At 34.4% G+C, this 56258-nt stretch overlaps 2 protein-coding genes and 4 pseudogenes across 2 annotated transcripts; 5 read left to right on the top strand and 1 right to left on the bottom strand.

Annotated features, from left to right (window-relative positions):
• Positions 1-11229: 11229 nt before the first annotated feature.
• LOC124252074 (olfactory receptor 2AP1-like) lies at positions 11230-12198 on the top strand. The gene has a single exon (XM_046685176.1). The coding sequence runs from the start codon at positions 11230-11232 to the stop codon at positions 12196-12198; it is 969 nt and encodes a 322-aa protein (XP_046541132.1).
• Positions 12199-14238: 2040 nt separating this feature from the next.
• On the bottom strand, positions 14239-20473 carry LOC124252058 (olfactory receptor 9K2-like; annotated as a pseudogene).
• A 2620-nt stretch (positions 20474-23093) lies between these two features.
• Positions 23094-24022, top strand: LOC124236370 (olfactory receptor 12-like; annotated as a pseudogene).
• Positions 24023-31073: 7051 nt separating this feature from the next.
• Positions 31074-31668, top strand: LOC124252012 (olfactory receptor 6C3-like; annotated as a pseudogene).
• Positions 31669-39212: 7544 nt separating this feature from the next.
• Positions 39213-40154, top strand: LOC124226346 (olfactory receptor 6C1). The gene has a single exon (XM_046639497.1). It carries the CDS (start codon positions 39213-39215, stop codon positions 40152-40154), a length of 942 nt encoding a protein of 313 aa, XP_046495453.1.
• Positions 40155-48516: 8362 nt separating this feature from the next.
• Positions 48517-49449, top strand: LOC124228693 (olfactory receptor 6C3-like; annotated as a pseudogene).
• The last annotated feature ends 6809 nt before the right edge of the window (positions 49450-56258 follow it).

The following is a 56258-nucleotide window of genomic DNA, read 5'->3' as shown; positions in this document are numbered from 1 at the left end:
TATTTATCCTCCGTACACCATCATTTCTGTACAGATTTGTGGCAAAGTCACGAGAGTTTTCACTGTACTATTACAATGTAATATATTCAGAAAGCAGGGACAGTGGTTATTTACGAACCGCTTAGCCCCTGCACTTATTTTGTGAGTCTTAGGAGAAGGCAGGAACCATTTTCCAAGGAACAGACATGAAGACCAGATACATAATGCACCAGATTGCTTTATGGCTAGTTTGTAGGCATGTAACCTAAGCTTAATGAGTTGGATTTTGAATTGCGATTTAGTGGTGCAAAGAATGGAGACAGTGGGGATTCGCATGAGCCACAATGAGACTGCAGTAGCAGTGGCGGTTGGCAGCGTCCAGTTCTGCTAGTGTGATCTCAGGCTGTGGCATCCAAGTTTTAGTTGTGGCCTCAGCAGTATGTTTGCACAGCTGATTCTGGAGTATAAATTTGGATTTTCACTGTGGTCCTGACTGCTGCTTATTCTTGCATTTCCCTTCCCAGTAATACGTGGGGTTCTTCTCGACACCTGTTAGAATGGCTATTATCAAGAAGACAAGAGGTAACAAACACTGGTGAGGTTATGGAGACAAGGGCACCCTGTAGCTCTGTTGGTGGGAATGTAAATTGACATAATCACTATGAAAAACAGTGTGGATGTTCCTCAAAAAATTAAAAATAAAACTACCATTCAAGACAGCAATTCTGCTTCTGGGTACATGTCACAGGAAATGAAATCACTATGTTGAAGAGATATCTGCCCCTCATGTTTATTGAAGCATTATTTACAATAGCCAAGACAAGGAAACAACCTCAGTGTCCATCTACAGAAGCCTGGATAGAGAAAATGTGACATCAATAAAGTGAAGTACGATTCAACCATAATAGAAGGAAATCTTGATATTTGTGACATGGATGGAAGTTGGGGGCATAATGCTAAGTGAAATAAGTCAGGCAGATAATGACAAACAATGTGTGATCTCACATATATGTGTGATTTAAGAAAAAAAAAACTCATAGAAAAAGAGATCAGATGTATGATTGCCAGAGGCAGAGGGTAAGGGTGGGGAATTGGATGAAGATGGTCAAAAGATACAAACTACTGGTTTTAAGATAAGTAAGTACTGAGGATGCTATGTACAACATGATAATTATAGTTAACATTGCTGTATGGTATACTCAAAATTGCTGAGAAAGTAAATCCTAAAAGTTCTCATCACAAGGAAAAAAATTATTTTGTAGCTATATAAGGTGATGCATGTTAACTAAAGTTACTGTGGTAATCATTTCACAATATATATATGTCAAGACCTTATGGTGTACATCTTAAATTTATTAAGTGCCAACTATACATTATGCAAGGAAATAAATAAAAGTAGTAAAATCTGAAAATAAAAAAAATGTTACTTCTGATTCTTTCATTATCTATCTTGGTGACCTTAGTCAAGATATAAACTATTTGAGACTCATTTTGATAATCTATAGAGGAGAAGTTTCTAAAATTATATGATACAAAAATTTGACAGCAATAAGTAATAAGGTATGTATTATAAGTGGCAAAGTAGTTCAGAGATGAGTTAGGAGTTTTCATGGGCTAATCTCAAAAGGAGTTTAAATTTAAGTTTAAAAAGAAGCATGCCTTGTTTTTGACAGGGGAATGCAGATAGTGGAGGGCAAAAAGCAAGGAAGAAAGTTTAGTTAGTTTTCATGTTAATTGACATTTCCTCTTTTTCTTATAACCTTGTTTAATAGATTGGGCTTTTATAAATTTTATGAATTTACAAGCTTTTGTTTCTAATTATAATCAGGGTATTTAAGTTCTCTTAAGTACTTTCTATAAAGTATATATGATTACTGTTGTAGACTGAAGTGTGCCCCTCCCCCAAGAGATGTAGAAGTCCTAATCTGGGGTACTTGTGAATGTGACCTTATTTGAAAATCGGGCATTTAGAAATGTAATTAGTTTAAGATGAGGTTATACTAGGTTAGGGTGGGCCCTAAATCCAATGACTAGGATCATTATATAAGGAGAGAGAGATGTAGAGACTCAGAGATACACAGACCCATGTGAAGATGGAGGCAGAAGCTGTAGCGATGCAGCTACTAGCCAGGAACACCAAGGATTGTTCGCAAGCATTAGGAGCCAGGAGAAAGACAGGGTATATGTCCTTTCTCTCTTGCACTCACCTGATTCTCATGAGAACAAGGCAAGGCTAGCCTGCTGGAAGCAGAAAGCTCATTCATCCCAGCTGAGGCTATTCTAGATTAGCTTCCAGCCAATTGATTCCCCAAAATGTGGAAGAACCCAGTCCAGATCAGCAGAAATGCTCAGCTGAACCGTAGACTCATGAGCAGTGACAAACGCTTGTTGTTTTAAGACACTAAGTTTAAGGGAGATTTGTTATGTAGAAATGGCAGTTATAAAAGATGCATAGCTAATTCTAGGTAATGAAACTAAGAATCTCGTCTATCAGACGCGTCCTTGACTCTAAGAGAAATTGTTCATACAATGAAGCACAGTACAGAGAAGGTGGAAATGTTAACTATGAATTATACCAGAATCAGTTTCTTGTACTCGCCTTTATTGCTACCCGCTTGATTTATTGAATTCTCCCTGCCTTCATCTGCTTGCATCTCCGAATATTAACTCGATCCTCGAGCTTCTAATTTTTTTTCTATCTTTTACTTAGACTATCTTACATTTGGATCTGAATACTACATTGATCACAGCATGAACTATTGGTTCAGTCAGGAAATAATTCTAACAACCCCGTTAGCCCTCAGATACCACTACGCTCAGTATAGTCCCTATGAATTACCCTTTAGAAAATAAAACACTCATCTGCTCACTGAGGTTTATAATAAAAAGTGATAAATAATAGCTATAAATAACATTTGCTATATACTGTATTTAAAAACTGCAGAAAAGAAAAAAATGGTAATGCCCTCATATCGAGTATCTGTGGAAAGTACACAAAGGAAACAATATATTCGAATATCTTTCTTTATCCCTGTAACGTTAATCGGACAAGTTAGAGTTGGCAATTAGTAAAAATAGGTCTTCATCCCTTTTCCTTCTGAGTGGCATTTAACTGCCCAGTTACAAAGCTGATAAGTCTTTCCCTAGTGAATTTATCTACTCTGTGAGAGTGGGCTCAGAGGAGAATAGTAGAACTTGACACATACATAGCACTGACTACGTGCCAATCTCTGAGCTAAAACTTATTCATCATGGTAAACCATGGGGTAGATGCTAATATGATCTCCCTTTACAGGTGAAGAAACTGCAGCACAGAGATCGTAGAGATGTTATTGTGATTTTCTTTCTCATTTCCTATTGCAGATTAATTTATCAGTCATTTCCTTGACCCATTTTCAACCCATATCCTTAGGACTTCATCTTCTGTCATAAGTGGTTTTCTGTCTTCTTATTAAATAAATTAAGTTTATTCACTAAAAGGAAACATAATGCTAGCTGGTGAAAAATAATCAGCTATTTTTTCCCTCATCCTACTGCAATTATGTGGCATGGAATGTATACTGAAAAATATCTTCTATTTGAGAATGCATGCATCATATTCAGAGGACTGCTAGTTTCGGATTCACTGTTTGAGGTGCTAAAATGTTCAAAGTTAACTATTGGCAAAATGGATTTGAAACATATATTTATGCCATAATATAGAAGAATCTGGATGCCAGCTAATGTATTAGAAATAGTAACGTGGGTAATGGGTTGGTTTTTAAGCAGGGTAGTTACAACTTTAAAATTGGACAAAGGGCATGATGGGTGGTACAAAACACAAGCTTGATTCAGAGAGACCAATTAAGATATTACTGTAGCACAGCTAGTGTGTGATGTTAACCTCCTATTATAGTACTAGGGGAGAGACTGAAAATAAAAGGAACAACGAAAAAGGAATCACAAAGGAGATACTTGATAATTCGTTGGCTTTATGAAACAAGATAGAAAGAATAACAAGATTACTTCAGACACAGGAAAGTAGTGGACTCAGTCACAGATTACAGATTTCAGTCCAAGGATTTAGAGGATGGATGAGTTGAAAAGATAGCATTTGATAAGGCTTATAATCATGCAATTATGTACATATAATTTTTTTATATAATGCTAACACGCTTCTTTTCATATACATGCTCATGTCTTTTTTCTTTAAACACACATTGATGTGAATCTAAGTAATGCAAAATCTGTGAGTGCAAAATTTTTCTTCCTATTCTGGTCACATATCTATTACTCTGTTCATGGGTTAGAAGACTCAATATTGTTATGTCAGTTCTCACAAAAAATTGTCTGGAGATTCAATGCAATTCTAATCAAAATGTCAACAGTCTTTTTTCAACCTTCTTTTTACAAATTGACAAGACGATTCTAAAATTTTAATGGAAATTCAAAGGACCTTGAATACCCAAACCAATCTTGAAAAAGAGGAGTAACTTAACGCTATCTGTTTTCAAGACTGATAAAGATTAAGTAATCAAGACATTATGGTATTGGTATAAATATAGACATATAGATCAATGAAGCAGATAGAGAGTCCAGAAATAGACCCACACAGATAGGTGAATTCATTTTCCAAAAAGTTCCAAGTAATTAAATAAGGAAAGGATTATTGGATTATTATTTCAATAAAAAGTGTTAGAACAATTTCTAGTCATATACAAAATAATGATAACCTTGATGCTTACCTCACATTTTTTGCAAAAATTAATTTGAAATAGACCATAGATCTAAAGGTAAGGTTTAAAACTATAAAACTTGTGGAAGAAAACAGGATAGTGATATTTGTCTGTCAAAGATTTCTTAAGATATAAAAAAGCATGAAAAAAATTAAAAAACCCAATAAATTGGACTTTATAAAAATGAAAAGTTTTCTTTTTAATTTCCTTGCCAAGAAGACTGGCCCTGAGCTAACATCTGTTGCCAGTCCTCCTCTTTTTGCTTGAGGAATATTGTCGGTGAGCTAACACCTGTGCTAATCTTCCTTGATTTTATGTGGGACGCTGCCACAACGTGGCTTGAGGAGTGGTGCTAGGTCTGCACATGGGCTCCAAGCCTGCAAGCCCCAGGCAGCTGAAGCAGAGTGCCCAACCTTAACCACCATGCCACCAGGCTGGCTTCTAAAAATGAAAAGCTTTATTCCTCAAAACACACTGTCATAAAAATAAAAACGTAAATTAAAGACTGAAGAAAATGGTTATAAAATAGATCAAGGATTTTTTTTCCAATATATACGAAGACCTTTTACAGCCCCAAAATAAGACAATCTACTATAAAATGACAGAAAATTTAAACAGATACCTCACTGAAGAACATATACCCATAATAAGCAAGCACATGAAAAGATTCTTAACATCTTTAACCATTAGGGAAACGTAAATTAAAATAACACTTAGATACCATTACAAACCCGATAGAATGACTAAAATTAAAATGACTGATCATAGCAAGTGTTACTGTGGATGTGGAGAAACAGAACTCTAGTATCCAGCTGTAGAGAATATAAAATGCTATGACCTCTTTGGAAACAATTTGACATTTTCTTAAAAGTTATATACACCTACCATACAACCCAGCCATTCCACTTTTAGGTATTTGCCCACGAAAAATATAAGCATTGCGTTCACAAAGATTTGTAAAAAATATTCATAGTAGTTTTATTTGTAATAGCCCAAATTGGAAATGTCCAAGTGTACTTCATCTAAGAAAAGTTTAAAACAATTTATGGTACATCCATAAAATGGAAAAATTGCTCAGAAATGAAAAGGAAATAAATAATTGGTTCACAGAACAACGTGATGAACCTCATAATAATTATGCTGTGTGAAATAAATTAGACAAAATATATGACTCTATGTGTGTAAACTTCTAGGACATGTACATAATTTATGGTTACAAAAACAAATCGATTTTGTGGGAATGGGGTAGGATGTGGAGAAAGAATTAAAAAGGGATGTGAGGAATTTTTAGGGTTCAATGGATATATCTATTACCTTGATTGTGGTTAAATTTTCACAGGTATATAACATATCTCAAAAATCATCAAATTGTATATTTTAAACATGTGAAATTTGTTATAAATATATTATACCTCAATAAAACATAGTATCTAATTTAGAAATCCAATCTTGTTTAAATAAATCCTCAACAAATGTTTACTGAGGAAAAAGATCATGCTCTATGCCCTTCTTGCAGGGAATATACGTATATAAAAACAGCTCGATGTATCATAAAGAAACTGGTAGTTGCCCAAAACTTCCGCAGGCACACAGAGAAGTTAGTAGATATTTCTTACATAACACATTACAAAGAATATCGGTGTTGAAGCAAACAGCAAAGCAATTCAATGAAAAAGATCACTGAGAAAGTTTGGCAGCATCCATGTGGCATTCAATGAAAGAAAGGTCCAAGAGAATATAGAGAGACTAGTTATCATTAGAGCAATTCACTTATCATTTCACAATATGAGATAAGTGCTAAATAAAACACATGAGGAGATAATATATCAAAGGAAGGAAGGATGGTACTTACGCGTATATGAATCAAGGGAGGTTTAGAATGAAACGGACCTATTTTCCTGAGACAATATCGGAATAATTAACATGAATATACGTGGTGTCAGACAAGCAAATAATGGCCATCTAGAAGAAGCTCAAATTGCATCTAATAGTTTTTCATATTTCTATTTTGTATATAGAAGTTTTTTATTGATTACAATCATTTTGAGGCATGAATATATTTAGCATTTATATATATGATTTATCTTTATATATATCATATATATTTTTATATATCTAAATAATGAATGTTTATATATTATATAGTTTATTTATTTTATATATTTATTTATACAGTGTTTATCTTATAGACCCGATGAGTTTTTTTAATATATTGGTTGAATATATTTCTCAGAAAATAAATTGAATTTATATGGAAGATTTATACATGTGAATTGGAGATTACAAGAATCATCTATATAATTCTTTAATTAAAATCCATCTATATAATTTTTAAAAATAGGCTTGAGTTAGAAAAACAATTATGAAGATGACATTTTATTTAACTATATAATCCTGACATTCCACTTCATTTTTTTTGCATTTACTTTGCTTCTAAAAACTATTAACCATTTTGTTTGTGATATTTGCATATTTATCCACATGATTAAATCAGAAATATTAATCAGAAAATTTTTCAGGAAAAGATTACAAACTTCCTTGAATGTGATTCCTGAATGGGAAATGTGATTGATAGTGAAATCTATTTCCTAACTGATCACTTAGGAAGGCCTTTAAGATTAGTATATTTGAAATACTTGATATAAATCAAATTTTTTTGGAGTTTGCTCAAACTGTTTTGGGCTTGTCAACCTTATCTTTTCCTGTTTTTAGGTATCTTTGGATTGCTTTGAAGAACAGGAATAGTTCATTCAAAGACTTTTGTTCCTTTATAAAAGATTAAAAAGGCAAGCTGATATACTGGAATAGTTCAAGTCTACAGAAAATTGATGTAAAATAAAAATCAACTAAAAAATAAGATTCAATTAATATGTATCTACAAGGTTCCAAATATGTGCTAGTCACTTTCATAAGTTCCAGAGATCCAGCATTAAATAAAGTCCCTCATTTAGTGGAGCTTACAATTTAGTGAGGATGATAGACAATAAACACACAAGCAAATAAGGAAATGATAGAATTTAGGAGTGATGTGAACAATGAAAAAATCTGCTATGTATAAAATATCAAGCAAGTGAAGGTGTTAGACAGTGATCGAGTAGTGGCTGTGTTGGATAGCACGAGCAGGGAAACTTCCACTGGAGCACGCCCAATTCTGAGATCTGAATGACAAGAGGGAGTTAGTCATGTGACGTCTGGAGAAAGAACATCACGGAAAGATGGAACAGCAGGTGTAGAGGCTTTGAGCTGGCAATGGGCTCGGGTGACTAAGGAATAGCTAGATATCCACTCACATAGAGCAAAACGAATAAGAAGAAAATTGATGGATGCTAAGAGCAATGGAACAGTAAGGGAGGCCTGGCAGGGCATTGCAAGCTGCTTCCAGGCTCTAAAACAGGGCTGTCTTTGTTTTCTTCTTACCTGCTGATTTGACACATCTTTGTTGGAACAGAAAGCTAGACATTCCAGAGCATTTGAAGCAGACAATTTTCATGGCCCAGGGACCATTTCCCAATGGATCCTAAACCTTTATATGCTCCAATTCAGCCACAAAAGGAGCTGATTTGGAACTAAGGCAGAACTGATTCACCTGCTTGAGGTAGGAGAGGGTTGGTGACGGCACTGTTTAACTAGAGACATATAGTCTCCTTATTGTTTTGTTTGTGTACCTTTCATGTTTGCTTGTTGACATAACTGAACGGACAATTTTTTAAATAAAATTTGGAAAGCTTTAAGCACAAACAGGTAAAAAACTCAAAACATAACATTTTAGTACATATATTTTTTTCAGGCAGAAAATATTAGTCCATACACAATTAAGCTTAAAGTGGTAAAATAAATAAATGACAAATTTTCTGTTTTTCCGCTATGCCTATTCCTCTTCCAACAGATTCAATTTTCTTAACTTTCTTCTTAACTGTAATCTATAACAGTGCTCCATAAGCTAAGAGATATTTCTTAAAGCTTTGGGGTCCACCACAGAAGGAGACAGGAGCTAAACAGGAGAGTTACATATAATTCATCATGATGATGGTTTTTCTTTGAGAGAGGAAATTCATAACTAAAGTTATCCAGAAAAGATTGGGGAAGTTCTTCCACGCCCTTTGAACTACACATAAGTCTTATTTTTCCCTTTATCAGTGACCTAGCAGCAAATCTTTTTAAGACAATGTATTTTTTGCTGAACAGATTTTCTTGGGATCAGGTATTTATTATATCACCAAATACATACATATATGATTTTATACAAATATGTATAAAATAAACATAGCACTAATATTTATTATAAAGGATTATCATATTTTAGTATGATGATGCAAATATGTTTGATATAAATTTTTCTTCTCATACAAAAATTATCGTTTTGCTCATCGTTTATTTGATAAGTGATGAGACTACTTACTAATATAAATTTTGATTTAAACACATTTATTCATTCATTAAATTGTTTCTACTGAGAATCAATTAGAAATTTTTTTGTAAAAAAAATTAAACAATAAAAATTTCAAAATATTAACATTATTTAGTGATTGCAATTCCTTGATTAATTACTTTCTAAGTTGGAATTTTAAGTTAATTAATATTAAGGGTCTCAAAATAGAAGATTACATTGATATCATCAAATTATCTGAATTCTCATACTTGTTTATCTGTACTTATTACAAAGTAGTCAAAATAACATTCAGGCATAGATAGCCAAAATTTCAATTGACACAAATTTACATTATTGGTACATTAATGCAGCTATTAATTAACATAGAATTTTTAATATAATAACACAACATAGCTGAACAGCATATTGTACCTTTAAACATACAATTTTCTACAAGAATGCAAATTGGCTGAAGTTATAATATTAGTAACTCTGAAATTTTCCAGATATCATTTTACTAGTGTCTTTTTTTTAAATTTTTTTGAGGAAGATTAGCACTGAGCTAACATCTGCTGCCAATCCTCCTCTTTTTTGCTGAGGAAGAGTGGGCCTGAGCTGACATCCGTGCCCATCTTCCTCTACTTTATATGTGGGATGCCTAAAATAGCATGGCTTGCCAAGCAGTGCCATGTCTGCACCCAGGATCCAAACCGGTGAACCCAGGCCACCGAAGCAGAACGGGTGCACTTAACCACTGCACCACAGGGCCAGCCTCAACAGTAAATCTTCTAAACTTGGTAAAAGTCCCTTTTTCCTGTATTAAACATTTCTGGAATTTTTACTTTGATAAGGATATAACATGTGTGACTATTGCTAAGTTAATATGTATTATTATAATTTGAAAATACACCAATGTATATAGTGAAACAATTGCTGAAAATAAAAGAATTTTATGATTTCTTGCTTAGGAAAATGCATTCACTTAAAAATATTTCTTCATGTCCGATTATGGAAAATATTAAAAGAAAATTCTGAAGATCTATATGCATAAACTTAATTGGAGCTTCTATTTGCATAAAAATTCTGTAGCATTCAATAAAATAGGGCTATGAGTCTAAAGATGTCAAAAATATATTTTACATTAAAATTTTTACGAAATCTGTACAATTTTCTGGTCTCTGCATAAAAAATATAAAGGAATAGGAGTCTATTCCTGTGGTCAGAGTGTACATGCTTGATATAACTAGAAAAAAACTTTGCTTTATGACTCAGTGTTATGGTAAATTTTTGTAAAGAAGAGGAGAAACAATTATCATTGATTGGGATTGTTAGATAAAATTGTATGGAAAACTGAGCTTTAATGGACTTTTTGACAAACTGTATTGTGCTGATAGTCAGATTCTGCATGCAGCAAGAAAGCACAATCAGTGAGATTATCTTGATTTACTATTTTACCAAGGACTAATCTATATATCTATATTAAATGATGATGGCATTTTTTGAACCTTTCACATGAACAAAGAACTGTAAGCAATATGTATTCCAAGCACTTTATTAAGAATTAAGAGAAAAATCTACCCAGGCTTTGAGCTTCAGTAGGTGCACAGAATTATTCTTTAAAATGAGAAAGTTGAAATAAACAAAAAATGCAAAACAGTGAGAAGAAAACAAGCAAACTCAGTGTTGTTCCTGTAGTTCATACCTTACATTATATTCACTTTGTTGACTGATAAACTGAGAGTTAAAAGGCTAATTTAAAAAAACTCAAATAAAACCTACTGTCTAAATTTGCTTTAGATTTATCTATGCACTTGTGACAGCATACAATAACAAAGAGAGGAAAATCAGGATGAAAAGAATAAGAACAAAAATATAAACAAGTTTTGAAAAATAAATATTGATACTATTTAGAAGAAATGACTGAAAATGTCCCTAAGGAGCAGGACCTTTGTTATTTCTGAAATGAATTAAGAACATGCGTTAATTTTTCATTAAAATATGTGTCATTTTAAAAATAAAGGGTAGAGGAAGATTCAGAGTTTTGAATTTTACTTTTAATTGTTTTTGACCTTGATTTTATGTTTCAATAAAAATCTGGAGCCTTTTGTTTTATTTCAACATTTATCATTATTACTATTCTCTACTGTAATTAGCCTGAAGTTAAAAATGGGAAACCAAACCTCAGTGAAAGAGTTCATCCTTCTTGGTTTGACAAATGACGCCGAGCTTCAAGCTGTGCTTTTCCTGTTTCTGCTGCTAACTTACATCTTAAGTGTCATGGGGAACTTGACCATCATCATTCTGACCCTGCTGGATTATCGCCTCCAGACTCCTATGTATTTCTTCCTCCGGAATTTTTCCATTCTGGAAATATCTTTTACCTCTGTCTTTGTTCCCAAAATGCTGGTCAACATAGGGACTGGAGACAAGACTATTTCCTTTGCTGGTTGTTTCACTCAGTATTTTTTTGCCATCCTTCTGGGAGCAACAGAATTTTACCTTTTAGCTGCCATGTCCTATGATCGCTATGTTGCCATTTGCAAACCCCTACATTACACAACTATAATGAGCAGGAGACTCTGCATTCAACTTGTCCTGTGTTCCTGGTTTTCCGGTTTTTTAGTTGTCATTGTGCCACATACAATGACTCTGCAGCTGCCTTTCTGCGCATCCAACATCATCAACCATTATTGCTGTGACTACATTATCTTACTGCACTTAGCTTGTTCAGACACACATTTCATAGAAGTGATTGAGTTTGCCACTGCTGCAGCTACCCTCATCTTCACGTTGGTGCTTGTGATCCTTTCCTACGTATACATTATCAGGACAATTCTGAGAATCCCCTCTGTTCAACAAAGAAAAAAAGCCTTTTCTACATGTTTCTCTCACATGATCGTGGTCTCACTTTCTTACGGAAGCTGTATCTTTATGTATATAAATCCCTCTGTTAAGGATGCAGCAACTTTTAATAAGGAAGTGGCTATTTTAAACACTTCAGTTGCCCCTCTGTTGAACCCTTTCATCTATACCCTAAGGAACAAGCAAGTGAAAATAGCCTTCAAAGATATGGTCAGGAAGATGATTTTTTTCAAAAAAGTGAAACTATCTGAGATTAATTATTACAATAAATAATAAATGTTTGGAAGTCTGTAGATGTACGTTATTGTATTCCAAAATATTTTCTTTATTACATCGTTAATATTCCTATTTGAACATGGTGACGGTAAAACTATTTATTTAAGTAAGCTGATTTTATCACCACTTTTTTGTTTGTAAAAATTTAGAGGCTAGTGTGTGTGTGTATGTATGTGTGTCTTCTAACAGTTTCATAATATTTTTCTTCATTTATATCTTACTTTTAAAGAAAAGGTTTGAGGGAAAGTCAGAATTGGAAATATGAATTCTAATTGTTTTTTACAATTGAAATTTTCTTATCCATTGCCATACGGTCTCCAATCTCTATACTTGTAACTGTATAATTCAATAGATATCCTGAAGAAATTTACTTTAGCTAGTTAATAATAGGTTAAGCAGTATATTAGTGAGTTGATGCAAAGTCAGTTATTTTCAAATTATAATATCCATATTTAAACTTTGTCTTTCCACAATGATCACTTAATAAGAACCTGGGCATACTCAGTGTTTGAGGTAAGAAAGTTCTTAAGAAGAGAAAATCAATATGTGTTTGTTCTATTATTGGTGGGAAAATGCTTCATGATTAACGTGTTTGAATGAATCTATGAAAGAGGTAAAGGGATGATTCAAATTTAAGCTAATTAGAAATATGTCCTTATAGTAAATTTCACATAATTTAGTGTTGTGCCTAATGATTGTTCTGTTTCTCATTTACAAGAATATGAAGTAAAACCATGTTAACATTATCATGGTGTTAATAATATTGTAGCCTTAAATTATATTCTTTCTAAACTTCATACTAAACTTTGTGTTCATAATTTGATGTCCTTAGGCAGGCCCTCCACCACAAGTAAAAGCTGACATTTTCTAAACATTTCTTGTCCATATTAATTTTTCAAAATGAATGGAACAGATTTCTAGCATACTTAACTTTAAAGTTTAAAGAGGCTATAGATATTTCCTCTCCAATCCCTTCAAGATACAGATGAAGAAAACTGAGTCCTAAAGACATTAACAAGCTTCTATTAAAGCATATAGTTAATTAGTGCCAAATTTGCACTCTTGAATTCTTTATTCATCCGTCTAATGATAGAAAATCTAAGTAGCAGAGATCCCGAAAGAGTACCCCAGGAAACTATGAAGGAGAAAGATGATTGAAAATGTAGAACTTGTCAGTTTCTATACACCTAGTTATGATTATATCAAAAAACACCTCAATGCCTAACACATAATTGTATGTCTTTTGACTAGGTTTACCATGTGGCAGTTTAGTTCTCTGTTCAGCTATTTTCCCCTCATTAGATTGTGAGCTTAATTATAAAAATTATTTAGTCCTAGGGATTTCCATAGGGAAAAGAGTACATTAAAATTCAATAAATATAACTGTGATGAATTAATTCTCACAAAGTCATATACAACAAAAAATGAATTAGTTTTACTTTTGGTTTATTTTCATTACAGTTTTCTTGTGAAAAGGAAGAATTTTCGAAAATGACTTATTTAAGTGAGAAACCATGAAATAAATGGGTTACTCATTCAGCCTCTGGACATGTCATCCTTAGGACTCTGTGCGCTGCAGAGAATCCAATTCTCTCACTGAGCACTCACAAAGGTTTCTTCAGTAAATCTGTTATTTTGTTCTGTCTGCTTATTAGATCAGATTTTGTTCTCTCTACCAATTACGTACATATCAATGTAATACATATTACTGACTCAAGATCAACAATGCATCCCAAAGAACACCCTCAGAGAGCCAGCAGGAAACTTGGCACATAGTTTCCCTAAAAACAAATGACATGGCAATCATTATCTTTACCAAAAATAAAGATGAGGCTCGAAGAAAGTCATTCCACTCCAAAATCGACAGACGGGCACAATATAATCCAAATGTATTCTTAGCTGCAAGTCCAAGGAATTCAAATACATAAACTCACTAAGATTAAATATTTCTAAGATCAATGGTGCATTCTTTGAGTTAACGCTTTCCCAATTGTCCTAATATCCAGATCTTTCTGTTATATCACTGCTAAAATAGAATTAAATAATTTTTTTCTCCAGTATGTTTCTCAGAGCTTCTTTGACATCTTTGTTTCTCAGAGAGTAAATCAAAAGATTCAACATGGGAGTAACTAACGTGTAACATAAGGAGGACACTTTATTCAGCTCATAAAATCTGTCAGGAGTGAGATACATAAAAAAGACAGCACCACACAGCACACTCACAACTCCTAGGTGAGAGCTGCAAGTGGAGAAGGCTTTCTTACTTCCCTCAGTGGAGCAAGTTTTTAGAACTGTGGACACAAAACACATATAGGACACAATAATGACAATTATGGTAGGCAAAACAATAATGCTGCATAAGAAAAAAGAAACCATCTTATGAATGTAGAGATCAGAACAAGAAATTCTCTGAAGTGGATGGTCATTACAGTAAAAGGGGTCCATGGCCCGAAAAGCATGGAAGAATAAAGTAAATGTCTTGTTGGTATGAATAATGGAGCTGATACAGTCAGTAAAATAGGAACCAGCCACCAACTGAGAGCAGAGACGTGTTGACATCTGGACAGAGTAGAGGAGTGGGTTGCAGATGGCAATGAAGCGGTCATAAGCCATGGCTGCCAGGAGAAATCCCTCCGTTACAATGAAGAGAGCAAAGAGGAAGAACTGGGTCACACAGCCTGCAAAGGAGATGGACTTGCTCTCAGACCAGAAGTTGATCATAGCCTTGGGTGCAATAACAGACGAGTAGAAGAGATCAATGAAGGAGAGGTTGCCTAGGAAGAAATACATTGGTGTGTTCAGCCAGGAATCAGTCTTTATAATGGCCATCATCCCAACATTCCCTAGAAGGCCCATGGCATAGACGAGCAGAAATACCAAGAAGAGGAGGATGTGGAGCTCTGGGCGGACCCTGAAACCTACAAGAATAAAGTTAGTCACTTCTGAGTCATTGCTTGTTCTCTGTCACCCATGGCAGAAACCCACTAAAAGGCACAAGGCAAATAAATGAAATCTTGGCTTTGATTCCAGTGACAGAAATAGTCAAGTGTAGAAATCAATTGTTTACAGCTTAATTATATACTGCATATAAAACAATTTTAATGTCATGAAGAATCGAGAATTTGGGTTAGATGACACTGGGATGCTCGGACTGCTATTCTATTCAGCAGTGGGGTTATCTGCTTATTGTCTCTAAGTCATATTTTTGCAGGGAGTTCTGCAGGAATGCAGCATATTTTATTGTCTAATTTTACTCATGTTCTGAATTTCTGTTTTCAGTATATTTATTGACAAATAATTATCTTTATCTAAAAACAGGAGTAGTATTGCATATAACCCCAAATGGAAGTGTTACATGCAATCACTATGATTGTGTTTATAGCCATTATGATACTCAAGTCAGTGTTTGAATCCCATGATAAGTATATTTAAAAATGTTTTTACCAAGATTTGCCATAATCTATTTAGTTTCCATTTTTACTATAGCAATATTTGAAAATAGAATAAAAATAAGTAAATTTTGGTATGTTAAAATTAATAACATCGGAAAATCACTAAGAGGCCAGCTTGGTGACATAGAGGTTAAGTTTGCATGCTCCACTTTGGCAGCCCAGGGTTTGTGGTTTCGGACCACAGGCAAGGACCTACACACGGCTCTTCCAGGCACAGATTTTAGCTCAGTGACAATCTTCCTCGAGCAAAAAGAGGATGATTGGCAACAGATCTTGACTCATGGCCAATCTTCCTCCCCAAAAGAAAAAAAAGGGACTAAGCCTAGATAAAATAAAATTCTCTAAAGCTATTTTCAAACATACACTCATTTACTTAGATCAAGACCATTCCTACAAATAAATGTATTTTTATTGCCTCGTTACAAATATTTCATTTCCATTAGTAGTTCTTTAATTTAAAAATGCCATAATCATTTAGCCCTTTTTTGGAAGCAGAGAGAGAAGCTGGTGAACATTCCAGTCCTTATGCTGCAGTGAATGACTTTCTATGAAAGCTGCATCAATTCAAGGGACCTCACTCAGGTCAGTCAGGACAAGGGATATATGCAAAGGAAAACTGCTTTCCTGAATTCTCATATACTTTATATGTCTCAAAATAAGGATACTGGGATAACCATGGATATTTAAGGAGCATAGCAACCCGTGTCATCCAGAGCCCATGATCGTTTGCTACAGTATCAACAGTGGTTGTTTGTGATGGCCTTAGTAACTTTTACTCCTGGGAAATCTTTTTTCAGGATATTTCAGCAATGACGTTTTGCTCACCTCCTGTGATGGATTCCACTGGGACGGGAGTAATCATAAAGTCAATTATGGAGACATAAGTGCAGTCTCCAGGGCCATTGTCCATGAGGACTGTGGGGACCTCTGTTACAAATACTCTAATAATAGTGCAAATACAAGGAACTGTTTCTTCTCCAGTTGTGTGTATCTTGGGGAGTTTCTTTGGACTTTTTTTTTTTTACCAACAAAGAAAAACTTTGTGGTAATCATCACAGCAGACATATTGATAGGCACAGAGAAGTAGATTGAAAAGTTTGTACACTATGAGAAAAGCTTAGATAAATGAATATTTAAAATTATGTAGTAAATTATATTTGCTATGATTTAAAAAGGACTAAAATGTATTGCAAATTATGGTTTACCTGTATATCCTGAAGCACACATATTTCATGATATGACAAATGTCTTCTAAATCACAAACTCAAAGTCAGATAATACTTTGCTAATTTTATGCTTTCCTATATTTAAATACTAAACAGTCAGAAAATATAATGGAAGAAATGATAGCATTCAATAAAATCATTTCTTAAATCTTTAGTAAAAATATTTAAAAGAGATCAGGACCAATATTTAAAAAAATTCCTTAAAAACTTCTAGGTGACAAAAAGACTACATTTAAACCAGAGACATAATATTCTATTTAATGAGTCTAATATTATAGGGATGTCATTTTTCTAAAATATTTCCATCAGTTAATTGTGATTCTATTTTTAGAAAATCTCTCTTTTAGTGAAAAATTATTTCTAGAATTTTTCTGGAAGTTTTTTTGGGTGTGTAGATAGCAGAATGATGTGGGACAAGAGCTTCTCCTTTTTATAATACAGTACTAGTAAAAGTTTGGTCAGTGTTGGTAGAGAAAGCAATTTAAATATTTTAAACAGGAAAATATTAATTAAAGTGAGTTGAGGCCTATCAAATTTAAAAAGGCTCAAGGAAATTCTGGATGACACTTCTAACGACCCTTATAGCAACATAGGATTAATTCACAAAGGGGGCTACCATTGGAGGTATGATTTAAAAACACAGCACCGTAACTCTGATCCAGGGATCAAATACACAGACTAAAGAGGTGTCACTACTTCCTCATCCATCAAAATAGCTTCTCCAGGAAGTTGGGAACTCAACAATGCTGCAGAGAAAGCCCACTTTTTCCTACAATTTTTCTAACTGGTAGAAAAGGAACAGAAAGATAACGCCCTACTGAATTCTGAGCTTGTATGAATCTAATTGGTAGAACAAAATCTGTGTCAAGAATCCTGGAAGCAAGAGACATTTTAATTTTCCAACGTCTCCAACTAGAAAGCACATGGGGTAAAGCTTAGATATCTAAGCTATAAAATGTACCAGATTCCAATATAATTTTTCCCATCATAAAACTTCCCACAATAGCATTAGAAATAACAACATGCTACTGCATATACGTACATATGAAACACTTACTGACATTCACAATAGATGGGACATAAAGAAACCCTCAACAAATTCAAAGATTGAAGTTGTTCCGTGTCTGTTCTGATCATGTCAACTTGATAAGGAAATAATAACAATTAGATAACTAGAAAACTCCATGGGTATGGACACTAAAAATTAACACTTCATAAAAGTCCATGGATAAAAAAGAAATCAAATTAAATTATAATAAATTATGATATACCTAAACTTCTGGGATGCAGAAAAGGGATATACAAAGACATATAGGTAAATGTAAAGGAGAAAGGCAGGAACATTAAGATTCATCTCTCAGTAATGTGAAATAGAAAACAGCAAATCAAAACAAAAAAACGAATAAAGTAAATAAGATAGATAACAATTAGTTAAATAGAAAAAATATGGATAATATAGAATACTCACTTCCATTCTTTCATTCTTCATTAGTAAATTGTATAAAATCCTAGCCAAGTTAACAAAGGTAAACCAGCGACCTTATATCACGAATATCAGGACTAAAAATGGGATATCACCACAGATTCTCCTTACATTAAAAAAAAAGAATGAAGTAAACAATGTTTTTAGCAAATATTGATGATTTTTTTTTTCTTTAAAGATTGGCACCTGGGCTAACAACTGCTACCAATCTTCCTTTTTTTTTTTTTAAGGATTGGCACCTGGGCTAACAACTGTTGCCAATCTTTTTTTTTTTTTTTTCTGCTTTATTTCCCAAACCCTCCTGGTACATAGTTGTATATCTTAGTTGCAGGTCCTTCTAGTTGTGGGATGTGGGACGTCGCCTCAACGTGGCCTGACGAGCGGTGCCATGTCCGCGCCCAGGATCCGAACCCTGGGCCGCCGCAGCGGAGCGCGCGGACTTAACCACTCGGCCACGGAGCTGGCCCCAATGATTTTTTAAACAAACATATTTAAAATAGAACAAAATGATGTATCAAAAAGAAATGTGAATTTTAAATTATCTGTTAAAGTAATTAAATTTTATTAATGATCATTCCATGAAGAAGTGTCCTTGCCTATGTGACTTCACCAGTGTTTACTTCCCAACGTTTAATAAAGGAATAAGACCACTCTTACATAAATTCTTTCAGAAATAATGGGAAAGGAAATAGTTCCCAACTATATTTACGAGTCTGCCATGTCTCAAATAACTATTAAAATAAAAATTATAGATAATTTTCTCTCATAAACGTAACTTCAAAAATTCTCCAACCGAATATTAACAAATAAAATACTTCAATATATAAAGAATAATAGAGTCTCACTGAAGTGTGTGTTTATACTCCAAATGTAAAGACCAGTTAACATTTAAAAAATAAAGAATTTAAGATGTTTCTACATTTTTTAATGAAAGAATAACTACTACAAGATTTTCTTTCCATAACAAAAAACTAAACTATGGATAAATATGTGAACCATTTTCAGACATTGTACAATAAGCAATGACTGTAATTCCTGACCAAAAGTAAAGACACCGAGTAGGAAAGATTTTAAACTTGAATACATAGCAACATGAAAAAAACATAAGCATAGAGTTAAAAAGGAAAAACAAAAGGAACATTCAGTGAGAGCTGAGAAAATATTACAAATGTAACCAGAAAATGAGAGGCCAGAAAACTATTAGAAACTATAATGAGCAAAAAGTTTTTCTAAGTTGATGACAGCTGTAAACACACTGACGCAAGAAAATTCACATAATCCCAATCAGGAGAAACAGAAAGAAGACCAAATGAAGGCACCTCAAAACAAAATTTCTGAAAATGAGTCAAAAAGAGAATATTGGTCACATAGCAAGAGGGAAAAAGAGACATTACATACAAGCAAACACAAGTTAGACCATAGACTTTTTGTCAGAAAAAATTCAAACCAGAAGACACTGTAACAACATCTTTAATGTGCTTATAGATAGGAGGGGAGACCAAACCAAAATGCTAAATCCAGGAAAATATACTTTAGAATTGAAGGCAAATTGAGGAACATTTCTGATAAAGGAAAGTTAAGAGAATGCATCATGCCAAACTTGCACTCTAAGAAATGCCATAGACAGTTTTTCTAGCTAAAGGGAAATATTATCAGAATAAATTAGGATCTCTAGGAACATTATGGAATGCATAGAACAGGATTGTGGAAAGTCTTGAAAAATTTTATGTAAGATTCTTTCTTTCCCAAAATGTTAGTTGAGGAATCTTTGTGCATTCTAAGGTAGTGGTCATTCAAATACAGCCTGTGGGCCAAATCCACTTACCCTCCCTCATTGACCTATTGACGATGCTTCTTTCACAGGCCAATGGCAGCACTGAGGATGTATGAAGAGAGAGAATTTCCTTCTTTTTTACTATACTTCATGGCATGTTTCTCTTTTTGGTTCTAGCACCTTGTGGAAACCATGGTTCTCACTGACTCACCAGACGTCTGGGATCTTGTAACACCACCTCTTCTTGTGCCTTGAAATCATAGATGGAAGTATGACTGCCTGCTCTTGCTAATCTTTGTGTTACTTCAAAATCCCCCCTTTTTTTGAACTCTTCCATTAACTACTTAGACTATTCTCTATATTAATTTTCTTCTTATACAAGCATGGTGTATTTACAGTAGAGATAAAATGTGAATTTCTAAAAATAAAAGTTGTAATCTATTCAAAGGAAATATCGTGAATGTCCCTCTGTGTAAATCACAAAAATAAAAGACCACATAGTTCTCATCCCAATTTGTTTTACTATTATTTTGTTTTGAAGTAGCAGGTTAGTTCTCATGTCCTCCAGACGACTCTTCTAACTTTCTTTTCTCTTTTAAAGATTGGCACCTGAGCTAACACCTGTTGCCAATCTTTTTTTTTTTTTTTCTATCCTTCTTTTCCCCAAAGCCCCTCAGTACGTACTTGTAAATTCTAGTTGTAGGTCCTTCTGGTTGTGCTATGTGGGATGCTGCCTCAGCATGGCTTGATGAGTGGTGCCATGTCCTCACTCGGGATCCGAATTGGTGAAACCCTGGGCCGCCAAAGCAGAGCATGCGAACTTAACCACTCGGCCACGGGGCCGGCCCCCCCTTCTAACTTTCTAAAGGTCTGGTGAGTTTACTAATTAATAATTTCTTCTCTCATTTTTCTTTTTGCATTATGACACAAAACGCATTACTGGTGAGGGAGACCTTGATCCCTGGTTAATATCTTGCAGAGGAAATGCCAGCTACTCTGATTTCCCTCTCCATGAGAGAATTTCTCTTAGCATTTATTACAGGGCTATTTGTTGGTTTGATCAATGAAAAAACAAAGAAAATAAAAAAATGAAAAAGAGAGACATAAGCTGCAATGTTTCCTAGTACTTCTTCTTAGCAATTTGAGTCATGATGTGAACAGTGAGGAAATGCAATCCGTGTTTCAGAAAAACTTCCCATAAAACAAAGATTTGCTCCTTTTCATACTTTTATTTCTTCATGAACGTATTCAGTTTAAAATATAGTGAAGGATTACTAAGATAAGAATTAGTATTCATTCTTGAGATTCATATTTATTTTGTTCTCAACGCTCTTCCTTTAGATAGCTTTAATTACATCTTTCCTTTTTTTTAAATGTTTCTGTTGAAACCAGAAACCTGTTTATATAAAATATAAATTTAAGGAAACTAGCAGTTTTGTAGTTAAGAGGCCCTACCAGTGATTATTTTGATTATTTCTATACATTCTAAAATCAACCAGTCAAAATTTGTTAACTTTCAATTTTTTCAAGAAAGTAGATATTCTAACTGGACCAAACTAATTCTAATGTACTCCCATAGCCCCAATCTATGTTAAAATAATGTTAAAATTACCGAAACAATAGAAATGACAATAACGAGAATTAAAGATATATTATGGGACATTTAATAATTTATATCACATAATTTTATTATAAGTATACAATTTATATATAAATTTACAAATACAGAATTATAAATTTTTATAGTTATATTCTTATAAAAGACATTTCATATTATGTGAAGTTTGGAATTTCTCATTCGCCAATTTTCTTTTCATTTTGTTGTAGATTGTTGAATGGTAAACCACCTTGCTCCTCAAGCTCATGACTCTAAATAAGTCTCTTATATCTATTTTTGTCTCAATTTCACCACTCATAAAATTAGAATAACAATCGCTTCATTTCTCTATGTCTGCACTGCATTTTATTTAAGGACAGTTTATAGTCATAGTAGCAAAAGTCAAAATGAATACAATGCAAACTTGTTTAAATACATATTTCTTCATTTTTTAAAATTTGTAGCTATCTTTAAATTGTCCTGTGTGCCTCCTATCCTTCATATATGAAGATGTTTGTACTTCTAATTAGATTTGTCTGTTTCTGAAAGGACAGAAAAATTTCTGCCCAAGATCTTAGAATTCTCTACTTGCATTCCAGTCTGCAAAATCCAAAGAGAATGAAAGAGAGAAGGAAGGAAGGAAGTTAAACAATAAAAGTCTGATTTTATTGTGCTTAGGAAATATAAACAAGAGTCACTTCTGCATTTAGCAGATGAACTGTGCCACTAAGAGTATATGTCACCATAGGGACAAAAATAATGAGAGAATTAGGATATGAGGTTAATGTTTAAAGGGGTAAAACTTTCATCAGGATCTGAAGTCTTTCTCCTAATACAAGAAAGACAGATACGATCTTTATATATTATTTTTCTATAGTAGATAAACTAAATAATCATTTAAAAATAAAATAAGACGTCAAGTGAATGGATTTTTACTCCAAATAAAATCTTAAATGAATTATAATGTCTGAGAGAAATTACTTCCATTAAAAGAGGCAACTTTCAATGTCAGTAAACTGATAATAAATCATGAACATTTTTTAAAAAGCTCGTTTGTTTCCAGATATTTTTCTACAATCTCCATTTCTCCAAAACACATTTAGAGAGCAAATCTGCGTTATTTGCCAATAAATATATCTAGAAAGGCTAGCAAATCAAATTTAGCTCTTCACTGGGAAGACTTTTTAAAAATAGTTATCTATTCTTTATGTTCATTGGTATTTTGTAAAATTTGGGGTACAATATGATATGAAACAATTTTTCTTCATGCTGGTTCCTGGTCATTTTTACCAAAACAAGTATTCTGATTGCTCGTTTCTTCCATTTTTACCATCTCTCCGTTTCCACCTATGTCTCAGCTATGAATAGTAAGCTGAGTAGGAATTACTCAGCGGTGACTGAGTTTATTCTGCTGGGGTTCAGGACCCCTCCAAAGCTACAGATCCTCTTATTCCCAGTGTTCTTGCTGCTCTACGTGGCCACTGTGGTGGGAAATATCAGCATGATAACTGTCACTAAGGTGGACTCCAGACATCAAAAGCCTATTTATTTCTTCCTTAGAAACTTGTCCTATTTAGATCTCTGCTACCCACAGTCACTGATCCCAAAACTTTAGCCAACTTCTTGCCTACTGAAAAGAACATTTCCTACAGAGGCTGTGCAGCCAAATTTTTCTTCTTTTCCCTGTTTGTCACAATTGAAGGCTTTATTCTGGCTGTCAGGGCGTTTGACCAATTCTTGGCCATTTTCTCTCCTTCCTTTACCACGTGCATGTCCCAGAAAGTCTGTGTTCGATTGGTGACCGGACCCTATATCCGTGGATGCATCAACTCCGTAGAGCAAACACGTTTCACTTTTAGTTTGTTTTTCTGTAGAGAAAACAGATTGGACCACTTTTTCTATGTCCCAGCCCTGATCAGTGATCTCAGGTGTTGACACCTTTGTGAATGAGATTGTGCTGTTTATTCCCTTGCTCTAATCATCATCACCATCATAACTGTCTTTCTGGTTTCCTACGCTTCTATCCCCTCCACTATCCTGAAACTCCCCTTAACCCATGGCAGGGGTAAGACCTTCTCCACCTGTGGCTCCCATATAGCAGTGGTGAGTTTATTCTGCGGGACTGTGTTCTTCATGCATGCCCTACCTGGGGCCATCTCCTCACCAGATCAGAGCAAGATTGTAGCTGTGCTCTACACACTTATAATACCAATGCAAAACCCTCTAATACATAGTCTGAGAAACAGAGATGTGAAAGATGCTGTGAAAAGAATATTACACAGGAAATGAGTCTCTTACTTATATTTGTAAAACCATTATATATGGACAAGTTTTGTTTCTAAGAGTCCTGGTTATGTTCTTGTAAAATTATTATATCAAGGTACTTATATAAACGGCAAGAAATCTTTTTCTAAGTTTTACAAAATAATATTTCTAATAATATAGCTATATATATCTTTATTTTATTTGCTTAGGATATATGAAAGCATATATGTTTCCAAATTATGATGTAGTAAAAATATTTTCATTTTGATTTTACCTTGATTAGAAGTAAATTTTAATTTATTATATTAACAATAATATATAACATAATATAATAATTGAATAATATCACATCTGTGTGAAATATTCTTTAACTTTTTCTTCTACAAAGCCAGTAAACTGATATTCGTTTGGAAAAGATGACAACCCCGTTGTGAAGGTGGCAAAACACAATGGTAATGGTTACATGCAACACTTTTGAGTGAAGGTCCTATATTTTCCCAAAGATCCAGGTTTGTATTCCAAGGAGTATCATCTTTATAGTTACTACTCCTATGAAAAGAGGGCCCAGAATATATTGTTGAGAAGCAGTACTTCACACGGAAAATGTGTGTCAATAACGTTTTACCAATTTTTATTTTCCCATTTTCTTCTTAATATAAAACAATGTATTTTGTAATAATAAAAGCCGATACATAAAGAACGGGTACACTATGCCCTTATCATTTTATCTCCATTTTCAAATAAAGATACTGAAGTATTACGAGACTAGGTAACTTGGTGCATCCCAAATTTAATACTTCATTAAAATTAAAAATCTTCTGCTCTGCAAAAGACAATGTGAAGAAAATGAAAAGACAAGACAGAGACTGGGAGAAAATATTTGCAAAAATATATGTGATAAATGTTACCTCATATATACAAAAAACTCTTAGTTTTTTGTAAATTTGTAAATTTTGTAAATTTGAAAATCAGACAAATTCTGACAGATTTATACTTCTCCATGTGATTATGGTCACAATCTTCTTTTTGTTCATTCATCAAATTAATCTTCTGAATTTAAATAAAATGCCTATGACTGAAAGACTTTTATTTGTTATTTAAAAGAAGTTATGGAAATTCCAATGCTTTATCTCAAGAACACATCTCAACTTTCGGTCAATTAAACTATGATAAAAAATCCTTTCTCCTCCAAATTAAATTTTCATTTCTAAATTTTTTTAATACAAATACGGCATCAATATTTTTATTAAACTGAAAAATAATTTAAGGTTAAAGCATCTTGGTGTTAACCTATGGTTAGAGTCTCTATAAGATACAGATAATTCTCCCATAAAAATAAGTTCTAGGAAAAAATTTGTTTTTAATTTCTGAATATCTCAAATTCAATTCAGTAACCATTGTCTTTCAAATTTCACATTTTCAAATTAAGGAGTCATCTTTTTTACTGTTATTGTACTGAATCTCAGTAATATTCAGCACAATTGATCACTGCTTTTCATTTAATATAATTTGTTTGCTTGGGTTAAATAAGAAATTATAATGTGGTTTTCTCTGACTGTATTGGCATTTCTTTCTATTTCTTTTGCTGGTTTCTTCTGTGATTGATTCCTAAATATGAGAATCCCCAATGCTCTAAGGATCCATCTGAGAGACTTCTCTTTATTGTCCTTGCTCTCCACTCACTTTCCCTAATGATGGTTCATTTCTAATTCCAAATCATGTGTAGATGTGTGAGTGTGTGTTTGTGTAAAATGGCTAAAAATGTTCCAAAATTATTGACAATTGCCAAAACATAGATTGAATAAGCTCAAAGAGCACAAGCAGGAAAAAACCCAAAAACTAAGCACATCAATATAAAACTGATGAAAACCCAGGCAAAAAGAAAATCTTGAAGGCATTCAAGGGAAAAAATATATTACCTACATAAGAACAAGACTAAAAATTAAGCCTGATTTTTCATCGGAAGCAATACCAGCAAAAAGGCAATCAAGGGGCTGGCCCCGTGGCCGAGTGGTTAAGTTCGCACGCTCTGCTGCAAGCGGCCCAGTGTTTCGTTGGTTCGAATCCTGGGCGCAGACATGGCACTGCTCATCAAGCCACGCTGAGGCAGCGTCCCACATGCCACAACTAGAAGGACCCACAATGAAGAATATACAACTATGTACTGGGGGGCTTTGGGGAGAAAAAGGAAAAAATAAAATCTTTAAAAAAAAAAAAAAAAGACAATCAAGTGACAACCTAGAATTCTATGTAGAAAAATGATAAAGAAATAAAAATTTTCTCAGATAAACTAAAACTGAGGGAATGCACTATCAACAAACCTACCCTACAAGACATGTTAAGGAATTCCTATTGACCAAAACTAAATAATATAAGTAAAAAGCTTGAATTTTCTCAAAACAATGAAGAGCTTGAAAAATGGAATAAAGGAAGGAAAAATATAATCTCTTTTCTCGTTTTAGTTGCTTGAAAATCTAAGTGACTGAAGCAATGATGGTAATAATGTGTTGGGTGTTTATAGTAATGTGAGATGTAAGGCAAAATAGCATAAAAGGTGAGAGAGGTGGATTAGGAATATATGAGATGACTTCCCTACACTTCATGTGAAGTGGTATAATCTGCTGTTGAAGGAGAACCAGTTTATTTTGAAATATATGTTTAAAACCACTGGTAAATAAAAGAAAAAGCTTTTAAAATTACTCAAACATTTGTAAATTAGAAAATACTCTTCTAAATACACTATTAGAGAGAAGTCTCAAGGGTGAATTAAAAATTTATGGACATGAGTTCATAGTGATATAAATAAATGTGGGAGAAGAAATCTCCCTTATGAAAGAATTCCAAAAAATATATGCAGATACTCCTTCCAGAAAGTGAAGCTTAATTATATCCCTTTTCTCTATAGATCTGGGCTATCTTAGTGACTTGCTTCTAAGAAGAAATCATAGACAGGAAAAAAATAGCATTGGTTTTAATGGAAAACTTTACTCAAGTTATTAAGGAAAATACTAACAGTTATAAGTCATATTGATATCATTTACTCCCTGATATGATGTGATGAGAAGGAAGCTCATCATTCTTGTATTCTTCCTCAAAATACATAACCCTAATGTATTCCTTAAAAACAAAAAGAAAGAGAGAAATCCAAACTGAAGAACACTTTTAAAAATGCTTGACAAATACTCCTCCTGATATCAAACCTGAGGTGAGTTTGCTCACCCATTTCACAGCAAGCCAATCTCTGACACTGAGTGTAGTGGAAGAAAGTAGGAATTTTATTATTCCACAGTGCTGAGCAAGGAGAGAGGGCAGCTAACGCTGAAATCCCAAACTCCCTGAAAAGCTAAAAGGAAGGGTTTTTATTTTGGGTTTTAGGTAGGGGAAGGGAAGCATATGGCCTTGTTTGTCAGAGCTTTCCCACCAGCCTGTCTTTGGCCTTGAGACTACTTGCAGAGAGGAGGGAGCCCATGATCTTGCTGGTCAGCAGCTTTCCAACTGGCCTGTATCTCTTTATGGCGAGGAGATAGTAAATCCAAGTGCTTCTCCTTGGCTGTGTCTGTCTCCATGGAGGATAGTGGATTCTGGAGCCAGGAAGGCAGGGAGTAAGCAGGGAAAGAGTGTTTTGGTTTTAACTCCACATATGCTGGGTTTAATGTGGGGGAACTGATGTCGGGGTCGGTATCAATTCAAACTGACAAGTACATGAAATACAAGAAAAGAATAAGAAATAATTAAAGGCCAGAAGAGACTAAGGAGACTTCATGAAAAAATGCAATGTGCTATCCTAGGTTAGATCCTGTAATAAAAAAAGGAAATTAGTGAGAAAATTAATGAAATACAAATAAATTCAGGATTTATTTAATAGTAATGTACCAATGTTCATTCTTTTGGTTTATCTTTTCACTTTTGACAATAGTATAATGATAATACAAAATGTTTACATTAGCAGAAACTGGGTAAATTTTTCCCAGTAAAAGAGTTTATTGAAAAACAACCTGTCTCTCAAAACATCAATGCAAATTACTTGATGTCATTAGAGAGCAAAAATAGCAGCTAGAATTTGAGAAGTCACCATCCTGGAGAGAAGGATACTTAACGAAGAGGAATCATATTCTCCACAACTTTTCTCTTAGAGCTTCTTGTTCTTTCTTATGCAGTGTTTGGTAAATTCAAAGCAGAAAATGGTAAATGAATGTTTCTTCTCTCTCACAAGACTGGAGAGAAATAAAGTGGAATCCACATCTATCAACGGAACCAGGACTTTTCACGAATGGAAAAGATCTTGTATAAAAGGTAATTGGAAACTAATGAGCCTGATATTTTTCAGCGTTTTCTTCCCTAAACATATTTGATAAATCCTAAGTAGCAAGCAATGGAAGCCTGAGACCACAGTACACATCGGCAGCTAACTGAGGAAGAATCTAAAAAGAAATTCTTGCTGTCTCCTAGTCTCTGTGAGAAACTTGACATTTTATGATTTTTCAAAGTTGAAGAGCCTGGGTAAATATCTAGGCTTTTAGTTGAGACCACAGAAATCTTACACCCTAAGGATAAGCACGATGAATCCTTTCTCAAAAGGCATGGAACAGAGATTTAAATAATCTCATCCCTTGTTTGGGTCAATGTTGTCTGCCTTTACCTGTGTGCCAGAGTAATTTAAACACTATTGATAGGGATAAATCATCATCAAGAGCTTTTAAAATTTCCATACAGTTTTGAGTTTACAATAAAAAATTCACAAGCATACGAGAGGGAGTTTTCACCCATAAGAAGTTGATGTAGAATAGTACACTGCCTTACTTTCTATCTTTGCTAACCATGAATCAGCATATTCGGTTTAAAGTTCAAGTATATATGGGACCATACAATATGGTAATTACGGGAAATTACAAAATTGTAAGTTCTTAAAGCATGGATCCTACATCAGTCAGGGTTCAGTTGAAAGCAGAATTTCTGTAAACACTCTGGAAATAAGGGTGTAATGGAGGAATTATAGCTTTTAAAAATGTTAGAGAGATGGGGGAGCAAAACTTTGAACAACGGATGGAATGTTGAGGAAACTAATACCAAAGATCTCAGGTTGAAGCCCTCTAGAGAATGGTTCAAGAAAACTTAGTGGGAAATGGCAATGACTCTCAGTAACTTCTGAGAAAGCATCTACCAATAATCTTAGCCATAAAGTGGGTAGTTCTCACTTACTGAGAATCCAATGTGGATCTCGGTTCTGCTCGCCATTCTGACTACAAACTCCTCTGCAAAGTAATAGCCTCTGCTTCTCTTCCAACTTCCAAATTTTGTACAAAGTCCTCTCACTGACAAACTGTAAATTACAACCATACACATGGTATATTTTCAATAAAATCAGAACTCTCCATAGGGGAATGGAAATACATATCTTGACTCCTATGAAAAACAGAACAAGGGATGCCCAAAGTAAAAAAAAAACATATTTGCTACTCTTTGAAAAGACAAGTTAAGTACCCTGAGTTCTTATCAGTGTTTGATAATAAATAGGGTAATAATCAAAAATGAAAATGTAGATAGTAAAATGGAAAAAAATGGAAATCATAGAAAAATGTGTCTCTGTGTCTTTGGATTATAATAAATTTCAGAACTTAGTAGTCATTGTGAATTTAGAAACATCATTGTGCATAATTCAATCATGAATATAACCCTGTTTTGAACAATATAAAGGTGTGTATATCCTATAGTTCCACCAAAGTATTTGATTATAATAAAAAGAACCTCAGACTTAGTCATCAATTAGGTTGAAGTCCTGATTTCTACCTGAATCAAGGGATGATGGAAAGTCACTTAATTATTAATATTCAATTTCCATATAGTAAGCAGAATTACCTATCCTGTTCTCTGTTAACATGGACTTTTGATTATATAATCATTAAGTCTGTACAAGATTTTGAGATTTCTGGTGATAAAACTGTGGTTTTATTTTTCCTCTCTCTATTTTTATGTTTAGCTTACAATAGTCACTCAATTAATACTTCTCAAGGGCATATGAAACATTCAGTGAAATTAACCAAATTCTGCTCCAAAAAACACAATGAATAAATTTAAAAACTGGAAGTCATGGAATATGAAATCTCAGGCTATAAAGGAATTAAACTAAAACTAAATAATTGAATATATCTAGAAAATGTACTAATATTTGGGATTAAGCAATATAATTCTAAATTATCCATGGGGAAACAGAAATTCTCAAGGCAAGATTAAGAATATCTTGAAGTAAATGAAAATAAAAACACAACATATCAAAATTTTCCTCCCCTAGACAAGTCCTTTCAGTATATCCTAAGCAACACTGGATAAACTTGTTTACAAGTTTTGCAAACAGAGAGAAAAAATGATGCCACAATTCATTTAATGATAAAGACAGTATCATAAAGACCCAATCACAGTGCCTGGGTTTTGAGGTTAAAGAGATTCAATATCATTGTAAATTCTAAAATTTTTTAATCTTTCTGATCGTCAGTTTCTCTACTCAAAAGACATGAAGACCAATACCACTAACTCATAGGATATTATAAAGATCAAATGAGATAATGTATAAAAGTGCTTAGCAGAGTAGGTACAGCATAGTAAGGGCTTAGTGTATACATATTATATATTCTTTTAAATTTCATATTCTCCAACTAATAGAGAGACTGGACATTTTAATATTTCTATTTCTCATCTATGAATTGCCTATTCATAACTTGTGTTTACTTTTCATTGTGTTTATGTGATCCTATTTATTAGCAGGATATACCTTTGTGTTATGGATATAAACCCTTGGTATATCTTATCGGTTGCAATATGTGTTTTCAGAGCCTATCCTTATGTTTTACCTTTTTGATGGTGTGGTTCAACTCAGAAAATTTGTACAGGCTAAAGACTCCTGTGTATTACTTCCTCTGGAATTTCTCCTTCTTGGAGATTAGATTCACCAGTGTTTCTATCCTGAGATTTTTGTGGGGAATGGTTACTAGAGTCAAGACCATTTCCTATAACAACCGTTTAGCTCAATTACTTTTTCACCATCTCCACGGGTGTGTCTGATTTTTTTCTTTTAGCTGTCATGTCCTATGATCGTCATGTTGCCGTCCGTAAGCCTCTCCATCACATCACCATCCTGAACAAGAAAATCTGCACCCTACTTGTCTTTAGTTCATGGCTAGAAAATTTTCTTACTGTTTTCCCTTTGCTCATACTTATCCTCCAGTTAGATTTCTGTGCTTCCAATGTAATTGATCACTTCTCTTGTGAATATTTCCCCATTTTACAACTCTTGTGCTCACATACGTGGCTTAATAGAGATGACTGGCTTTTATTTTGCATTTGTTACTCTGCTGTTCACAGTAGCGTTAGTGATTCTGTCCTACCTGCGCATCATTAGCACCATTCTGGGAATCCTGTCTGCTAGTCAGAGGAAAAAGGCTTTTTGCACAAGCTCCTCTCACATGATTCTCATTTCTATCTCCTATGGAAGCTGTATATTCATGTATGTCAAGCCTTCAGCAAAAGAAAGAGCATCATTGACCAAAGGAGTAGCTATTCTCAACACTTCAATTGCCCCAATGTTGAACCCTTTTATTTACACCTTGAGGAATCAGCAAGTAAAACAAGGTTTCAACAATTTGGCTCATAAAGTAGTGTTTTCTAGAAACAAATGAAAGCATGTGTGAGCATGAATGAACGTCATTGTGAAGATGCAATAAAGGAAAAATGAGTTGTAACTTCTACAATATCCTCCTATGTCCATCTCACAGACACCTGCAACGCTGAGATTACTTTCTTAAGCTGTTTTTTTAACCTAAAATTGACTATCATGTGTTCCTTTCAAACTATCTGTAGGTTGTATGTAATCACTGATTTACAATTCTGAATAGAAAACCAATGACTATAGAGCATAAGTCTCTTCGCTAATTTCCTGAATAATAAAAATATTTTATACACTGATGGCTAAAGGAGTGTACACTGTTTTAATTACCTCATTCTTAAATATTTTCTCCTTTTAACTAATACAACAGTTTCTTAAGTTTATATGAAATATGAAATAAATTAAATATCTGCAACAACTATATTTTTATACACTATCTGTAGTATCTGTTCAATTCTTCTCACTCATCTGATGGACTTGGATATTTATTTTCCTACTTACAAATAATTTGAAGTTCATAACATCACATATTTCTTAGTTATACTGAAATCATATGTTGTGTCTTATTTTATATACTCTCTTTTTTTATCTTTATTTTTTAAAAAAATATGTAAAAGAAGAATATTTAGGCAGCTACCATTACTCTTCTGCCTCCTGGATGTTTGATAGGGATTTCATAAATAATATCTCTTCTAGGGAGAGCATTTATTCTATGCCATATTTGGAACTAGGTATGTTCTATACCAGATCTTATTTAATCTTCAGAGTTATATAGCAAACTAGATGTGATTTTTTTTTTTTTACAAATATGTAAATTGATGCTCAGAAAAATTGAGTAATTTGCCAGAGGTCTTGAGCTATAATAGCCAATATGGTAGCCTGATTTGAAAAAAACAAAACAAAATAAATAAACAGAAAACTTGTATTTGCTCTATTTTGTGCATATTTGAAACTCCTTGGCATAGTTTTTCTGATGGATTTGCATTATTTTATTGTTTTTTTCACTCACATTATCCCATTTGGGCATGATATATTATTACTAGTCTAGTCAGGAAAGGTACTAACTCTTAATATTATAGTTGGCATATAAATTACAATGTTGATCCATCAAAATAAGAAACTCTTCAACTGCCATTCCTAGAGCATGCGTGAGCAGGAGAAAAATGTATCAAGTATTAGCAGTATTATGGTACCAAACATTGTTATTGGGAGGTAAATTAAATGTAATGGAGTTAATGAATATACTCAGTACAGTGTAGCAGATTGCCAGTTTAAAAAACGGCATGGAGTATTGGGTAGAGATCTGCATCAGGAATTAAGATATTTCATTGCTAATCTCTGTTTGAAAAATAATGTTGAGAGAAACTAACTTCATACTTAGTGTTGTTGTTTGCATGTTGTTACTTTCTTTTCTGTCTCACTGGACACTGTCCCTCAAGCTTCCTTTTCCACTTTCAATAGTAATGTGTATTATGTTATGTATTCCTTGGTGTTTTGTGTCCATTCCTGTTCTGGCAATTTTGGTTCACTGAATTAGTCCCCTTGAGCCAGTGGAAGAGAGAATAGACAAAAAATTAACTGACTTCTGCTACATAAAATCTATGTAGAAATCATACCAGAGAATTTTAAAATTCTTTGTGATTTTTTTTCTCTTTTGTATATTTTCTCCTTTCTTACTCTCTGTAGTCAAAGAAACGTATCCCTTCTGGATAACATGGAAAATTTAAGGCAAAAACATTGAAAATAGAAAGCAAATTTGATGAGAGCAAATGTTTTCAGAAATTCTGGTTTCTCTGGACTACAGCAATGGCAGCTGCTAATATTTTTCTATATTCCAGCTGTTCTGAGTATTAATGAGCCTGTAGGAAAATCAGAGGTAAGTCGGACATATAGAAGGCAAAGAAAGTCTCCAAAGCCTTATCACTGATTCATTATTTATCGGCTCCACTTTCAAATAAATTAAATAGGATATATTGGAGTTATATTTTGCAAGTGGATATATCAAAAAGTGTAAAAAGGGGTTAATATATTTTGTTTTATCATATCAATTTATTCATTCTCTATTAAAGGCAGGAAACTACTATCCACGTCTCTGTGTGTTTCTAATTGAATATAGGCTAGGTAGTTCTTTGTTTAAGAGAACAGATTTTAGTTTCAGGTTGTCTGAGATTTTATTTGACATTTGCTAGCTATGAACATATCTAAGTACATAACCTCTCTGAGCCTAGTTGCTTATTTGGGAATAAAGATAAAAGTTTCATAGCTGTGTTTTAAGGGCTAAATGAGATAAAATATTAAAGTCCTTAGTATTTCACCGGAATAAATAATATCTTGGCTAAATTACACTCAATATGAACATCCTCCCCAAAGTAATTCCAACTGACAGAAAAAATAAAGTAAATAAAACAGCTGGTCTTAAAGAATCTTAAGTGCCACATGGTTTATAGATTATTTTCATTTACATTATTGCAATTAATTCTCAAAAACACCCTTGAAAATTCAACTCAATTTTAAACAGAGAAAACTGAAGCTTAAAGAAATTAAGTAACTCATCCAAAGTCCCAAAGTCAGTAAGTGGACCATTTGTGTTTTTAACCCATGTTTCCCTGACAGCAAAAGCCATGTACTTTCTGTGATAAGTATTTACCCTAGAATGTCATAAATAAGCAATTAATAGCGTTTTGATAAGATAATCTTATTATTTTTTTTTTTACTTTTCTGAACATTATAGCAAATGAAGTAAATGTGTGAGGTTATGAGTTGATATTCCCTATAAACAGATATGAGTGTTACTACTTCTGAAATTATTATTAAATGTGATTTGATGATCTCTGTTTTCCATTGATTTTATTCTACGAACACTGCATGAGTGCTGAAAATTGAATCTGTCCATCAATATTGAAATGAAGAAATATAAACGATTCAGATTTCTCAGGAACATAGCTATCTAAAATAATTGTGTAAAAAAAGGTAAAAAGCGTCTAATAAAACAATCCTTCCAAAGACTGGATGGCTTCTCCTGAGGAGTCTTTGCTTCTTTCAGGCCAAGGGAAGCTCTTTAAGAAAGACCGTATCAGGGTCCAAAGCCCAGAATAATTGAGCAGTGCCTAAAGTAAATTTAGAGTAATTATGAATCAAAACTAGATGTTCCCCCAACATTGAATTAAACAATTTCCTTTTCTCTAATGTATTAACCCAAGCCAGGAACAACTCTTAAAACTTATAAAGTAGAAAGAAACAGAGTGATATAATCAATAAAGCACACTGCTTCGGAGATAGGATTTGTGAATTTTTTCTAATGAACTCTAATGAGTTTTAACAAAAGAAGAGAGAATTTAGTAAACATAGAGAAAGTTGAATCAATTAGACTCAAAGTTATTGCCTTACTAAGGGATATTTCCACCCAGTACAACATAAAACATTATTAAAAGCAAACCAATAACAACAAAACACACCAGAAATAAAATGGAACCAGTCTAATGCTCTTCTCTAGGTCTCTCGAAGGAACACCCTCTGGTCCTTCAAACTTAATGTATCCTTTAATATAGAGTCCCTTTCTCACCTTAGACATCAAAGAAATCATAAATATCTCGTTTATCTAAGGGTTATTGTTAATATTAACTTGATGGTAAGATTTTGGAAGGGTAAAATATTAGGGTGTTTTCAGAATGACTCCTTGATGATGCTCTGTAGCCATCTTATTTAAAAATATGAAATATTATTGTTAATTTTCACTTTGGATAACTCAAAAAGTCTGTCTCGGGGATTCTTAGAAGGCAAGTAAGAATTGATTTTGATGAAATGTGTGGAAAGAAATATAAAGTTTAATAATCTAAACCATGTTCTTCCAGGGGGAAATATGGATCAGCATTCAGGAATAAAAAGCTGAAAAGATGAGTTAAATTTTTGGAGACATCCTTCATACTCTTCATGACTACATCCTTGGGATGGGTAAGGCTCTAGGAATCACATGCCCCTTGTTAACCACTGAAGGCCATTACTCTCGAAAGGCTGACGAATGAACGAATGAATGCAGGTAATTCTTATCAGGCTTATTTGATGTTAGTAAATGAATACAATGTACTGAATTTTCATAAACATTTTTACATAAAAGCACAGTATACAAACCCTGCTTCTGTGATATTGGATCATCTCTTGCCAGAGTTTCTTTAAACCTGTTTTCTCTGGTCCTAGAAGAGCGGCTATAAAATATTCATTTTAAGTGATGCTCACAAGAACCCTTCCTACATCTACTAAAATTTTTCTTCACAGCTTCTCAGGCATTCTTTCATAGGTTTAATCAGTAGGTAAAAAGTACAAGCCATGGTATTATTACTCAGAAAAGTGTTAAAATTAGGAGGAAACTTACGAGGAAATACAAATATGAAAAAAAGTTGAAACAAGATTAAAAATATAGTGCGATGATACACTGACCACAATGGAATAATAACGAAATAAACTTTTGTTTTTTGAACCTGGATCTCCAATGCTGGTAAGTTATTGGAGAAATTTCAACTTTGAGATTGAAACCAAATCTTGTTTATCTGATGAGAATGCATTTCGTGACTTCAAGGTGTTATGAAGAACTAGTACTTTCAATGAAAAGTAAACTTTGATGAACGAAAAATGATGTTACTGACCAAGAGTGAAGTTAATTAAGTGGATGAATTGTGAAGAAATTTAAGGAAAGTAATTTTTAAATAATTTTTTTTGAGGAACATTAGCTTTGAGCTAGCATCTGCTGCCAATCCTCCTTTTTTTGCTGAGGAAGGCTGGCCCAGAGCTAACATCCTTGCCCATCTTCCTCTATTTTATATTTAGGACGCCTGCCACAGCATGGCTTGCCAAGCCGTGCCATGTCCGCACCCGGGACCTGAACTGGTGAACCCGCGCGACCGAAGCAGAATGTGTGAACTTAACCACTGCGCCACGGGGCTGGCCCCTAAATAAAATTTTATTATGTTCTCTTTTAAATTACATATCAGAAAATTTGGCTCCTTTTACAGGCCTCTGTTAGAAATTTACTTACTACAGGAAATTCAGGTCAAGTAAATAAATATATCTTGAAAAGTAGGTAAAGTAGGAAAACACATCTTATAAAACAAAGATGCAACCTATGTCATATACAGCCTAGAATTTGGCATAAAATAAAGAACTGTACATGATGGCAGTAGATGATTCAATGGCAAATTCAATATTAATTAATTAAAGTGTTTATTTTAAATCTACTATGACTATATGAGGAACTGGATTATATTGCAATAGCTTTGAAGGGAAGACTGTCCTAACTTGCTGAGATGCCAGAGCAGTGGAGGAGTTCACAGGAGCTTTCAGCACAGGCTGTGTCACAGCTTGGGAAGAATGACTATAAGATTCCTATGGATATCATAAATGAGTATTAAACCTAGTGTTGTAGGAATAATAAAAGTGGTGATTTTAGGTGTCTTTGAAATCTGCTACCCACATTGCCAGTCACATACATATATTTTATTTAATGCAATCATTCTCATAAATATTCCTATTACTAATGAGGGGCAGAGAAATGAAGTGGTCATTGGTAGCAATGTTGACATGCTGCAAATACCTAACATACCTCAAATGTGCTGATCAAATCCTAGCTGAAGATGAGAGCAGTAGATTGTGTGTGTGGGTGGGACGGGGGATGGTGGCGGGGTGGAGAAGGCAGCCACACTATAGTGGGAGAGGTCACCAGGTACACATAGGGGAAGAACAATTCACTTGCCTAGAATGCCTGACAGGTGCTGTACAACCAGGTGATTCCACTTCATTTTCTTGGGTTGTTATCGTTCCTCTGTGGTTCTCTATGTGCTAAATGTATTCATTACTATTTACCTTGTACACAGCTTTTTACACAGGGCACCTTCTTAATCCCAAAGTTTGGGGAACATTTTCTCCACTGAACAGAGCCTTATAAAGCTGTTATTAAGTGCTAAGCATCTCTATTAAAGTTTCACATATATTAACTCATTTAATGCTCATGATAACCTTATGAGATAGGCTTGTATACAGAGGAACAAGCTGTGTATTTATAGATGAAGCACAGAGGAGCTAAGCGATTTTCATACCTAGTAAGTGGCTTGGATTCAAACCTAGATGTCCTCACTCTTCCTCATGGAAATATCTATGGTAATATCATTTAAATTTTTATTTAAAAAGATAAAAATTAAAACTTACTATTTTAAAAACACATACAAATAAAGAAATGAAACCATTACCCTAGCTTTCTTGGAGAAAATTTATCTAACTCTTTAATTGAGAAAAATTCTTCAATATAATTGTAGTAATAATAATAATTTTAAATACAAAAGTAAATAAGTTGGATAAAAATATTGGTCCTAAAAATGACACATTTGTAGTCTGAAATGTCATAACATGTTGCAAGGGATTCAATCTCAATTTTAAGCCCTTCCAGTTTAAATGATTTTTCACCTCTTCCTCTCCTCTATCTCTACATCTGAAATTACTCATGACAATGACTTTAGCATTTCTGAGTTCCAACGAGGTAGTAGTAGGAGTTGGAAAAACTGAGTGTTAGCAAAAGTTGATAGATGGCTAAAGACAAAATAATCACTTAAAAATAAACTATCCTTGGGGCTGGCCCCGTGGCCGAGTAGTTAGGTTCGCGCGCTCCGCTGCAGGCAGCCCAGTGTTTCGTTGGTTCGAATCCTGGGCGCGGACATGGCACTGCTCATCGGACCACGCTGAGGCAGCGTCCCACATGCCACAACTAGAAGAACCCACAACAAAGAATACACAACTATGTACCGGGGGGGCTTTGGGGAGAAAAAGGAAAAAATAAAATCTTAAAAAAAAATAAAAAATAAATAAAAAAAATAAACTATCCTTCCCACTTTTGAGGACTCAATGTAGTAGAACTTCTTTTTTTTCTTGGTGAGGAAGATTGGCCTTGAGCTAACACCTATTGCCAATCTTCCTCCTTTTGGTTGAGGAAGAGAGGCCCTGAGCTGACATCTATGTCCCATCTTTCCTCTATTTTGTGTGTGGGACGCTGTGAAAATCCTCTCTTGATGAGTGGCGTAGGTCTGGCCAGTGAACCCACAAACCCAGGCCACTGTAGTGGAGTGTGCCAAACTTAACCACTATGCCACCGGGCTGGACCCTGTAACTGAACGTTCAACTTACATTGACAGGGAAAGTTGTATACGGATTGGAGCAATAGCACAAAGGTGGTTCTCAGCGGGAAGGATGCTTCTGGACACATCTCTGAGAGTTCACAGGTAATATTTGAGGTCAGAAAAGTCTAGGAACAAATCGCTGCCAGACCACTTCAAGCTTTGTGATACTGAATTTTTAAAGGCTGCCTCAACCAAAAACTTTTCACCTGTAAAACAGAGGAAATCAGAAGATCATTGTCATTATCAATTTGCTTTACATTTCCCCTGCAGGTGAAATGACATACTATTTCAGCCACATTATGGCTCCACACTTGAGTATTTGTCAAGTCACTCTACAAATTTGTTCTTTGCACTTTCTCCCATAGGTCTGGCAGGAGAAAAACAAATAAACAACTGAAGAATGAGAAACCAGACAGAAATAACAGAGTTCATCCTCCTGGGACTGTCAGATGACCCACAGCTCCAGGTGGTGATCTTTGTCTTTCTGCTCATCTCCTACATGCTCAGCATCACTGGGAACCTGACCATCATCACCCTCACCCTGCTGGATTCCCACCTCCAGACCCCCATGTATTTCTTCCTCAGAAATTTCTCTTTATTAGAGATTTCATTCACGACTGTCAGTATACCCAAGTTTCTGGGCACCATCATTTCAGGAGATAAAGCCATTACCTTTAATGATTGCATTGCTCAGTTATTTTTTTTCATTCTCTTGGGGGTCACTGAATTTTATCTCCTAGCTGCCATGTCCTATGACCGTTATATCGCCATCTGCAAACCTCTGCATTACATGACCATCATGAATCGGAGAGTCTGCACACTCCTTGTCTTCTCTTCATATCTAGTTTCATTCTTAATCATATTCCCTGCACTCATGTTGCTCTTAAACCTTGATTACTGTAAGTCTAATATTATTGACCATTTTACCTGTGATTATTTTCCCCTGCTGCAACTTTCTTGTTCAGACACAAAATTCCTAGAGATAATGGGGTTTTCCTGTGCGGTGTTTACTCTAATGTTCACATTGGCGTTGATATTTCTGTCTTACATGTATATCATCAGAACCATTTTAAAAATTCCTTCTACTAGTCAGAGGACAAAGGCCTTTTCCACGTGTTCATCTCATATGATCGTCATCTCCATCTCTTATGGCAGCTGCATTTTTATGTACATTAAACCCTCAGCAAAAGACAGGGTATCTTTGAGCAAGGGAGTTGCTGTGCTAAACATCTCAGTAGCCCCCATGCTGAACCCCTTTATTTACAGTCTAAGGAATCAGCAAGTCAAGCGAGCTTTCCTGGGCATGGTGAGGAAAACTATTTTTCACAAGCAAATGAAGTGACCTAGTGTAATAAATTAGAGACAAATTTGCAGGGCAATTTAAAAAATAGAAACGTGAAATTTCAGTAGCTTCTTCAAATCACAATGGCCTCCCTCTCATCCTTGTTCATTCTCTCTTTTTTCCTATACTTTACAAGCACATTTGTTTAATATATTTCTCATTTAATTTAATAACTTTTCTTGTGTCTTTCTGACTCCGATTCTTCTGTACACTTTCTTAGTTCTAGCTTCTTAAGAAATAATTATTTTAAAAAGTAAAATTGTATTTTGAGTTTTGTTTAGGAAAGAAAAATTTTCACCAGAATGGAAGAGACGGTGTATAAATATTGATATATTTTACTTACTCTACACAGAAAATATAATTTTGTGACTTTCATTTATATTTGACAGAAATTCTCTTAACTATCTCACAGTTTCTCTAGGAAAAAAACATAAATGCCACATAATTGATTGAAAAATATAAATAATTTCATTTAAAAACCAAGACACATTACCTGTCACTAACTTTAATAGAATGTGTCCATATAATTTTCCTATTGATAAAAAATGCACAGACCTTTAACAATATACCCTTTTGTAGAAATGGTGCAAAATACATCTCCATATTTCCCAATGCCATAATAACTCAACAGCTATTGGTGCATATATGCATACATGCATACAAACTGTAGAAAACAGTGAAGAAATAGGTATTTCAGATATGTAGGATGAGTTCACTTTCTATAATTCCATAGAAAATAAGCTCTTCCTCCTGAATAAGCTTATATATACATATATATAATAAGCTCATATATATATTACGTATTCATGTGCAGTTCCTTGTCAAGATTTGGACTAGTTTGAAACCAGGCATGTATCCAAATTATTTTACACCTAAACAAAATCATTTAAGTTTGTTTTTTAATAAAAACTTCATAACAAGCAAAATTTTCCATTTTATATAAATTGAGGATTTCATCTGTTAAAATACTCCTTAATTCATTCTACATAAGGCATTAATAAGTACCTAAAGTATTTTGAAAAGCTGTATGTGTGTGTCTGTGTGTGTGTCAAGCTGAAAAAGAATTAATGGATACCAAAACATATTCTAAATTATACAAACCGCTTCTTAGTAACAAAAAATACACTATAATCTTAATTAGTGGTGTAACATTCATAATGATTGTTATGCGATATATTCAACTGAGAAACACAGCATAGAATTTATGGAGAAAGAAAAGAAAGTGATAGAAAATTGAAGGGGATTTAAAATATTAGAGGAAACTTATGAATGGTTTCTATTTCATTTCATCCTATCTGAGGTACAGTTTCTATCTTAAGCAAGACATATAGTTGACAAATGAGGTTTTTATAATTTCTAAGCATATATTTCCCCATTGGTAAATCCGGTATAATATCAGGTCAATCAGGTGTACATAAGTCACTATAGGGATAGACAGAGATCTGGAATGCATATAGCATAATTAGCTTTCAATAAATTGTAGCAATTATTAATATTGTTCCCTATATCTAACTGCTATAATTGTGAGTATGTACACATTATATTTTTTAAAGTGGTAAGAACACTTACGAGATCTACCCACTTAAAATTTTAAGGGCACAATCCTATGTTGTTAGCTACAGGCACAATGTTTTACAGCAAATCTCTATGGCTTACTTATCTTGTACAATTGAAACTTTATGCTCATTGATTAGCTTCTCCCCCATTTCTCCCTCCTCATTCCCTGCCAACAACATTCTACCATCTGATTCTATGACTTTGAATATGTTAGATACCTAATAGAAGTAGATCCACACAGTATTTATCTTTTTATGATTGGCTTATTTTACTTAGCGCAAATGTTCTCAAGTTTCATCCCTGTTGTCACATATGACAAGATATCCTTCATTTTTAAGGCACAATAATACTCCATTGTATGCCTTTACCACCTTTTCTGTATCTAACCTTCCACGGACATTTAGGTTGTTATCATATGTTGACATTTGTGAATACTGCTGCAACGAACATGGGAGTGCTAATATCTCTTAGAGACACTGATTTCAATTATTTTAATATATACCCAGAAATGGGATTTCTAGATAACCTGATAGTCGTTTTGTGTGTGTGTGAGGAAGATTGTCTGTGAGCTAACATTTCTTACCAATCTTCCCCTTTCAGTTTGAGGAAGATTGTCACTGAGCTAACATCTGTGCCAATCTTCCTCTATTTTGTGTGTGGGATGCCACCACAGCATGGCCTGACATGCGGCATGTATGTCCGCTCACGGGATCTAAACCCAAGAACCCTGGGCCACCAAAGTGGAGAGTGCGAACTTAGTCACCATGCCACCATGTCGGCCCTATGATAGTTTTATTTTTAAATTTTAAAGAACCTTCTATACTGCTTTCCATAGCAGCTGCACAATTTTGCATTCACACCAACAATGTACAAGGATTCTAATTTCTCAACATCCTCACCAGCTTGTCTTTTGTTTTCTTGATAATAGCCATCCTGACAAGTGTGAGTGATACATCACTGTGGTTTTGATTTGCATTTCTTTGAAGATTAGCGACATTGAGTATCTATCATATACCTATTGGGCATTTACCTCCTTGTATTTCTATGTCTTCTTTGGAAAAATATCTACTTAAGACTCTACTCAAGTCTTCAGCCCATTTATTTATTAGGTGATAAGGGGTTTTTTGTTTGTTTCAGTCTTCTGCTATTTCGTTGTTGGAGTTCCTTATGTGTTTTGGGTGTTGAAAGGAATTTGGGCAATGAAAAGAATTAAAGAAGACACTGGCTGTCTTTCCATTGGTTTGTGTCTTCTTTAACTCCTTTCATTAGTTTTCCATTTTTCAGTGTACAAGATTTTTACCACCGAAGTTAATTTTATTCCTACGTATTTTGTTCTTTTGGGTGTTATTGTAATTGACATTTTTACTTAATTTCCTTTTCAGATACTTCATTAGTAGCATATAGAAATGCAACTGATTTTCTAATTTTGAGCTCGTATTCTGAAACTTTACTGGATTCATTTATTAGTTCTAACAATTCTTTTTTGGAGTTTTTAGGATTTTCTAAATATAAGATCATTTCATCTGCAAACAGAGATGCCATTTATTTATTTAGTTTAATTATTCTGGCTAGGACTTTCAGTACTATGCTGAATACACGTGGTGAGAGTGGAACTTGAAGGTACTAAGTCCTAATATTATTATTGGCATGTAAACTGCAACATAATCAATCCAAACAAGAAACTCTTCAACTGCCACTCCTGGTGAGCAAGAGAGAGCAGAAAAAAATTGTGTAAACTTTCAATAAGTTAATACATGTGAAGAATTTAGAAAAACACCAAGCACATAGTGAAAGTCCCATAAGGCTTATGCTATCATTCCTTCTCCTACTTTTACTTAGACTCTATTGTTGCCACGCACAACTTTTAATAACATTCTAAAAATTCTATTTTATTCATTTTTCTATGCCTTTGCACCTAAGTTTCCATTCTTACTCCTCTTTCAAGATCCAGTTTGAAAGCTTTCTATAGTTTCAGAACTATATATGGTGAAGCAGCATGCTGCCTTAGATTTGGTTTAAGATATTTTGGCAAAGGAAAAAAAACAGGGGTGAACTAAGTCTGGAAAAGTACTGATGATTATGCAATATGGATGATAAGCATATACGGATTTATTGTATTATTAATTCTGTTTTAGGCTTAAAAATATTTGTAAAAAAGATCTTAATTTAAAAGGTCCTATAACAAACATTACACTCAATTAGAAATGCTATAAGCATATTCTGTTAAAGGAGCTGCTTTATAAGGATGCCCACTACCACTGCTTTGTTTCAACATTATACTAGAGGGCTTATCCAGAATGCAGCAAATAAAGAGACTCACACGACAATTTAAGGAAATGGAAAAGAAGAACCAGGGCTGTCACTGTTTGCAAATGACAAGGTTATCGACATAGTTTTATGGTATTTGCAGTGTCTTTTGATCTAGAGTAAACTATCGTCAGATATCTCCTTGATATAACAGCCAGAGCTCTTTAACACCTTTGCTCAAGCATCACTACCTTAGTGAGTATGTCCTAAATAACTGATTCAATGCTCAATCTGTCTCTACTGCAGATTAACCTAATGTATGTCTTTTTTTCATAGCATTTTCACCATCTAACAAACTAACTTTTTTTACGTATTTATTGTATTTGTTATTCATTGTTTGTCTTCATCCAATTCATGTGGATTGGGGCCTTTGCCATTTTTCTTGACTAATGTTTCTCAAGCATCTGAAACAATGCTGGGTACAAGATATGTACTCAAAAGACTTGTTGTATATTAAATATATGAACACATACAGGCCATAAGAAACTAAAGGGAATTAATGAGAAATGGAAATAAGTCAGCAACGTAGCAAAATTAGTTGCCTTCATATACATGATCAATAAAAAATTGAAAATCATTATTAAAAAATTATAGTTAAATTTTGAGGAGATATTGCCAAGAGCATAAGCTTTGAGTTTCTCTGCTCTCCCTACACTAATAAACAGGACAACAAGGAAATAAAACTAACCATCCCTGCACACCCCCAAATAACTCTGGGCATGCACACACCAAATAGAACATATGCCAGATGAAGAAGAAAAAAATTATTATGTGATTAACATGAGAACAGGAGTTTACCAGAAAGTAAACTGCCCACCAAAAATACCATACCTAGCAAAACTATCCTACAAATCTGAAGGAGAGAGAAAGACTTTCTTAGGAAAAGAAAAGCTGAAGGAATTGACTATCACTAGAGCTCCTTATAAATAATGGTAGAGGGAGTTCTTCAAGTTAAAATGATAGGATGCTAAACAGCAACATGATAGCATAAGAAAGTATAAAACTTGTAGCTAAAGGAAAATATATAGACAAGTACAGAAAACTTTGTTATCATATTGGTGGTGTGTAAGTCACTTTTAATTGTAATATATATTACAGAACAAATATATTAAAAATAACTACAACTAAAAATGTATTTAAGGATACACAGTATAAATACATGTAAATGATGACATAAGTAACATAAAGTGGGGGGAGAAGTAAAAGTGTAGAGTTTTTTAATGTGTTTGAACTTAAGTTGGTATCAGCTAAAAATAACTATTATAAATACTCTATGTAAGCCACATGGTAAACACACGCACATATCTGTAGAAGATACAGAAAAGAAAAAGAAACGAATCAAAGCGTAGCACTTCAAAAAATACAATGAAACACAGAAGAAGACAGCAAAATAGGAACCACAGACGAAATAACTACATGACAAACAGAAAACAACAAAATAGCAATAGTAAATCTTACCCTACAAAGAATGATTTTAATGTAATCAAAATCAAAATGCAATCAAAACCAAAGGACATGAATGTATTTAAAAAAAAGATCCAACTCTACACTTTCACTGAGAAACCCACTCATAGGCTAAAAGTAGAGGGATGGAAAAAATATTCTATGAAAATGGGAATGATAAGAGAGTGGGGTGACTGGCTATACTCAAATCAGACAAAATAGGCATTAAAGTCAAAAACTGCCACAAGAGATAAAGAAAGATATTATGTAATGAGAAAAGGGTCAGTTCATCAAGAAGATATAACACTTATAAATATATATATGAACACACCATCAGAGCATCTAAAGCAAACTTTGACAGAACTGGGGGACAAATAGTGTGAAAGAATTTCAATCTAAAATAGAACTAGAGGATATAAAAGGGAGAATCTCACACTTGTGCCCTCAGGAAGACTAAACTTAAAGACTAAGACTGATTTCCCTTAAATGCCTGATTTGCAGAAAAGTGACAGTGTTGGAATTTTCTTGGATGATGTGGGCGTTCATCAGAAGTTTTCTCATATCAACCTTGGGAAATTTTACCAGAGGCATGAACAAGAGATGACTCAGGTTGGGATGATCTCCCAAAGTGGGCTAAATTAAGCTTTGTTTGTGGGGCTGGACTGATTTTGTCTGTCTTAGTCTGGAAGCTCTGTTGAAATCTGTCCATCACGAATGATCCTGCTGGGATTTGAAATCCTGGCGGCATAACTTTCAGCGGCACAGCAATACACAGCTGACAGATGACAGACGGGTCATGCGGTTGTCTGACCAGGCTGTGGCTGTGTGAGCGCCGAACCTTAACTACTAGATCACCAGGGATGGTAAAAACATGACAAATAAATGTAAAGGTCAAGATGAACAATAAAGCGGACAAATTTGACACTGCGATTAAACATTGCTATTGGTAATGAGGATTAAATTAGTTAACCTATGTAATAGCATTTTAAAAAATTGTGAGCACAACCTGTGCATTGTAAAAGTTATTATGTAACTTAGAATTATGACATAATCTTGCTTCTTGATGCCCCAACACTAACAAAACCTAAGGATTAACAACAAAGAGAATAAAATAAACAACAAAGAGAATTATTGATTGAGTTCTATTTTTGTAAGAAAATGTATTTAACATCTATTTTTTTTACTCTTGAAATACTAAGTAATTGTGATTAACAGAAATATTATTTTGTAGAAGTCAAGATTTTGCATCCTCTGTGGGATACAAAGATGAACGTAAATGTTCTCAAGGGAGATTCACCATAAAGAAGAGTTAGGAGGCTACTGAGAAATCCAAGAATGGCCTGTAGGAATCTCTCATGGTCTGTAACAGAGCAGGGATGTAGTTCTCTCTTCAAATATTTCTTTCTTAAAATTCTAGATTAATATTATCAAAGAGAACCATAGTATATTTCCACATCTTCTTAAGGTTTCTGACATCCTATTTTTATTTCCTGAACTATTTCCCTTGAGCCATCATAAAATAGAGAAAAACTAAAATCATATATGACAGGTGTGAATTTTGCTAGTGCCTGGCAGAAAAGCATTGATTTTACATTCTATCCCTCACAGTAGAAATTTGACTATCTAAAATATGGAGGAGATAACTGTCCCAATTTTAGCAAGCCAAATCTACAGCTTGGCATATCAAGCACAGCTGGGAATTAACTTAACAGGTTAGGATGAATGAAAGAGGTTTTCTTATACATTTCTGAAATATCCTAATGGATCAGATGTCTTATGTACAAGATAAATGTGAGGCAGAATTACAAGGAGAGAAAACTTTTTTTTTTTTTTTGCCGAGGCACGTACACCCTGAGTTAACATCGGTTGCCAGCCTTCCTCTTTATTTTATTTTTTTTTACTTGAGAAAAATTAGCTCTGAGCTAACATCTGTGCCAATCTTCCTCTATTTTGTAAGTGGGACCCCACCACAGCATGGCTGGTGAGTGATGTGGGTTTGTGCCCAGGATCCAAACCTGAAAACCCAGGCAGCCAAAGCTGAGCATACAGAATGAGGCAACAAGCCTGGCCCCAAAACATTTTTTTCATAAAGCTTAATAGCTCGGAAAGAAGTATGTTCAAATGGAAAATGCACTGGGCTACAATCTGGGTGACAGATTTGCTAAGATCTGAGGAAAGGTGTTACTTTTCCAATTTGTGCTTCATTGCAAAATTAAAAATAGATAAATAGTGCATGTTTCTTTAAGCTTAGACATAAAAATATTTCTATATATACATTTCTAACAAATCACAGAAGATATCAGACATTTATGATATTCATGGAATTACAAGACAAAGCAATAGGTGAATATGTCTTCTATTTGTTAAATACAGTAAGTGGGTAATTTATTATATCTTACAGTAAATGTATATATTACTATATAATATGTATAGAATATTCTAATATTATCTTGATAATTATACACATAAATATTGATATTAAAATAAAATTAATAATTAAAAATAAAAATCTATTTTATTTGCTAAGAAAATCATTAATTGATTTCTTATATCATAAAAAATGTAATGGGTTGTTACTTTAACCTTGTAAGTTTCACTTTTACCTTTTGACGGAATTAAAATCATTCATGTCTGTTTTTAGGTGGTGGTATCCTCTAATAAATACATGAGAAAAAATAAAGAAAAATGCGTATTATATATGATTGTTTCAACAAAATATAATAATTTGCATAAACTGGACAGAGCAAGAAATATTGATTTTATTTGCCATTTCTCAATGATGTGACTTATTGGATGAAGGTTTCCTAACTTCCCCTGATGGATTGAAAATAAGAGAACTAGTAAACAGCAGGACTCACAAATATATATTAAAACATAATGCAAACAATATCGTCAAAAGGAAATATATTTGGTATGAATTGTAGAAAATGTTTTAGAATTACATCAATGATGATGCTATTGATCCTGATGAATGATGCGCTTCATTCCTCTATTAAGTACTCTTTCCACCTAAATAGCTTTAAAAGAAGAAAAAAGGAGAGAGGGAGAGAGGGGAATGAACCACACAGAGATCACAGAGTTATCCTCCTAGGCCTTTACGAGGATCCTGACCTTCAGATTCTGATTTTCCTTTTATTGTTGATCACGTATGTATTGAGTGTCACTGGAAACCTGACTGTCATCACCCTCACCTTGGTGGACTCCCATCTACAGACGCCTAGGTATTTCTTCCTCCAGAACTTCTCTTTCTTAGAAATCTCATTTACAACTGTATGTGTCCCTAGATTTCTGGGGGCAGTTATCACCAGGGATAAGACTATTTCCTATTACAACAGTGCAGCCCAACTATTTTTCTTTATTTTCATGGGGGTGACTGAATTTTACATCCTAACCGTCATGTCCTATGACCGCTACGTTGCCATCTGCAAGCCCCTTCACTACACAACCATCATGAACAGGAAACTCTGCAGCCTGCTTGTGCTCTGCGCATGGCTGGGCGGGTTTCTGACCGTTTTCCCACCTCTTATGCTTCTCCACCAGCTAGATTACTGTGCTTCCAAAGTCATTGATCACTTTGCTTGTGACTATTTTCCCCTTTTACACTGTCTTGCTCAGATACCTGGCTCCTAGAAGTAATTGGTTTTTACTTTGCTTTGGCTACTTTGCTATTCACTTTGGCTTTAGTGGTTTTATCTTACATGTACATTATCAGAACTATTTTGAGAATCCCATCTGCCAGTCAGAGAAGAAAGGCTTTCTCCACTTGTTCTTCTCACATGATTGTCATTTCCATTTCTTATGGAAGCTGTATATTCATTTGTGCCAATGCCACTACAAAGAAAGAGGCATCATTGACAAAAGGAGTAGCTATCCTGAATACCTCTGTGGCCCCATGCTCAATCCCTTCATTTACACCCTGAGAAACCAGCAAGTAAAACAAGCTTTCAAAGGTGTCGTCCATAAAGTAGTGTTTTCTGCAACTAAATGAATTGCTTTTTCGTAGAAAATGAAGGACATTCTACAGAGCATTTAGTTAAAATCTTGAAATTCCTAAATATCTGCATAACTATGCTTGTTCTTTATAGCCTCTTTATATGCCGTGTTACAGTTGATTTAATATTTTCCCAGTCCATTTTTTTCACTTCTATACCCAAGTTTCTCCAGTGCATTGTTTATTGACTTATTCAAAAATATAGAAAAATTTATTTCTCCTATAGAATTTTCTGGAAGTGACATGTATTTCTTTAATACTGATTCTATAGTATAAAGTAAAAAATAGTTTTAATTCTGTTAATATCAATCACTAAAAGGTACATATGATATCACGTTGTACTTCAAATGTAGAGTTTCAAAACTAGTGTGTCATTCCTTGTGTATTTTCAAAATGAACATTGGTAATTTTTTAATGTTTAAAGAGTCTACATGATCTGTATTCTTGTATATTAAATTCAGTCCTTGAGGTAATATGTCCTAGTGCATTGCACTTTAACTGTAGAGCTGTATACTTTGTGAAGTTTAGTGCATACTTTCAAGATAAATATTGGTCATGATATGAAGTATTATTTATAGAATTTCCATGTTTTCAATTATTTTTTAGGAATTAATCATTTTTTTAGATTTATTTTTTATATTTCTATTTTTTTGAGATTCATAATAATTTACATCATTGTGAAATTTCAGTTGTACATTATTTCTTGTCTGTCACCACAGAAATGTGCCCCTTCACCCCGTGTGCCCGCCTTCCACCCTGGTAACCACTGAGCTATTTTCTTTGTCCGTGTGTTTGTTTATATATTTTAAAAAATTCAAAATAAATGAAATAAAACTAAAACACATGCCTCTTTCCTGAACTCATTGAGCATCTTTATGACAGTTATTTTGAATTCTTTGTCAGCTGTTCACATAGCTCTCTTTCTTTAGAGTCTGTTTATGGAGATTTATTTATTCTTTCTCTGATTGGGCCACTTTTCTCTGTTTTTTCATGTCCCTTGTAACTTCATGTTGATATCTACACACTTGAAAAAGCAACCACTTCTCCCAGTCTTTTTAAACTTTTAAAATTTTTACAGGAAAGATGATCACCATTCAGTTCACCTAGAGATTCTGGGGCCTAGTCAAACCTGGGGGGGAAAGAATTTGCCAGTGCTTATTCCCATCTGAAGGAAGAACATCCTTGTGCTCCATTCCCTGTTAACCTCCCTGTTTCACCCAAGAGGAGAGAAAAAGAAGTCAACAGGTGTCATGCCTTCAAGGAAACAGATTGGCAATGCTATAGCCAGGGAAGGGAGTAGAAGCCAGGGAATAAAAAGATACACCACTGGAGAAACTCTTGTAAAGAGCACAGTGCAGAGACAAAGGCCACTAAAAAGCTGAAATTTATTTGGAAGATAGACTGTTCTGGCACCCCCAACATTACCACCACACCAACAGGGAATACCCAGTGAGTACAGTGGAAAGTGCTGTAAGAGTCAGGCTCCCTCAAGAGGAGGAGTTCTTGGGAGAACACAAATTTCATCAGTGAGAAGGAAAATAATAAAGGTAAAAGAAATTAGACATCACATAACACCTGGATGCAAATTTTTATATAAGCTTTATATTTAATTGGGAAACAATGGAAGCAATTAGCATGTTATTCAAAAGGTGAATGACTAAACGTTTGGGGTACATTCATATAGGATACACTTCAGGAATACAAAGAATAGGCATCAAACCATACAAAGACATAGATGATTTTTTTTTACTGAGTTCATAATAGTTTACAACATTGTGAAATTTCAGTTGTTCATTATTACTTGTCTGTCACCATATGGGTGCTCTCCTTCACCCCCTGTGCCCTGCCCCTGTCCCCCTTCTCCTGGTCACCACTGAACTTTTCTCTTTGTTCGTGTGTTTGTTTATCTTCTACATACGAGTGAAATCATCTGGTGTCTGTCTTTCTCTGTCTGGCTTATTTCTCTTAACATTATACCCTCAAGGTCTATCCATGTTGTTGCAAATGGGACAATTTTATCTTTTGTATGGCTCAATGTCATTCCATTGTGTGTGTATATATATGTATATATATATATATATATATATATACCACATCTTCTTTATCCAATCATCAGTCAATGAGCACATTTGTCAGAAGCATTCGATGCTTCTCTGTCTTGGCTATTGTGAAAAATGCTGCAATGAACATACGGGTGCATAAGTCACTTTGAATTGTCGATTTCATGTTCTGTGGATAGATACCCAGTAGTGGGATAGTTGGGTCGTATAGTATTTCTGTTTTTAGTTTTTTGAGAGATTTCCATACTGTTTACCATAGTGGCTGCAATTGTTTGCATTCCCACCAGCAGTGAATGAGGGCTGCTTCTTCTTCACAACCTCTCCAACGTTTGTTATTTTTTTGTCTTAGTGATTATAGCCATTTTAACAGGTGTAAGGTGATATCTTAGGGTAGTTTTGATTCAATAATGTCTTATAGTTTTCATTGTATAGATCTTTCACCTCCTTGGTTAAGTTTATTCCTAGATGTTTTATTCTTTTTGTTGCAATTGTAAATGGGATTGTATTCTTGAGTTCACTTTATGTTGGTTCGTTGTTGGGTATAGAAATGCAACTGATTGTTGTAAGGTGAATTTGTAGGCTTCAAATTTACCCTAGTTGTTGATTATTTCTAATAGTTTTCCAATGGTTTCTTTAGGGTCTGCAAACAGAGTTTCACTTCTTCCTTTCCCATTTGGATTCCTTTTATTCCTTTTTCTTGCCTAATTGCTCTGTCCAAAACCTCCAGTAAAATGTTGAATCAGAGTGGTGAGAGTAGGCACCCTTGTCTTGTTCCTGTTCTTCTTCTTATTTTTTTTGAGGACGATTAGCCCTGAGCTAACTACTGCCAATCCTCCTCTTTTTGCTGAGGAAGACTGGCCCTGAGGTAACATCCATGCCCATCTTCCTCTACTTTACACGTGGGACACCTACCACAGCATGGCTTTTGCCAAGTGGTGCCATGTCCGCACACAGGATCTGAACCGGCAAACCCCAGGCCACTGAGAAGTGGTATGTGCGAACTTAACCACTGAGCCACTGGGCCGGCTCCCAACACAACCTTGTTCCTGTTCTCAAAGGGATGGCTTTCAGTTTTCCCCATCGAGTGTGATGTTGGCTCTGCATTTGTCATATACTGCCTTTATTATGTTGAGATAATTTCCTCCTATCCCCATTTTGTTAAGAGTTTTTATCATAAATGGTTGTTGGATCTTGTCAAATGGTTTCTCTGCATCTCTTCAGATGATCATGTCGCTTTTATTCCTCATTTTAATATGGTGTATCACACTGACTAATTTGCAGATGTAGAACCATCCCTGTGGACCTGGAATAAATCCCACTTGATCGTGGTGTATGAGCTTTTTGATGTATTGAGGTATTCGGGTTGCCAATATTTTGTTTAGAATTTTTGCATTTATGCTCATCAGAGATATTGGCATGTAGTTTTCCTTTTTTTTGTTGTTCTTCTCAGGCTTTGGTATCAGGGTGATGTTGGTCTCATAGAACATGTTAGGGAGTGTTCCGTCTTCGCTAAAATTTTGGAGTATTTTGAGAAGGGTAAGTATTGAGTTCTCTTTGAATGTTTGGTTGAATTCACCAGGGAAGCCATCTGGTCCTTGGCTTTTGTTTTTTGGGATGTTTTGGTTACTGTTTCAATCTCATTAGTTGTGATTGGTCTATTCAGATTATCTATTTCTTCCTGATTTAGCTTTGGGAGGTTGAGAAGAGTATAAGAATTTATCCATTTCTTCTAGACTGTCCAATTTTTTGGCATATAGCTTTTCATAGTATTCTTTCATAATCATTTGTATTTTTGTGGTATCCATTGTAATTTCTCTTTCATTTCTAATTTTATTTATCTGAGCTTTCCCTCTCATTTTCTTTGTAAGTCTGGCTAGGGGGTTTGTCAATTTTGTTCATCTTCTCAAAGAACTGGCTCTTTGTTTCGTTGATCCTTTCTACTGTCTTTTTTGTTTCCATTGCATTTGTTTCTCTTCTGATTTTTATGATTTCCCTCCTTCTACTCACTTTGGGCTTTGTTCTTCTTTTTCTAATTCAGGTAGAAACATTGCTTATTTGGGATTTTTCTTGTTTGTTAAGGTGGGTCTGTATTGGGATGAATTTTCCTCTTAGGACTGCTTTTGCTGCATCCCATATGAGTTGGTATGGAATGTTTTCATTTTCATCTCCACATATTTTTGGATCTCTCTTTTAACTTCTTCAATAATCCATTCTTTGTTCAGTAGCATGCTGTTTAGTTTCCACATCTTTGTCCCTTTCTCAGCATTTTTTCTTATAGTTAATTTCTAGTTTCATATCATTGCGGTTTGAAAAGATGCTTGCTATTATTTAAACCTTCTGGAATTTATTGAGGCTTGCCTTGTTTCCCAACATGTGGTCTATCCTTGAGAATGTCCCATGTGTACTTGAGAAGAATGTGTATTCTGCTATTTTTGGATGGAGTGATCTATGTATATTTATTAAGTCCATCTGGTCTAGTTCTACTGTTTCCTTGTTGACCTTTTGTCTGGATGGTCTATCCATTGATGTATGTGGCATGTTGAGGTCCCCAACTATTATTGCGTTGTTGTTAATATCTCCTTTTAGGTGTGTTAATTGTTGCTTTATGTACTTTGTTGCTTCTGTGTTGGGTTCAGAGATATTTATAACTGTTATGTCTTCTTGATGGAGTGTCCTTGTTATCATTATATGCTGGCCCTCTTTGTCTCTCTCTACCTGTCTTATCTTGAATTTTACTTTGTCTGCTATAAGTATTGCAACACCTGCTTTCTTTTGTATGACATTTGCTTGTAGTATCATCATCCACCTTTCACTCTGAGGCTGTTTTGGCGTTAGTGCTGAGATGTGTTTTCTAGAGGCAGCATACTGTTGGATCTTGTTCTTTAATCCATCTCACCACTCTGTGTCTTTTTATTGGAGAGTTCAATTCATTTACATTAAGAGTGATTATTGATATATGATGGCTTAATGCTGGCATTATATCATTTGTTTTCTGGCTCTCCTGCATTTCCTTTGTTTCTCATCCCATGTATTTCAGAGTACCAATTCACTTAGGCAGTTTTTCATGCTGTATTTCTTAGTTTTCTCCTTACTTATGATTTGTGAGTCTGATCTACTTTTTTGTTTAGTGGTTGGTTACTGTGAGGTTTGTACTCAAAATCTCATATATGAGATAGTCCATTTTCTGATGCCCTCTTATTTCTTCAGACTAAGCCAATTCCCCTTCCCCCCCAGGTTGTTTTTTGTCACATCTTATTCCATCTTGTGTCATGAGTTTGTGCTTAAAATGACAAGATTATCTTTATTTTTGATGTTTTCTGTCCTTTTATCTCTAATGTTTTCCGTGAGTATTTGCTAACCTGTTCTGCCTGTTAGCTCCAATTTTCAGATTTTGTCTACCTATTTATCTTTAATTAATTAATTAATTAATTAATTAATTATTTTTTTGAGGAAGATTAGCCCTGAGCTAACTGCTGCCAATCCTCCTCTTTTTGCTGAGGAAGACTGGCCCTGAGCTACCATCCGTGCCCACCTTCCTCCACTTTATATGTGGGACACCTACCACAGCATGGCTTGCCAAGCAATTCCATGTCCACACCCAGGATCTGAATTGGCGAACCCTGACCTCAGAAGCAAACATATGCACTTAACAGCTGCGCCGCTGGCTCAGCCCCTACCTATTTATCTTTTATTCAGGGCTTTGCAACCCCTTTCTTCTTGTCTTTCACGTATGAGGGCCTTCTTGAGGATTTCTTGTAGGGGTGGTCTTGTGGCAATGAACTCCCTTAGTTTTTGCTTATCCGGGAATATTTTATTTCTCCATCAGATCTGAAGGATATTTTCGCTGGACAGAGTATTCTTGGCTGAAAGTTTTTGTCTTTCAAAGATTTGAATATTTCATTCCACTCTTTCCTAGTCTGTAAGGTTTCTGCTGAGAAATCCACAGAAAGCCTGATAGGCATTCCTTTCTAAGTTAGTTCCTTTTGCCTTGATGCCCTTAGTATTTTTCTTTGTCATTGACTTTTGCCAGCTTCACTACTATATGTGTTGCAATAGGTCTTTTTCATTGATAAAGTTAGGAGATCTGGTGGCCTCTTTCATGTGAATTTCCATCTCTTTCCCCAGGTTTGGGAAGTTCTCTGCTATTATTTCTTTGAACAATGTTTCTGCTCCATTCTACTTCTCTTCTCCCTCTGGAATACCTATAATCCTTATGTTGCATTTCCTAATTGAGTTGGATAATTCTCAGAGACTCTCTTCATTTCTTTCTAGTCTTAGTTCTTTCTCTTCCTCCATCTGAAGATCTTCACTCATGCTGCTTTGTTCTGCGATGATATCACCTCTACTGTTCAGGGAATCTATATTCTGCTGTATCTCATCTATTGTATTTTTAATCTCCAATGTTTCTACTTTGTTCTTCTTTACATTTTCAATCTCTTTGGTGAAGTAGCTCCTGAACTCATTGAATTGTCTATCTGTATCCTCTTTTAACTTGTTGTATTTTTTAATGATAGCTATTTTGAATTCTTTGTCATTTAGGTTATAGATTTCTATGTCTTCAGGAGTGATATCTGGGTACTTGTCATTTTCTTTCCAGTCTGGAGATTTAATATAATTTTTCATAGTGCTCAATGAAGTAGATTTGTTCTTCCTCATGTGGTAGTATTTAATTGCCACTTCCACCTTTCGCCACTAGGTGGGGGTCAAGAGCTGTGTATTCTGAGCCTGCCACAATTTGTGGCATAG

Source organism: Equus quagga, chromosome 1 (genome assembly GCF_021613505.1).
Source record: "Equus quagga isolate Etosha38 chromosome 1, UCLA_HA_Equagga_1.0, whole genome shotgun sequence".
Taxonomy (NCBI): Eukaryota; Metazoa; Chordata; class Mammalia; order Perissodactyla; family Equidae; genus Equus; species Equus quagga.
The sequence above is the reverse complement of the archived record's forward strand: the minus strand, read 5'-3'. Positions and strand labels throughout refer to the sequence as shown.

Bases quoted from the DNA above. Each gene is read 5' to 3' on its own strand.
- LOC124252074 (XM_046685176.1), top strand. From the start codon at position 11,230: ATGGGAAACCAAACCTCAGTGAAAGAGTTCATCCTTCTTGGTTTGACA.
- LOC124226346 (XM_046639497.1), top strand. From the start codon at position 39,213: ATGAGAAACCAGACAGAAATAACAGAGTTCATCCTCCTGGGACTGTCA.